Raw genomic sequence first — 69272 nt, 5'->3', positions numbered from 1 at the left:
ACGATCGATGATCAATCTCATTGATCTATCGGTTGATAGCTTGCATAACAACTTCACTGTGCTTTGCACCAGGACACTGCCTTGATCTGACGGTTGTTAGCTGGCACTGCTATCTGCCACGCTTTGAATCGCGGCACCGTAGCAAAGGCCCGTGTAATAAACTAGAAGTCCTGAGGCATTACATGGAGTTCTTCCCTGCGCTAGCATCAAGAAAAATAAGGTTTTGCACCTCTACATAAGATGAATAAAAAGTACACTTGTTGTGCTCTCATTGTGCCCTCATTGTGACAGTTAAAACCACAAATTTAATCTCCATGATCATCTCTAATGAGACCCTACATTTGGTTCTTATCATGGAGTTTTTAACATACAATTTTAGGTTCCATTTTGTTTAGCAGAATATAAATAATTTATAAAATATTTTCCAAAAATGATCGCTTGTATCACTTGGAATAATTAATTAACAAAAAATACTTTCATTATCAACAACATTTTATGTATAGAAATTTTCGTGAACGATAAAAATATTATTCTATCATTCATTCTCATAAGTAATATAAGCGATTATTTTCAAGAAAATATTTTTCTAATCATTTATTTGCCGTAAAATAAACAAAACCTTAATTTGTGTGGAACAAGTGTTTCGTTATGTTTTTTGGAGATAATAACAAGAGTTCTTAAATTTGTTACAATAACACCTTAATCCAAAAATTCTAATTTGTGCATTTAAGTACCCAAACTTGCGATATCGATGTACTTGAATCCTTCCATTAAATATGTAGGCTCTGTTTGTTCCCACGGAAAATATGACATTTCTATAAAATGTTTTCCAATGAGTCATTTTTCAAAATAACAATATTTTCAGTGTTTGATTGAGACCTGAAAATGAAGTGAAAATTATTTTTCGTTATTTGATCAGAAAAATCAAATGAGACTTTTCTATAAGCCAAAACCTGGCATGGGCATTGGGGTCTAAAGCCTAGATCCCCGAGTCCTGCGCATGAGCATAGGCATTGGTATTGGCCTCACCAAAACTGAGCTCGAGAACTCAATGCCCATGCCCAGCTCCCTATTGCCCCGGCGTGGGTCCACAAAGGTAAAGCCCTTGTGCTTGGTGCCTACCTAGGTCCATCAAGGCCGAGCCCTGGACCCTAGCCCTCAAGTTTGAGTCAACCAAGCCCAGGCCTGAACCCAAAGACTCTGGGGCCCGGTCCATCCCGCCTCTCTAATCTCATACGCCAAATTATGATGGCTTGGTTTTACCTTCATGTTCTTTGGCAGTGCCCTAGTGTCACTTTAACCGAGCTAACCGAGCTAACCAAGTGACAAGCAAAAGAGGCTTTTATCTTCCTTAAAATTGCATCAAAGTTGATCTTGATACAGTTGGGGTCGGATTTGTCCGGATGTCATGATCTATGCATGCCACAGTTTGGGCTCATCCAAATCTATAACTAGTCGTCCTGTGGCATAGTGCCATCTTGAGCATGTTAGTAAGGCCACCTTATGAGGAACTGCCATCAAGAATCATACAAATGTTGTTCAATATGAGTAGATTTTTATACCTGAATCTCTGCTTGCTTACAAACGAACCGATGAACAAACGGAGTTGGTTGAGTCGGCCGGGTACACCACCGAAAGCAAAGATAGTACACGCCACAGTCCTGAGCCGAGGGCTATCAGCCCCGACCGTGACACGAGTGCTCTCCAGACCGTGACATTATGCACCATTGATCCATAGATAACATTATAAACTTCATGAAATACTCCAAAACATTTAACAATGTCCAGCGTGACACAAAATTTCAATGTTTAACACCGGAAGTCCCACATCTTAATCATTATTAGATTCAACAAGTGCAGAAAATCTATTCAAGACATATGAGATTTACAATACTCATTTGAAAAAGAACTTGCATCACTATGTTGCACGTTTTAGAGTCAATACACTGCAAAGAAGACAAATTGCAACACTTCAAGCTGCAAAACAAGCGGTGGAGTATGGTATGCCCATCATAGCATAAGTAGATTAAAGTTCATAGCTTGAAGCTCAGCTCTCATTTAGGAATGATGGTGGTGCAGCTACTAAAAGCGAATGGACATGGAGGGACCGGCACTTCCACTGTTCCGTCCAGCATCTGAGTCACCTTCTTCATAGTTGGCCTCAATGACGGGTCCTCTTGTACGCACCAAAACGCAACCATCGCCAAATTCTTCAGCTTCTCCCTCTCACTCAAAGCTTCGATGTCGCCTTCCACGAGAGCATCCAATTTTCCATCCTTAAAGCAATCGTAAGCCCAATCAGTCAACAGCTCTCTCTCTCTTTCTCCACCCAATTCGCCCCCCAAACAACTCCTACAACATATTATCTCCAGCAGCAACACCCCATAGCTATAAACATCTACTTTCACGGTGATCGGCAAGCTCCTGAACCATTCAGGAGCGACATACCCTCTTGTTCCTCTGATGTTTGTGAGAGTATAGCTCTGGTCCATCTTCAGGAGCTTGGCCAATCCGAAATCGGAGATCCTCGCGTTGTAGTACTCGTCGAGGAGGATGTTCCGTGGCTTGATGTCGCAGTGGATGATCTGCATGGTGCACTCTTCATGCAAGTAGAGCAGTCCTCTGGCAATTGCTGAAGCGATTTGGCATCTTTGGTTCCAACTGGGTCTGGATTCACCAGTAAAGAGAAGGCTCCACAGCGTGCCGTTGCTCAAGAACTCGTAAACCAGCAACCTCTTGCCCTTCATCGCAGAAGCCGAGTAGCCTGACCAGATTCTTGTGATGGGTCTGACCGATCACATTCATTTCGGTTCTGAATTCCTTCTCCTTGTCCTGAAATACGTTAGTCAGCTTCTTCACAGCAACCGCTACATCACTAGGAATAAACCCTTTATAAACAATCCCGAAGGCTCCCCTCCCTAGCTCTTCCTTGAAGCCATCCGTGGCATTGAAGAGCTCCTGGTAAGTGAAACACCGCAAATTCGTCTCCACTAGATTTTCTCTAAGGTTTATTTTCTCAGGCTTCTTGCGGTAGATGACGCAAAAACCCAGAGTGCTCGCACCAATGAAGAGGATGTTAACTAAAACAGAAGTTCCCAAAAGCAATGATCCTGCCAAAATCCAAGTCCTGGGATTTTCTCTTTCACCTTCAGCTCTGGGATTGGGAATTTGGAATCGTTCGTGGGAGGTAGAGGGAGGTCGCTTTTCGGGACTTTGATCATGGCCTTCCCATTAAACTGGGGGTCGACTCTCCCATTGGAGAGAGGGAGCCTCTTCTTCCAGCAATTCACGCGATCTCTGTAAACAGCCGCCGCACACATGCAGTCGTGCAAGCACGAGTTTCTGCATTCATCCTCAGAGAAAGGAGCCAACATCTCATAACCGGCCGGTGGAAAAGCTGTATTCTTAAGCTCCACGAAAGCGTAGATGTCCTCGGCCGAACCATGGTTCCGCTTATCCTCATCTTCCAAACAAGAACTCAAAGTGAAGTTCGGTACGCAATTACCATGCTCATCACTGGGATCGACCAAGGTGTATCGGTCGGGGCATCTACAGTTCGGCCTGTTATTTTCTCCGAGAGTGCAAATGCTATTGTACCCACAAACTCCGATGCCATTTTTAGAAACAATGGCTGAGCATATGTTGTCGGGTTGGGTCCAGAGGATGCTCCAGTTTCCGTCAGTATTTGAGTTCCTGGGGTGCACATACTGTGTCAAAACCCCATCGAAGTCCAACGTCACTCGGAGATAAAAATCCGACGCCGAAGGCACCTTCGCCTGTGAGAGGTAAACTTCCTCGTCATTTTCCTTCAAAACAAACAGAGATCCCGAGTCACTAAACACAAGTTCTTTCCCCGACGAGGCCGATCTGTTCGAATCACCAGCAGTTTTGGTGATGTTGTACTCCTCGTTAGCACGATTGGAAGGCAGGTTTATCGTGTTGAGCACGAGGTCTCCCCTGTCGAGCATCCGAAGCTGGAATTTCCCTCTGGAGAAGATTTCCTCTGATCGACGAGAGGCAAGGAGTTCATTCTTCCCAGCGTCTGCGAAGGGAGCAACGTATCACGGGGTCTTCGAAGCTCTGCCATAGTTTCTCCGATTTCGAATCAAGAATCACAAAATTGCCTGTGTCATTGAAAATGGCGAGTGAGACATCACCGAGAATGCTCTCCGATTTCCACAATTCCTCGCCTTGAGGATTGGTGAGGACGAGCCCCAGGTTGGAAGTGAGCGCTAGTTTCGAATTTTCAGGTGCAGGACGATCTCCATTCGCAAACCAGACGACAGTTTTCGAAGGTATCTTGTTGTACCAAATGGAAAGCAAGAAGAGTCGCTCGTCCTTGGCGTTGTTACCGTTGGACAATGATCGAAAGCCGAAAGCGAAGTCTCCAGAAGGAGAAAGCCATGAAGAGTTGCCATTTGCGGCAGTTAAAGAAGATCCAACAGTTATGTTAGTTTGAGCTACACAAAGAACGGGGAATAGGAAGAGCCAAAGATGGAGCATATGATGAATTGAAACAGGAGACGATGATGGAGGATTCATTTGGTTATCGAACGTGAAAAAGTATCCAATTCGAGAATGGATTTGAACTTGGCCAGAAAAGAGGAAGAAGGTTGTGGCAAATGGAGTTTGAGGCCAACGAAGTCTTCGCGAATCAGCCGAGGAACGTGATGGGATATCGATAACTCATGCAGCCACCTACTGTCCTGCATTATCGGTCGGTCATTTAAGCAGATTTTATTGAAGACTTTTCATCTTCTTTCAGCCAAGAGAAGATAGACCGGCTGGTGGCCATCGGCTGGCATAGACCGGCTTGAGCCATCGGCTGGCATGGAAGTTTAAGGTGCCAAACGGAAATCCAATAGTTTAATGTGACGAAGAAATCGATCAGTTGCCGAAAAGTTGAAAACCACACGGCCTACACTATTTCCGTGCTTGGATGGAAGAGATTGGCAGTCAACACGGGAAAGCAGTCAACTGTACTATGTGGACTTTGACTTAGTCAAAAGTTCTGGGACCATTAAAAAAGAAAATAGAGAAAAGTGGACACCCAGCTCAACCCCGAAATGGAAAGTGAGGACGCAGGAACAGGGTGGGGAAAGAAAGAGAAGAAAAGAAAAGAGAGGAAAGCAATGCACGTAAATCGGAACCTCCACAGTCAGATTTTTTTTCTTTCGCAATGATTGCTGAGGATTTAAATCATTTATTCATTTAATTGACGTATTTTTCGGAATTATGATATAAATTCAAACTTATGTGAAATTTAAACTATGGTATCCAAATTTTTTTTTGGTAAGGAAAAAAAATCAAAATATAGCTGGAAATCATCCTTACCAAAAAAAAATATATATATGGAAATCATAAATTAAGGCATTGAGGAACTATAAGGTTTGATGAGAGTCAATTTGAAGTATAGCTTTAGTCGGAGGGAAAATTTAAAATTTCACACTTGAGCTCCGCATTGCAAATAATTTGGAATATCTACGTTGTGCTAGCAACTTATTGACGCATGGAAGTGATTTTGTTAGTGATTAAGTTTAATTTAACATATTCTTAATTGAAGTAGCTTTTACTCAATTCTTACATTGCATCTCGTTTATGAAATAATTTCTAAAATGATTTGAGAAATATTTTGCACAAAGTATTTCTGGCGGATATGCTTAGTTGTCAAAGGTTATATGTTCGGTTTATAGAATGTATTCTGGTTTATGAGATGGATTTTGGATTTGATCTTTGATATTAGAGGACAATAGTTTGATGCTCATTATTACTGTGAAACCGGTCGAGGATTTTTAGATATGCATACTAGTTATAGGATATTCTCACGAAACAAATTGCTCAATTAATAATAAGTAGAGATATTACCAAAGGAAATCTTAGTCAACTTGTCACTGAGCAATATATCGTATAGTTGATCAATGAAAAGAACCGTTGATGCCACGATTTGACAAAGATTGATTGATGGACTTGACCATTAGTATTTGAATTGTCATAGTAGATTAAATGAATACTTCTATTTTGCATAAAGATTTATTGAAGCAAAACAACTCATATTTGATTTTGTTGAGAAAACCTTATATGATATTTTGAAATTGACAAAATGATCCACAAATATTTTACGAGCTTAAATAATGCAAATGTTCTCTATATTTCTGGAAATACTCAAATCTGCATCAAGGACCTATGTAAAAGAAAAGATGAACAAGCCTAGAAGAATAGGAAGTTCATAAAGACTTGAAAGTATCAAGATGAACAGGACTACAAAATATATATAACCATCATACTTTAAATTGCCTAATGGAAAGTAGCATGATATTATTGGGAAAGCTTGATATAATTAGGAACTGCTTATACAAGCGGAGCGCTTAAATTACTGGTGCACAAAAGCTCATTACATAAGTACGTAATCTAGATAAAAATATCCCCTAACAATTTATATCATCTTAACATTTATAATAGCTAGTTATATGGCATGCATTCCTAAATGAACAAGTTGATTTATCATCGATTTTATAGAAAAATCTAAACTAATTAACCAGCAGATCTTAATGGCACGCGAGACCTTGATTGATTATCAATCATCTAGAAGGCGGAATTATTTTCAAAGTTCCGGCCACTCTGCTCATGGAAACCAGAAGATTTGATTGTATGGGTGACAAAGTCTGCAAAAACTTAGACTAATCGATTTCGACGGCTACTCCGTTCAAGCTACTCTGCATGTCGCATGTTACATTTTATGAGTTTCAACTTCTGAAGAATCTTAAGAACTGAGATTGGACCGTGGAACCAAGACTATATACATCGCTCTAGTCTCCGGCAGCATTGGGAGAGCATTAAGCGGAGTCATTTTTTTCTGATATAGAAAAGGGCATGGGCGTGTGTAGTGACAGAGAGAGGCTTTAGAGCATACAGCGCTCGGTGCGCCAATTCAAAAAGGCTAGGCAATCGTCTGGACTGCAGAACCAAAATTATGTGTCACTCAAGCATCTTACCGATAAGCCAGGCCATTGCATTGAAACAGTAAGTGGTCCTGATTATGAATGCAGTTATCAGGCCACGCATTGATTTCTTGGTCAATTTGATCCGTACTTTGAATTGTCTAACATTGATGAGTTCATTTTTTCTTGATTTTCTAGCGTTGATTAGTCGAATAGAAGGACCGGGGAAGTTTACCTAATTCCATGACTTAGAAGACAAAAATCTTTGACTTGGAAATTTCGTAGTGATCAGCAATTACTGGAAAGCTACTCTCCCCAACGTGATGAACCAGCTGTTGGTCAGACCATCTCTGTGGGTCACAATTGGAGATATCTCCTAACAGTGCACATCAGGAATTGGGACGGGCAACGAAAAACTTGGAACAAAAACAAAACTCGATAGTTACTTATGACACCATCGAAAAGAAAAGTAGTTTCTGTACATCTATACGTTCTCTGTGGAGTATTACCCTTTGATTGTTGGATGCACGGACTGTTTACACTCAGGAAAGAAAGCTCGGAGTATCATACCGTTTTCTATTAAAGAAAAGGCCTAAGCAGAGCAGAATGGAATAGAAAGGTATGATGTTCATTTTGCTGCTTTTCTTTTCTTCCACATGAGAGCCACGCCTTAAGATTGCATGTCAGTGACATCCTATATGACCAGGATATTAGAATCACTGCTATTTCCACAAATCACCATGGACTTTCTGTAAATAATCTGCATTAAGCACAGATGCACAGAAATTCAATTGGAGAAAGTTGCAACAAATGTCTAAAATGTCGTCCGATATGCCCTGCAGGCTCAACATGACTTCAGGAACGTACCTATATTATCTCATTAGTCGGCGAGTTATTACCTGAAGAAGAGGAACATGACAATGGCTATTTTGCACATACAGCAGATCGTGTTTTATGCATCTTAGAGTTTCAGGAACCACATGAACCAGTCACTCTGCTCATATGCATTGGCTATGCATTTGCACGTACTAATTCCGTCCTAGCCGTCATTCAACAACGCATTCAACAACGCATGCAAAATACAGTAGAACTTGGAAAAGCAAAAGAAACTAAAAATCGAAAAGCTTATGGTAGCTTCTATTCTAGCATATGAATGTCTCAGTACCTTTGGCTCTGGCAAAAAGGTTATGACTGATTGGTGACTGATGGGAGAGCTGGAGAATAGCGGTGCTCCATACGAGATATAGGTCACAAAATAGTTTAGAGTGTTTCAAGAATTAGAATTGCTTGAATTGTTTGTAATTTTTCACATCTAAAACCCATTGCATCGAGAAATTGATCTGCCTTCGCTGGTGCAGATCTGTCTACTCACCGCCAACGAAGGAAGAAAATCTCGTACAGATATATTCAGGCTGGTCAAGATTCTTATAATTGGCGTGCTAAACTTGAATCAACAAAATAGTAAATAACACGCTTATTATAGCACGATAAGAGTACTAACATGTAATGAACACAGAGTTCAGCCCCTATGTATGAAAACGGAAACCAACATGACTTTATGGAACGATCGTAGTGTTGCAGCTACTGAAAGGGAATGGACATGGAGGATCAGGCACTCCAACCGCGCCTTCTAGCATCTGCGTCACCTTCCTCATCGTCGGCCTCAAAGAGGGTTCCTCTTGAATACACCAGAATGCGACCATGACCAGATTCTTCAGCTTCTCTGTGTCTCGTAGAGCCTGTGCGTCGCCTTCCACTAGTGCATCCAACCTTCCCTCCATGAAGCGATCATAAGCCCAATCGGTCAAGGCGTCTATCTCTCTTTCTTCCCCACTTGATTCGCTTGCCAAGCAACTCCTACAAGAGATTATCTCGAGAAGCAGGACTCCGAAACTGTACACATCCACTTTCACGGTGATGGGCAAGTTCCTGAACCACTCGGGAGCAACATACCCTCTCGTCCCTCGGACGTTCGTCTTCGTGTAGCTCTGGTTCATCATCAGGAGCTTGGCCATCCCAAAATCGGAGATCTTAGCGACACAATTGTTGTCGAGGAGGATGTTCTGCGGCTTTATGTCGCAGTGGATGATCTGCGTCGGGCACTCATCGTGCAAGTACATTAGTCCCCTGGCAACTCCCAAAGCGATCTGGCATCTCAGATTCCAGGGGGTTTTCAACCTTGGATCTCCTGCAAAGAGAAGGTCTGACAGCGAGCCGTTGCTCAAGAACTCATAAACCAGCAGTCTTTCTTGCCCTTCATCACAGAAGCCGTGCAATCTGACCAGATTCTTGTGATGGGTCTGACCGATCACATTCACTTCGGTTCTGAACTCCTTCTCCTTGTCCTGCATCATGCTACTCAGCTTTTTCACAGCCACCGCTACATTGTTTGAAATCACCCCTTTGTAAACAATCCCGAAAGCTCCCCTCCCTAGCTCTTCCTTGAACCCATCCGTGGCTCGGAAGAGCTCCTGATAAGTGAAATGGCGCAAATTCGTCTCCACCACATTCCCTTTCGTGGATACTTTCTTGAGTTGCTTGCGGTAGATTAGGAAAAACACCATGCAAGCGCCGAATAGTACAAAATTCACAAAAACAGAAGATCCCAAAAGCACTGATCCTACCAAAACCAAAGATTTTGGCTCTTTATCCCTTGCCTTCGGCTCCGGGAGCGGGAAGTAAGTAGGACGAAAGTCTCGCTTCGGGACTTTGATCATGGCCTTCCCATTGAGGGTAGGGTTAATTTTCCCATTGGAGAGCGGAAGCTTCTTCTTCCAGCAACTCTGGCCGCCCCTCCAAACCGCCACCGCGCACATGCAGTCATGCAAGCATGAGTTCCGGCACTCTTCTTCACCGAAAGGCTGCAATAGTGCATAATCGGAGGTTGGCCAATCTGTGTTCATGAGTTCTTCGAACCCGTACAGGTCCTCCATCGGACCAAGCTTCGTCCTTTCCTGATCGTCCGCACAGCTCTGCGTGAAATTAGGCCTGCAACTGCCATACTTATCACTGGGATCGAGCAAGGTGAATTTTTCTGGGCAGTCGCATTTTGGCCTATTATTCTCACCCATAGTGCAAATGCTGTTGTACCCACAAACGCCGATTCCATCACGTACCTGAACTTTGGCACATATGTCATCAGGTTGCGACCATAGCGTTGCCCAGCTTCCGCTGGAACCAGAATTCTTGGGGTGCACATACTGAGTAAGGACCCCATCAAAGTTCAGGGTGACTCTGTGATAAGAATCAGACGCGGGAGATATGCCCCCCTGCGAGAGGAGTAACCTCTCGCCGTTTGCTCTCGAGACGAACAGGGAACCTGAGTTGCTGAACACGAGTTCTTTCCCCGCGGTGGACGCATTAGAGCTGCCGTCTGTCCCGGTGCTGTAATAAGCCTCGTTGGCATAGTCGGAAGGCAGGTTGATAGTGTTAAGCACGAGGTCTCCACTCTCGCGCATCCGAAGTTGGAATCTCCCCCTGGAAAAGCTCTCCTCCGATTGACGGGAGGAGAGACTTTTGCCCTTTCCGAGCACTTGCGACGGAAGCAACGTGTCGCAAGGATTGTCGAAGCTCTGCCATTTAACATCTGAACTGGAGTCCAGGATCATGAAATTGCCTGTATCATTGAGCACAGCGTGTGAGACGGTGCCGATGACGGTGTCAGGTTTCCACAGCTCTCCACCCTGTGGATTGGTGAGGACGAGACCCGAATCAGAATCAAGTGTTAGCTTCGAATTTTCGGGGGCAGGACGGTCTTCATTTGCGAACCAGACGATTGTTTTAGAAGGTATCTTGTTGTACCAGATGGCAAGCAAGAAGAGCTGGTTTTTCTTGGTGTCGCCGTCGGATAAGGAGTGAAAGCCGAATGCAAAGTCTCCAGAAGGAGAGAGCCATGAAGAAGAGTTGCCATTCGTGGCGGTTAGAGAAGATCCAACTGGTATGTTCTCTTGGGCTAGAGAAGGACGTGGAATTAGAAACAGCAAGAAAAAGAGGGTATGATGAATCGAAACAGGGGACATCGATGGAGGATTCATTTAGTTATCAAACATGAAATTCTTCGACTCAAGAATGAGTTTGATTGAACTTAGCCAGAAGAGAGGAAGAAGGTTGTGGCTATGGAGTTTTGAGGTCAACGAAGTCTTTGTGAATCAGCCAAGGGATGTGATGACTGATGAGATCGGCAATTGCTGCATACACCTAACTAACTGTGCTGCATTTTTGGGCGGGCATTTAAGGAGACTCCACTGAAGACTTTTCATCTTCTTTTTGGTCAATACGGCTCGAGCTATTGGCTGAAAATTCTGCTGGTAGTCTTATTGTGCGGAATATACGGGTGAAGATACCGATTCTTTTTTTTGGTCGGTGAAGGTACCGATTAAGGTTGCAATTCTGGTGCACACGTCCTTGATCAGTATGCGCACCGTACTTGATCAATGTACTAATTTCATACGGAATTTTGTGGTTCCTTCATCGGGTCGAATTATAGAATTTTTGTGTGATGTTGAATGAAGCACCCGACTAATTCCCTCCGGCCACGGCGACATCCCATTCCACCACGATTGGACGATTACGGGGCAAGTGACTCCCAGGTCGCCCCAAGAATCTTTCGGCGTCAATGAGTTGAATAATAAACGCCCCGGCTTGTGCTAATTTCCATGACGTGGACACAAAGCAAGGTTCTAACCTTGGAAAATGAGCATGATAAGACGGAAACGAAAAGGACCCACGTTTGAAGTCTCAGCAACGACTTTGATGGACGGGCTATTTGGTATGAATTGCAGATATATTCAGTAGGAGCGTGTCCTGAGATGCGAATTCGTCCAACTTGGAAAAATCTTCGAAGAAGACGCGTTGTACGGGCTATTTGGCGAAGTTAGGGCCACTCAAGAAGAGCAGAGAATTATCCGTACAGCTTCTCATTTTTTAGTAAAAGTCCATCATGGAAAACGGAATTTTTAAGAGTGAAATGTGATGGAAAGTTCGATCAATTGCTGAAAACTACCGGGCCCTCATTTGTTTCTGTGCTTTGGTGGAAGTTTCATAAATGGAGGGAGATGCCCCGTTCACATCCATTGCAAATGTTTCGATATGAACGCAGAAGTAAATGAAGGGAAATTAAAATGTACCACTGTAAGCCCGGACATGTTCACTTTAATGGGTAGGATGTACGCTATTCTCAGCGGCCAATTCAGTATTTAAATCGGGAGGAGCGAGATGGAAAGTAGTGCCTAAACTTTTTGTTATGTCTTATTATCTGGTGTCCATAAGTTTCGCAGGCTAAGTTCAGAGCACATCTAATGGCCAGGGAGGCTGCCGCCACCGCCCTGCTCCATCCATCTCTGGCTATATTTCGTCTGATTTTCTCTGTGCTTGATACTAACTACCGAAGCGTGATTAAAATTTGAGTTGGTTTCTTCTTCTTTTCCCTCTTTAAACAGTAGTTGATGCAAGAGGATTTCTACGGGGGGGTGAATGGAATGACCGTGAGAAAGCGGTCCCAGAACGACGAATCCTCTGACTGGTTCAAAGAATGGAATGACTATGAGAAAGCAGTCCCGGAACGACGAATCCTGTGACTGGTTCAAAACAGTCACCCCAGCTATCATGGGGATGTTGGGGCCACAAGAACTCACGAGGCGTGGCGAGAAATAGACTCACGGACCCAAGAATCAGTGCGTTGATCCGGGAACTGTGGAGCATCTTAATCCCAATTGTGTCCGGCAAAATGCATTCAATAGCTCCTTCCACTTACCAAACGATTGGAGACACTTTCTAAAGTGGTCTTGCCTATGCCTACGACAATTGCGATTTGCAATTTTATTCATTTTCGTCATATATTGACAACTGTACCTAGAACCCCATTCATTCAACCTCTCTGAAGCTTCAAGAGATTTGTCTTCAATCACAAAAAGGTTGGCTGAGAATGTACGCAAGCGTCGAAAGAGAATTATACTCACTGATCTGGGTTCTCTCAATCACATGAATGCACATGCAGATGGAGAGACTAGAAGGAAGCATATGCACTAATGACGCCCTTGAGGGCACTTGATTAGCTTGCATTTTGTATCAGAGAGAAAATGAAATTGGGAGAATAATTCCGAAGCAAATTTCTACTCTGGCTGCCTAGGATAAACTCTATGCAATCTGTGAGTAGACTTCTCCTTGTTACCTGCTAAATTCCGAGTTTTGACTACAGAAGAATCATAAGAATCACTTGACTTTGGACAAGAAAGAATGCGAGAAATGGCACCGTGGCCTATCATTACCATTTTCCCTACTACTACGAAAAAATGCTGAAAGTTTATTTGGGACTTCAATTATTCCTCTTTCCGTGCTGAGGTTTGTTGTTCTGGCTCGGGTTCGATTTGCTGGCTGGCGCTGTCCTCAGATTAGCCTTCACCAACTTCTGAGGATCTCTCTTCCCGTTAGCCGTCTTGCTTAAACTCATGTACAATATCGTGGACGACAGCAGCATCCTCCTGGGCACTTTTGTGTGTAACGTTGGGAAATCTTCAGCCTCTTGGTGAAGTATTACTACCAGAGAGCACATCACGCAAAGTGCAAGAATTGACAAAAACACAGCAACGAAAGATCTGCGGCTACTTCCCATGGCAATGTGGTCAGAGAGACAATAGGTGGTTCAGAAGATGAAAGCTAAATGTCGCAGAAGTTATTATGGTAGTATGTCTTCAAGCTTGAGAAGGAGTGTTATATAGATCCAATCCTTCCACTTTTTTTGAATTTATAAAAATGTGAAAGGATCTTTTCGATGGTCAAAGGCTGGAATGATTTTTTCCTTAATCAAAGCTTCCACGTATTATTGAAAAGATAAGTATTGAGGATGAAGAGGAACAGAATATAAGTAAATGGACTCAAGAAACCACATGAAATCAGGAATCAAGTGCATATCAATATCTGCGACTAAAGAAAATTGAGCATTCGGATTTACAAGCCTAATATCAAGGGTTATAATATTCAGGCAATCATGTGACTTCTTATTTGACCAGTATAATTCCCATCCTTTAATTACAATATTTCTCTGACATGTCTGACCAATTTAAATGGTTAAGCTACTTTTCTCATGTGACTGATCACATGATGAGGCCAAGCCAGTGGCTTTATTTTCTATCCTCTCTGTATTCAGTCCTCTTAAGTCAAGATGGCAGCTAAATCTAGCTGGTTGAGCCTGCTTCTCAACTTAAAAGCCAGAAATCTAGCCCCTCTACTTTGACCATTTTCACACTTCTGTCCAAGTCTGTCAATTTGCCTCACTTCTTTTTGCCTATTCTCTGTGGGTATCCCTCTTCTTGCGAGCTTCCCCTGAATGATCTTTATCCTTTCCACTTAGCTGGCTTGTCAGCCATTACCGTGTCTCTTTCTACTCATTTATGCGCTTTAAACCTGCTTGTTACCTTGCGTTCAGACATGGGCTTCAGCTGTCCAACATCCAAAAAGAAGATATTCCTGCAGCCCCACCACCACAGTTACTTTGTTGAGGGAATAATATTGGACAATCACCATATTTGTGCTGATGTTTCCAAATATTCACAACCCTAATGTGATCGCTTAAGTTTGATCAGCATTCAGAAGTTCTTCGTGTGCATTTGTTAAAAAGGTTGTAAAGAATGACACTATCAACCAGGCAACCTCCTGGAGTTGGATTTTAACAGCCATTGTGAATTATTCGGTGGCTGCTGGGAAATATTCAATCTACACGAAAGGAGCAGAAAAGTTTCTTACGGCCGGAAACTTTTGAAGGATAGTGGTGCAAATTAGGACCATTTGCATATTTTGGTTAACCGAAGATGTAAGAAAAACTTGTAACTGCAAGCATCATGCTACTCTGATCACATAATAGAAGACATCACCATCGGGACCGGTACTGCTACTAGATTACCCCTGTAAAGTAAACACTTTCAAACTAGCCAGCTGGAGGTGAGCCGGGTCAGGAAGGAGTTTGACTGCTGGGATTGGGATCGGATCGGATCCGACTGGGATCTAGGTTTATGGATGGATTCAGTCAGTGAAAGTCCCTCAAATTCAATCAATATCAAAAAGATGTCGTGACCGATTAGGCTTGGTTGATTTTGTCAGAAACGAAAGTAGGTTTAGGTGTAGCTTTGGCCAAGACGTCCCACAATGGAGAGACGGCCGATCTGAAGAATTCATGGGCCGGCAGGCCGGTGAGACAGAGCAAGGAGAAAGAATAGGATAATCTAGGGGTAGGGTACGATGTAGTTGGCGAAAAGAGCTTCTTAGCATGGAAACCATGGTTTGTCAGCCCTTTGTCCAGGATCATATGCTAGCCACTTCATGTATAGAAAAATGCAATTTGCTAATAGCTGAGTTATTCTCATGAAAACAACAATACAGAGAATGCAGGGTCGATACAGATAATTGCTGCTGAAATTCTTGTTGAAGAGCTAATCAGTTTCCATTCTAAATAGACAAACCAAAAGAACATCAGGCACGACAAATTAGTAGAAAAAAGGTACCTCAAATGTAACTATATCCACCAGCAACAGCACCTATTTCATGATGAATCAAAAGAATCATACTCTTTTTTCCTGGGAATAAATCAATGGAAATTCTGTCTCGTTGGTATAAGGTTGTTAGTTTACATGAATCGAAAGGGTTTTTATGACCCTTCATCTAGTATCCCCCTCATCACCACATAATAAAGATTCTTCGTCCTTCCATACAATGCTAGTATACCCAAATTGGGTCACAAAACAAGAAATTAGCTGATCCTCAATCGCTTCTTCTGTGGGAAGCACCATGTCAGTCTCCCTCTTTAATGACGTGACATCTTTATCCTCAATGCCACAAGGGACAATATGCTTAAAGTAGTTCAAATCAGGATTAATGTTGAATGCCAGCCCATGAGAGGTGATTCCGTTTGATATACGAACCCCAATGGCACCAATCTTTCTATCACTAACCCAAACCCCAGTCTCACCTGATTTTCCTGGGCAAGCCCTCACGCCATACAGAGATGCTAATTCAATCATAGTCAACTCAAGTTTTTCCACATATTTCCGAGCACCAAGACCAATATCACGGAGAGAAATGATGGGGTACAAGATGGCTTGATGCGGACCATGAAATGTAACGTCTCCGCCTCTTTGAGTGTAGTAAAGTTTAGCTCCCATCTTTCCAAGGTCTGACTCAGGGACTAGCAAATTATGATCCGTCCTTCTTTTCCCAAGGGTATAAGTGGGAGGATGTTGCAAAGATAATAATGTGTCTGGAATTTTATGACTCTTTCTAGCAGCAATTAGTCTTTCTTGGAGCTTGAGTGCATCCAAGTAGTTGACGATGCCCATTCTACAGACCTCAATGATTCTCGCTGATTTCATCCCTAGAAAAAGAAATAAGAGAACTTAGATCCTTGCGCACAACCAACAAATGGCATCAGTTCAATTACCATGCAGGACCAAATGGTCCAAATTGTCAATTGTCCATAAACTAGAACAAAGAATGGAAGCGCACTCATCCCGAAACCAAAATGAATGAATGATTGAAACTCACTTCTCTTTATCTAACAGTTGCAGGAAAGGTCCAACAAGTATGTCAATTGCCTTGACGGAATTAGTGCAAAACTACAGTTGTCATGTATATGCCATGCTTTATCATATTATTAGAAAGTTTAAATTGACTCCAGTATATTAAGCCCTCGAGACGCTGCTAACCATATGGCCCCATTAATTTGACCACATCATCTTTCATTTCTAAGCTGACATTGTGACAAAGCAAGAGCAAAATACTTCCAAGAATTTCCTAATTTGTACTCTATGAGGGGGAAAGTAAACATATAAACCCAACCGAGGCGTAAATTTGAATTTGAATTCAAAATATAGATATCGCCATAAGGAGATCACATTTCATCAAATCCACAGCGATCATTATCATTGTATTTCGAATTTCAAATACACCCTCAACACAAACTCAATGCACCACGTTAATCTATTACAGGCAACTATCAACTTAGGTCCAGTTAAGCTCTGACTATGCCAAGGTTTTTGAGAAGCTTTCAGCCAGAGTTAATCAACTAAGAAAGACCCAGCTTGATGTCAGAGATGGGCATGGAGCTTTCGAGTCAAACTGCAGTAAAAGAGCATACTTTGAGCTAATTCCACCGCCCATCATCCTGTGCCCACCGTCCTAAACATCCCAGCTCTGCTCATCATAATTCACGAGCCAAGCTTATTGGCCATTTTGACATGTCACTTCAGCTCCCGTAGTACATTCTCAACCCTTTTTATCTCTCTTTTCCATGTTTCCTCATTTTGGCTAAGAATCTCATTTCCTCACTCGAGCAGGGAAAGACAAGATAAACAGGCTCGTTGAGGCATTTCATCGAACAAGTTTTGTGACCCATCAACATATAGAGCTCAATCTCCCAAATCTACCGTCGTACATACCATTCGCACTTTGTGAAACCCTAAACGAGGCAGATAACAATTATTCGAAAGAGAGAAGAAAGGGGGCAGTGTTTTACTTGTTGGGTATCCAATCACCCAGGACGGCAAGTTCCCTTCAGACTGAGAGAGAGAGCCGAACGGTGAAGCGAAGATGAGAGCTCAAGAGCACAAGAATGGTTCTTCAAGTTGACCCATGAGGCGTGCCCATTTGCGCTTTAGATTTGCCTTACGAGGAGATCAGTTTAGTTTTTGTGGATGAGGAGAGTGAATTTTGTCTCAAGTATCAACACAGATTGACCTTCCAACCGGGCGTTTGCCGGAAATCCGAACCGTTTGGGTGCCCCATTATTTTTCGGTATCGTTTTTCTGATAAGTGATAAAACGGAGACTATGTAAATTATTATATCAAGAAAATGGATAATTTTCGGTTCAATTTTGACACTCCTATCCTCCAGCAAATCTAGCTCGAGAGTAACGGGATCCGCAATGGGATTGAAACTGAGATGAAAATTTTCTCTTGGGACCCAACAGTAACAAATCTTTCCAAGTCGAAAGTAACATGGAGAAATCAGTAACCGGACCTTCTAGCTTTTGGGTAATTGCCAAAACCGTCCTCCGCTTCACTCTATATATATACCAAATACCATTTCGGTGGTTTCAAACGTGGAAAAGTTTCGAAAACATTTTCACGAGAATTCTTTTCAACAAAACGAGTTGAATTGTACACGAGCTTCTATCCTGACAACGATCCATTCAATATTTCCCCCTCTTATCTTTGCCAGAACGCTTTCGCTATTCTCTCGCTACAATCCATCTACGGCTGAGGGATAGGTAGACCGTCGTAACCAAAAATTGGCAACTGTAAAATTTCTCATTTAAACAGAGTTAAGTCATTATGCACCACATGGTAAAATCTTTCACAACAGCTCCGTTTCAATTTTCAGGCCGCCAAAAATACAAGAGGCCAAGGTTGGGTACACTTTCTATTATCCAGCAATTCTGTAGACAGAATTTTCGTAGTCGTGGCAAAGACTGATACGACAGAAAAGAAATGAATAACAAGGAGATCTCTCCGACAATATAAACCAACCCCGATCCCCTACAAACGGAAAACCAGGGAATGGCTATGGCACATACTTCCTCCAGCTGTAAAAACAAATCTGACTCGACTGTACTATATACAACGGGAAATACTAGAGCATCTGGTACTCGAATATATCGTGACGAAACAGCACAGACTCATGAAGAACAAGAGAGCATGCAAACGCCAGGCCGATATGCCCAAGCTGGGGGAAGGCGAGCATATTTCTCCATGCCCGGCTGGTCATCATAGGGTCTCTGCATCAGCTTAAGCACCCTCCGGACCTCTCCAAAATCACCCTGTTCAGCTGCATCGATTGCACTCTGGCAAAGATAGTTCCGGAGGACATACTTGGGGTTCACTGAATTCATAGCAGCCTTTCTCTCTTCATCGGACACCTCACTATTGACCAGCTGGTGGCAAACACATGAATGTTAATTCACCAACAAAAAGTGCGTGGAACATATACTAGTGTAACAAGATAAGAAAAGCTAAATGAAGTGCAGATATTCATGAGGGAAAAAGCAGGTGCCTACAGAAGAAAATTATGATGCTGGAATGGCTAGTTCTCAGTATATAGTGCCCAGTAGTTCCCCATCAATTATATGCTTTATCAATGATGCTGACTTTAAATAAGAGATCCTCTCCATGTATCAGACTGGGAAAGATCCAATGCCGTAATTATACAGGCAGAACTTGCAGTTCAATAACAAATCAAGAGAATTGCAGATGCACTATATTGCAGATATAGGTCTTGATTCTTGAAGTTCACTCTGACTAGTACTCCTGTTCTTAGTAGTTTAGAAAGCTATGCCTCCTTGTAAGGAAGCAACTTCATTCTATTGTATGTCCATTAATCGCACATAAGGAGTCTGCCAATACACTTCAGTCAAAAGCAAGACCAATACTAGCTCAGATGAAATGGCACATTTATGCTACATCCAAAATGAGCAGATGACAGCACCCTGGACAAGTCATCTTTACTATATGGAAACTATGAGGGAAAAGTCAATATATCATTCTACCTCCTGTATGTAGATTTTCACCCAGCTGATCCATGCCTCCTTCCGCTCCTTCCCGATATCAAGTAGAACAGCCTTCAGTGGAACCAGTAACTCATCCTCTGGAATGCTAAGATCGGCTTTGATATTTGAAAGTGCCCGAAAGAAATTTGTGTAATCAACTTTATCAACAGCCATATTACTAAGAAGTTTGCTAATTAACTGTTTATTGTACTTGGGCAGGCCAAGTTTTCTAGTCATTATGCCTTGATATTCATCCATAAATTTCGTCCCATATCTGCAGTACAACAAATTGTCTAGAATGAACAGCAAGTAGACATATTATATTCTTCAAAGAAAGAAAAGCGAAGACTGAGGTATACCTTTCCATGGCGTAGTTTGCCTCCTTGTCATTAATCAGCTCAGCAGATGAAAGAGATGAGACAAACTGCGCAATATTCCATAAACCAATATCAGGCTGATTTGCAAAGCAGTATCTTCGCCCTGGAAGATCTGTGGTATTGGGTGTGTAACTTGGATCAAATGCATCCAGAAATCCAAAGGGACCATAATCAATGGTAAGCCCCAAAATGCTCATGTTGTCTGTGTTCAGTACACCATGAGTGAAACCAACACCCTGCCATCTCGCGACCAGGGAAGCAGTACGTTCAGCGATGTCCACTGCCCAAGCTGACATCATTGGCAATTCAGATGAAAAGAGATATTAGCCATAAATTCTGATAACCTTTGTCTATAGATCAGTAAGTCGTGTAAAGAAGCATTAAGGCTGCATGTTATGGCGATTTAAGCACCATCACCAGAAAAGGCAATTTTTAACATACTCTACAACTCTAAAATAAACAAAGGATTCAAATCCCAATCTCACGAGTCCTGTGACAAAAAAATTGATTGCATTCCCCTTGACATCAACTTAGTTTTTAAAAAGAGACTCCCATGCAAATTGAAAGCTGCTCTTCAAGGGCCAACCACTTATCACATTTCATCATTAACATGACACAAACCAAAACCCTTATCGCATCAGCAGCAAGAGACTCCAGATAATGAGATAATCAAGGATCCAGGTAGCAAATAGAAATTCAGAAACTCTATAAATCACGCCCCTCTTCTATTAGAGTAAGATGCAATATCAACAAGATTGATCCCATCAAGATAAGCTCTTCAATTCATTTTTTTTAAATTGATCCATATTGATTGGGAATTGCAGAGGATAGTTAGGCAGAAACTATAATATAAATCAATAAGGACAAAAGGACCTGCCAGCTTATACAGCATGAACATCATTCGTACTTCACAAATCAGTTAAAGTACTCATAGCACCTTTATCACTTAAAGAAAGAAAAGAAACATAAGTCACTCATCATGCATAGCAGAATACCATATGGTTATGATATAGCAACTGAACGGAGTTCTCCAAAATGAACTACCTGCATATTTGTTTGAGGTCAGATCCACAACTGTCTGATCATCATTGCCTGTGCTGAAAGACAAGCTTTCACTGCGACTCATGTTCTCTAAATGTGGGAAGTGATGTCTTATAGCATAGTCAGCCAAAGCACAAACAATGCCAAGGTCCTCTTTTCCTCTTGAAGCATGTATTTGATAAGAACCAAATCGCAAGAAGGATGGAGCAACTCTGCAAACAATTGCACCAGGTTCATCCTTGGGATTTCCACTGGTGTGAGAATCAAGAAAGTTAAAATCCGGTCTTACTGAATTCCAGGAAAACCAACAAATTCATCTAAACTATATTCCTGCATATGCATATGCTATTACAAAACACTTCACCAATTTTACACTTCCAACTCTATTTCAGAGGGAATAAAAATCAGGCATTAGATTGGATGATTACATTAGCCAAATTAACGATGAGCAAAATTTAATGACATTTCTCACATGCAATTCTCACATGCAATTCCAAGACAAGCATGAATAAGTGCACAGAGATACTCAATCAAATGAATGAGCTGTCACCTCATTTGTCAACCTCAGTGTCCCAACATGCAAACTCATTCAGATTAACTGATGCACGAAAGTTAAAATCCTGTCACACTTCAGAAAAACAAACAAATTCACCTCAATTTTTTTTCCTGCATGTGGATTCACTACCCTATATAAAACGCTTTACCAATTCTACACCCCAACTCTATTTCAGAGGGAAATTTGATCAGGCATTAGATTGGATGATTACAATAGCCGAATTAACAATGAGCAAAAATGTCCATGACATTTCTCACATGCAATTAAAAGATAAACATGAACAAGAGCACAGAGGTACTCGATCAAATAAATGAAATGTCAGCTTCATCCTCAGTCCCACAACATCCAAATTCATTCGATTTTACTGATGCATCACAATAGCAATGAACACTGCTTCCTATTTTCACTATCAAATGGCATAAATGGTAAAACATCTACATAATGGAAGTTCAAGATGAACGTACTCATAAAACATGTCCCGAGCAACTAATTTCCCAGTTGTTACGAGACACAGTGCACGAGTGGTTGGTATTCCCAGACTGTGCATTGCTTCACTGCAAAGGAACTCTCTGATGCTGCTACGCAAAACTGCAAGTCCATCAGCAAACCGACTGTAAGGGGTCTTGCCAGCACCTTTCAGCTGCAGCTCCCACCTTTCCGATCTTGAATTAACAATCTCGCCAAGAGTTATTGCTCTACCATCACCCAACTGACCTGCCCACGTGCCAAATTGATGGCCTCCATAACACTGAGCATAAGGTAAACTGCAGCAAAGAAAAGATAAGATAGGCTGAATGAGCAGAATATAACTAACAAATGACCTAACTGAAGTTGGGATAAGCGATCAAAAAATTTTAACGGCACTTACGCTCCCACCAAAGGGGCTGCACCAGAGAATAAAAGTGGAAAGTCTGGTCTTTGAAATCTGAAACCATAAATAACTCAATTAGCCCAATGACTAGAGAGACTCAGTCTGATGCAAGAAACACTTTCAACTTCCAAGAATGAAAAAATGAAGACAAAGCCAAAATCAAGCTCTCAACAGAATAACAGTGAATTTATCCCATTGAAAAATAAAAGTATGCTGCTTAAAACATGTTGGGTGATGAAGAAACAGCGCATACCAGAGACATTATCAGAATTTTAAACTTCTGTTCTTAATTCTAGGGAAAACTTTTCTTTACAGGCAGAGAGATTTCTTGATCTTGTTTAATCCATAACATAAGTTCAGATGTGACAACAAAAAAGTGCAAGAGGGGCAAAACTCACTCCTCAGGATCCAAATCAAGTGCTTCAGCAACTAAGTCTGACCACGCAACAAGTTGAGGATTTTCTACTTCAGCCGAAGGAGATACTTTTGTATAGCAAGCATGCAATACCTGCATTTACAATGAGAAAAAGATGATGCTAAAGGGCCAGCAATAGGGAATTAGCAAACACGAAAAATCCTCACGTGGGAGCATGTTTGGTAAAACTGAAAGTTAAGTGCTGAAAATCAAAGGATTGGATTTTAATTTGTGGCCACTTTAGTACTGAAAATGAAAACATTGTGTGATAATAGCTAAGTAAATATGGAATTGTAAACATCTAAGTAGCACCGATACCGACACGTGGCACGCGAAATGACACAACATGATACACCAATACGTCATCTCTCTCTCTCTCTCTCTCTCTCTCTCTCGTGCACCCCTCGGGCATGTTTGGTAAAACGGAAAGTTGAGTGCTGAAAATCTAAGGATTGGATTTTAATTTGTGGTCACTTTAAGTGCTGAGAATGAAAACAGTGTGTGATAATAGCTAAATAAATATGGAATTGTGAACATCTAAGTAACACTAACACCGACATGCTAAACGCGACACGACATGACACGCCAATACGTCATTTTTCAAAAATAGAGAATTCCAACACGTTATATAATAAGAATAAATTTTTATATAGACAAATTATCATTTTCATGATTATTTCAATCAAATTAATTCGATTCAAATCCACAAATAAATAAATAAGAAAAAAGAACCCATAATGAATTTAAGCTAAAAACATTAATCCACCATTTGTTAATATTATTCATTATTTCAATTTGACAAATTCAACTATATTCCATTCCAATAATCCATAAAACTAGGAGAAAAGAAAACAATCCACATTCCACTATTAAATTTAACATTTAACAATAAGTCAAAAAAATCCACATTTCTCCATCAAAAGATAGGGTTTCCTTTCTCCCTTTTTTTTTTTAGTTTTATATTTTTTATATTTACATTTTGACCCCTAAATTATTGAAAATTTTTAAAATTGACCCCGTGCATGTCGAAATCATGTATCAAAATTCCAAACTCCAGTGTCGTGACCGCATGTGAAATGTACGACGCCTGTTGACAGCGTGTCAGATAGATGTCAAGTTGTTTGACACCAACATGGAGGCTCCGAAAAGTGTCTGTGTTTCCTAGGTGAACATTCTTAATAGGTTTTAAACCGTTACAATGTAATAGGAGATTTCCTTTCCTATTCCATTGCCTTTTCTATTGAATAGGTAAGCCCTCCTTACTTAGTGAATTAAGTGAATTTTTTATTTAATTGCATCTTTAAAGTCAAAACTATTTATGGTTATCAAACACGTTTAAATTTATTAATTGCTGAAGATATTAATTTTGAATGTGTATTGAAATTATCAAACAGGCTGTTAGTACTAATACTTCAATGTTCATATTCACAAAAAATTGCCTGGGTGATGGAAAACAAAGATTTATAGCTTGTTTGGGGCAGCTTTTCAATACTTCTTGCTTGTTTTAGGTGGACATTGCAAAGCAAGGAATGGCTTAAAGCCAATCTTAGACGATTAGACTCCTAAGTTCTTTTCCAATGTCTATCAGAATCAGTGCTAGACTGATCAGCTGCCAGCTGAACAGAACTGCATTTACTCTAGAATGGTAATATTAGTACATGAAAACTTTTGTTTATTTAGCTGGACAATCAATGTAAAAGCTTCAGTGCATAGCTAAAGTTGAAGAGAAGTTATAGTACTTTCTTCGCAGAATACACGTCCAGCCATTTCTTAAACCCCACCGTCCTAATGCAAGGCTGTTGCCAAATTTCTCTGCTCTCTCCTGCTCCTAGTGCGATTATACACTCACAAGACTAAGCCAACACATTTATTCACTGCTAATCATGCAATGAGAAACTAAATTGATATTTTTAAACCCCATGCATCCAATAGCTGACTCCTGACTTGCAGCAACTTAATTCGCCGCACTTCAATCTACTACTCCATCGAAAACTCGAGTTTTGACTAACAAAAATATCCATCTCACATGGTGTATTCGACCTACCAGTAGATCGTACCCACGTGCTACTGAGTTCTAATGAATCCCCAAAATCAAACCATCTTGAGTAGCAGCATTTCAGCCTCAACATTCTCCTTTTTGCGCTGCTTTAAGAGATGTAGTGTGCATTTGGATCAGTCTACGCCCTCATATATTTCAGAGAACTCATCACTATGGTGGGAAGGGATATTGCTTACAAAAAGCAAACACTTCCCACGCCCTATCATCACCTTATATCCTCCTTAAATTTCCCTGCTTCTAGATCTATATCCGTCTGCAAGACACGAACTCCGAATTGAATGCTAGTCAACTATTCGAATAGACATTCCGACGCCGATCGTACGACTAACCGAAGAATACTACCTACCTCCCTACGCCTCACCGTATCCATGCCCAGTTCAAATTCCCTTTATCATCATCGGTCAATCCGCAATCACCAGACATCCCCAAGTGCGCAACCCAAAATCAAACACGCCGAAAGCAGGACGCAAAGACCCAAACCTCTCGCGGGAACGTGTCGGTCCTCGGGTCCCCGGGCAACGCCCGGACGAAGGAATGGTCCCAATTCAGATCCTCGAGCCTCAATCCCCTCTTCCCGTCCTTATCCCCCAAGCTCTGGTCCCGCAGATCGCGCGTCACCGACTCGACGGTGGCGCCGGCGGCGGAGGAGGCGGAGGCGGGGGGGTCCGGCGAGGGGGGCTCCATGGAGACGCCGCCCGGCCTAGCGTCGCATGCGACGGAGAGCCGCCGGGGGGGAGGACCGAGCGGCGGCGGCGGGGGGGGGCGGCGGGATTGGGAGGCGAGGGAGGAGAGGGAGGAGAGGGAGAGGGGGCGGAGATGGGAGGAGAAGGAGAGGGGCGACTTGAGAGGGAGGAGATGGAAATGGGACAGCATTTCTTCTCCTTCTTTTCTTTTTTTTTCTTTGTTGTTGACCGGCGATTGATTAATTGGTGGAAAGCGGTTGGGGTCCTTACGTTGGTCTTCTGCCGAGGCTTCCTTTCCTAGTGTCGAGAAACGTGGCTCCATCCCTTCGGCAAAAAATAAAAATGTGGATTGAGTTTGCTTGATTCCGCCAAAAAAAAAAAAATTATAATAATTAATAAGTTAATCGAAATAATTTAATTATCGATGGAAATTTTATGTTTTAAATATTTTTATGAAAAGTAAATATAATTTCCGTTCCCTCATTAGATAAGAATATTAGCAATCAATTTTAAAAAGTACATATTCCATTATGCGCCTGAATTTGAGGGAGAATTATCAAAAAGTCATAAATCTATTACAATTGTGCGAATTCGGTCTAAAATTTTTTTGCCAATTTAATCCTAAACATTTTACTGATTGTGCCAATTTAGTCTATCTAGCCAAATTGGGCAACTAATACTGACGTTGACATCGACCATCGAGTGAAACCCAACATGGAAATTTTTTAACTTTTTTTCAAATTTTTTTTTCCACCTCTCCTTCCTCTAGCGCCGGCCAGAGGCGAGGGAGGGTCAACGAGGCCGGCCTCGCCATCGCCGGGGCAAGGCCCCGCCGGGTGAGGCCCCGCCCGGCGATTGCTCAACCCTTGCCATGGCTAGGTGGGGCCAAGCCTCGCTAGATCTAAGGTGAGGGTCAACCTCGTTGGTGGCCAACGAGGCTCCTCGCCAAATCTAGCATGACAGCCTTGTCAACCAAAAGAAGAAGAATGTGGAAAAAAAATCAAAAAAATAAAAATAAAAAAAAAATAAAAAATAAAAAAATTGTCATGTCTTTCACTGGATGGTCGACGTCAATGTCAATGCTAGTCGGCCAATTTTAGCCGGATGAACTAAACCGACACAATTATAAAAAGTTTATAATTAAATTACAAAAAAAAAAATTAAATTGAATTGACACAATTACAATAGATTTATGACTTTTTTTGTAATTTTCCCAAATTTGAGTTGCCTTCCTAATTAGAAAATGAGCAAATATGCTGACTTCACTGGGAAGAGTCGGAAGATTGTCTTCTCTCAGTGAAGTTCGCTGATTCTTAAATTTAGGCTGTTTTCTTAAAAATAGTAAGAATGATGCCATAACTTTGAACTTCAAAGAAGTAGCGAAACAAATCATTCCTTGAATTAAATGGTAGATGTCGAATCTTTTTGTGAATAAGGGGAGGGGCGACTTATTATTGCAATTTTCGTTAGATGTTACTCGTTATAATGTCCTAGTTTAGACGTGACTGACGACTTTTTATGTGCTGGCCTCAAATAAGAATTCCACATATGGCAAGACATAATTTATCAAAACAAGGATAGAGACAAAATTTTAAGAAAGGACGAGCTCTCGTGCAAATATATCGGCAAATTGATGCGAAGAACTCTCTTTCCTAAAAAATTAACTCGCAAACTTCATAAGTTTTGAACTTGCTATCTTGCCATCGGGTGGACAAATTTTAATTACATCAAAGAAATTAAATTCGACTGCATAATCACCGTTGGCTAAATAAATGGACACGTGCTATTGATTGGTTGCATTCCGGCGGAATCGTGTCCAATATGTAACGTATTTGCATTCTTACATGTGTAAACCAATTTAACAAAAGAAAAGTAACGACGCATTAATGGAAAAATAATTAAGATGGATCCATAAACCAGTATAATAATAGTACGTTAAAGATGAGAAACCGAAGTGATCAAAATTAAATAAATAAACCTTAAATAGATGCATGAAATATTATTATTATTATAAGAGTGCATAGGAAATAATAATAAGCGTGGAAAATGGGAAGAGGGTAAAAGGAATCAAAACTCAATTGCACTAGTACCAGTCATCTCAGTACCAGTCATCTCACTACTCTTCCTACTATATACACCCCTCGAAACCCTCCTTTTATTAACTACTGAAAATTTTGCTAAAAAGGGTACATATCAAAAAAGAAAAGAAAATCCAAATAATTGAACTAAATTAACCAGGCAAGTTGATTATTTTAAGAGTGATTTTTTTAATCCCCGTGAAAAGAAACAATATCGCGAAAGGCACTACGTTAGATGGAGAATGATTAATTTTCAAAATATTGATTGCATGTATCACCCAAAAAAATTAATATATTGAAATTCTTGTTTAATTGTTTGACCAGTGTCCCAAATGGCGAATTTTAATAGAAATATATAAAAATGGCTGAATAAGCTTATGTGTATAACTATTTATGAATATATTATGTCTTACAGTCATGTGATTTATTTTATTACGAAATTGGTACTCTTTAAGCTGTTCTAGGTTGTGTGAAATTGTGAGTTCCTGAATTAGTGAGAAAAGGCAAAAAATAAAGATAAAAAAAATAGCTCATCATAACTTAATCTATGCTTATAGTCACTGGTACAAACTGAACTAGTCATATATACTTCGATTTCAATCATAGTATATCTTAATTCACAATTAGAAATTTAATTTTTGATAATTTAGTATATATTATATGATAATATGTACATATAACTAATTAGCAAAGCAGAAGAATCATAAATTTCCAAAATAACATATATGACTATTGCAAATAGAGCCATTGCAACTAATTGTGATAGTGGGAATTCATTATATGAATAGATAATTTCTACTTTTGTAAGTGTCTATTTGCGAGGTTGTTTGTAAGGATATCATTGCCGAGATAATGAAAAGCCATATGATTAGTAGGAGCCCGTATGATGTAATCTCTTAATTTGGAAGTTCTAACGAAATCATAAACTAAATAGGGATGCTGCTAATAACCATAGCAGTTCATACATATCTCTATCCCAATACCACAAATACCTTAGTAGTGTAAAGATTTAAGTGATTTAAAATATCCTGTACATATTAATTACCCGAACATCAACATATCGGAAGAAATCGATTAGTAGGAAAGAGACCTTATTAACTGTAAACGAATACACTGCAATTATATAATTACTGTTGCATATGGTTCTACATTAATGGATTATGCTTATGCAAAATGTAATTATATCGGTTTACATGGAGCAATTATTATATTCCACAAGAGAATGCAAATCGGAACATTGGAGCTCGATAATAAAATAAACAGCAACGAAGAAGAACAAAGCCTATTTCAAGCATTCTCTAATTTCTCCTAATTAAATTTCCTGGTACCAATTAAAACCAAATCCTTTTCCAAATCAAATCAGGGAGGGAAAAAGAAAAATATTTCACATATATATATATATATATTCTATTTACAAGTTCTCTCCCCGCTCTCACAGAAAGTCCGGAATCAAAACCAGCCATTAACTGGAAAAATTAGGGCGCCAGAAAAGTGATTTGAAGTCCGGTTTCCTTCTCGACTCGAGCTTCGAACTCGCTGCAACACGAACACACACACGCCCTCTCTCTCTCTCTCTCTCTCCTCCTTCGCTCGATCGGCTCTCGTCTCGCGCGAAATCCTCCACCTCCAATCGCCGGCGTCTTCCCCGTCGCTTCGCTCGCCGTCCGTTCCCTCGGAGTCGCGCAATTCCTTCGGTAGATTCCCGCGACGGTCCCGCAGGGCGCCGGATCGCTCCTCTTTCCCCCTCCCGTCGCCCCCGCCCCCGCCCCCTCCGGTTCCCGCCGTTTTCGCCGGCCGCGCGCCGTCGCCGTGGAGCTCGACGGAGCGATTGAGCGATTCGCCTCCGTGAAATCTCCCTATTCGCCTCCTTTCCTCGCGCGTCGTCGCGAAAGCCCGGCGGCTCGGGGTCGGTGTGGTTTTTTGGCCTTTCGATTGGGTAGGAGAGGCGAATTCGGCGGCCCTTTCGTGTTTGGAGCGAGCGCTTGATTCGAAGAGACGGCGATGGATTATGAATTGTCCGATAGCAGCGGTACGTGTGATAAAGATCGATGCTTTGATCGTTTTTGTGCTTCTTAGGGTTCTTTTCGATCTTATAATCGCTCTACATGGTGGTTGCTCTATTGATTTTGCTTGTGTATTTTGAATTGAGATGTTCCTCTGTACTCAATAGGAACAGAGGCCGTAGTTAGGAACTCGGAGCTTCTTTTTTAACGGATTCGTATAAAAATAGCCAATCGAAAGAAGCATATTCTTCAATTTGAGGTTTTTAATGGTTTACTTGGTTGAGTTTGAGCTAACTCTGTATTTTTTTTTTCCTGACTGATCTTGCGGTATTATGATAAAATTAAGAAGCTCCTGGTCTGGGAACTACTTTTAGGTTTTAGTTACTTGGCTGCGAACTTGTTGCTGTGATTAATGGGTCTGGTTTTTAGATGGATGCAGTTGCCTAGTAGAACGATTCGGGCTTATTTACGTGCTTCTTAGTAATCTGATTTAGATTTCACGTGTAGTGTATTTAGGTCAGTTACCTTCTTTCAGCATTATACATCGTCATACACTTTCTTTGGCTGAAATTTTTAATTGAAGAAACTGCTGGGTATGTATAATTCTGCAGTTCATCTTTTCTTGGAATCTCTCCTTTGCCTTTTGTTTGTGAGCTGATGGCTTGAAGCCCCTCCCCCAGCTTCCACTTCTTGGAATGTTTGCTTTTTTTCTTATATTTTTTTAAGGGTCTTGTTAACGAGTGCCCTGGGACATTTGTTAACCATACTTGAAAATGAAATTTTTATCTTTACAATGCATTGATTGTGCATAAGACTAGGAAGATATGACTTTGGATATGATAAAGTTTCTTCATTTATATGTTTACCTAGTGCTGTTGGAGCACTCCTCAAGAAAATCGTTGTATTTAAATCTTACCTTGAAGAAGTGGTTGACATTGTAAAGTTATCTGATTGGGACGTATGTTTGAATGCTACAAATGATCCTCTTTGGTGTTATGTCATTACTTTGGTCTCTTTATCTTGTACTGTGGGTAACCTTGAGTTCGAAGTGTCATTTGTGCTTGTGCTCTCCCCAACATCGTGACACAACTTCTCTCTTTATTTGACCATATTGATAAAAAAATTGATGAAACCTCAGTTTTTTTTTTTTTGTTTCCAATATGTGCCAACAAATGGCCATATTGGTCATTTTCTTGAAAATTTATATATATATATATATTTTTATTTATTTATTTATTTATTTATTTTTTTTTTTTTTTTTGGGTAATGATTTTTTTGAAAATTTGTCAGGGTATATTCTTTGGGGTTTTCCACAGATGAGGTGATTAGTCTTCAATCTGTGGATTTGAGATTATTTCAGTTTTGTTTTCTCTTCCTTTGCCTTTTGATTCCTGTAGCAAGGGTTTAGATATTGCCAACACACTTCTGAACCTTGTGCTTCTGATCCCACTAGACCTAAAAAATAAACCCAAGAAAAAGCATCTAGCTAGTGCTTTGATGCTGGTATATTCTATTACATCTTCATTCTCTTTCCTTCATTATCATTGGTTGTCATTTTAACCAAACGGCCAACTTTGGTATCCATCAACAGATGGCTGCAGCTTCCTGTAAAAACCTCCATTGGTCCATTTTGTTCAATTCCATCTAAAATCCTGCTTTTTTGGTTTCTTTACTTTGGAAAAGTGTAGGTTGCTTTTTCGTTAAGCTACTGAGATAACAGATGAATTATCAGATGAAGAGATGCCTTTTCCAATCTCAATGTCCTAATCAGTAGCTTATGTCAGATGGAGAGCTGCTTTGCCCCATCTTATTGTTGCAATCAGCAGTTTATTGGTTTAACTCTAATATAGATACTGCAGATGCAATACATCTAGTTTTCCCATTCCTGTAGAAAGTTCTTCCTGACCCTATATTGTGTTGTAATTTGTAATCCTTATTTGTATATGCAGGGACGGATGATGATCTCCCTCCTACTCATAATAGGTTTCAGAGGGGGGCTAGAGCTGCAGGCAACCCTCGGTCTAGTTTTGTTGGTCCTCCTATGTTGCCTAGCGTTCATGGCGACATGGAAACCCAGATCCATGAAATTGAGCAAGAAGCCTACTGTTCTGTCCTTCGGGCATTCAAAGCTCAGTCTGATGCCATTACCTGGGTATCTCTCGTTGTTCATATGTTAATTTTTCTGTCTTGCTTGAGTTTTTAACCAGGCTCAGTGTCTTTTTTCCCTTGTCTTTGATAGGAAAAGGAAAGTTTAATTACTGAACTGAGGAAAGAGCTGAGGGTATCAGATGAGGAACATAGGGAACTTCTGTCAAGGGTCAATGCCGACGACATGATTCGTAGGATAAGGTCTCATCTTTCCTAGTTGCTAAGAATAATGGTTGAGCTATTTTCATGTAGATGGTTTTTTTTCTTTCCCCAATTTTTTATCCTTCATTTCTAACTACTTCTTTAGCCATTAGGGAGTGGAGAAAAGCAAGAGGGCTTCAACCTGGCATGCTCAGTACATCTCAGCCTGTTCATGATCTCTTACCTAGTCCCACTGTCTCAGCATCTCGCAAGAAACAGAAAACATCACAATCTGTAGCTTCTTTATCTATGGGGGCACCATCTCCTGCACTGCATCCATCAATGCAACAACCTTCTGGATCGATAAAACGAGGACCTCCCCCTGGAGCCAGGAGTAAGAAGCAGAAATCAGTAAGTTGGAAACTTTATGGCTCTCTTTTCAAGTATTGGAAAAGATAAGTATATGTTTTCTCTTCTTTTTATTAACGAGGCACCATATCTGCTGGATTGTTGATGAAGTCCATGCAGTACCCTTCTGCAGGTGTTAGCGCAAGGCCCGGTGCAAACCGGGGCTCTGGGGCCTTTCCAGCGAATGAACATCCTGAGGCGACATCTTATGATACACTCATAGGAAAGAGAGTCTGGACTAGGTGGCCCGATGACAACAATTTCTACGAGGCTGTTATAACTGACTTCAATGCAGCTGAGGTGTTGTTTCCTAACTGTTGGATAGGTGTTGTTTCTTAGTCGTTGGATGTTTTTGGTGTTATGAGGTTTCACTGATCATTAACTTAAATATTTTTCACTAGGGCCGCCATGCTCTCGTTTACGATATAAATACAGCAGATGAAACATGGGAGTGGGTCAATCTCAAAGAGGTAAATATGCTTTGGTAGAATTTGCAGGAGGATGAACATGCCATTTGAAGAAAAATGTTTAATTCACTGGACATTATGTGAAATTTGATTGTTCAGATATCATGCACAGTTTTCCTAGTAGTTGGTTTGTTGTGCACTTTTAAATACCTGCTCCTTTTCTGATGTCAAGTGTTGACTAGATTTTCTTCTTGCCGCGTTTCTTTGATAGTAATACAATTGTTTGCTGTTAAGGATATCGCTGTTGGTGATTTACCTTTAATTAATTACTGGGCTAACGTTTATAAGCTTGCCGTGTTTCTTTGATAGTAATACAATTGTGATTTACCTTTAATTGGTTATTGAGCTAACATTTATAAGCTCTGTCTGTCTCTCTCTCTCGTGCGCGCCTGTCAAGCACACACCGACACCCAACCATATGTTTGTTAATGTTTCTTTAACTGATCCTGCTGTTTTACTTGTTATCTCTTCATATCACTCGTGGAATTGGCGTTCTGAGTAATTATTTTATTTTCTCTTCTCTCATGTAGATATCTCCTGAAGATATCCGATGGGAAGGAGAGGATCCTGGTGTATCTCGTAGAGGAGGCCGTCCTGGTCCAGGGCGTGGAACCAAAAAGCCCATGACCCGAGGTGGTGGTGTTGCGGGAGCTGGAAGAGGTAGAGGAAACACAAAGGGTCAAAACAAGAAAGATGTTCCTTTATCGCAAAATGGTGTCGGAAAAAAGGCATTGGGGGATATTGAATTACTTCATACAGATACACTAATTAAGGAGGTATATGAAAGACTCCGATGGATTTGAACTTTGAGGTAGCTAACTTCTATTCTTGATATTTTAAGATATTAATTTAACAGGTTGAGAAAGTTTTTGGCGCAAGCCATCCTGATCCCACGGAGATTGAGAAAGCGAAGAAAGTGTTGAAGGTGATCGCTTGCTTACCTTTTGTTAAATGCAGTTTTATGTTGTCATTCTTTCTCATCAACCCATGTCTCCGTGAAATGCAGGAGCATGAGCAAGCCTTAGTTGATGCAATCTCAAGGCTTGAAGATGCCTCTGATGGTGAAAGTGGTAATACCTAATTACTTAACCGCCATCTTTCATAACATAAGCAACTTAGGTTTAGTCCCCCTCTGACAACCGTTGTAACTCACCCTTGTTGTACTCTATGTTTATACAATTTGTAGTGGTGTGCGGGCTCTCTGGCTTTGTAAAGATCATGCGGAACATTAGTCAGTCGAATAATTTTTGTCAATGCGCCCTAAGTGGCTCTTCAAAGTAATTGTAGAATTTCTTCCTCGTACGAAAAACAATCTTCCCTCTCGTCTTCTCTGTCTACCACGTGACAATCACAGTAGCATCATTTAAGATAGGATCGATGTGATAAGGGTGGGCATTTAATACAATGCTGCCTTCTCTTTTTGAATTGCATATGGCAAAGTCCCAATTGATTACATAACTCCATTTTCCTTTCGGGAGTCGTTATGCATTTTCAGCCGGGTTGATTTGCTTTTTCTTCTAGTCTTTGCCTTTTGGCTACTTTTACATTTATCCTTGCTTTGCCTTCAAAAGCAGATGGTGGAGAACACCATAACCAGGGGAAAACAGGAACAAGGGTGGGGGATGAGCCAGAATAATGGGGATTTGTGTTGAAGGCTTGGGCGGTGATGAGATAGCCAGAGATGGTAGGATTTCGACTGATCCCCAGGACGAGACATGACATTTGATTGCCGTAGGCGCTTGCTGTATAATGTCCTCTTAATTCATTTAACCAGTATGTATATTATCATTAGCCAGATATTCGATTATTTCCCTAGCTTTTAACTTGTGAGTCTTGCAGATCGTAGTCTATTTTGCTGACCTATTCAGTGTACTCCGAATTTAACTGATATCTAGACTAGTTTGTATTTTGTATGAACTCTCTCTCCCTCCCTCCCTCCCTCTCTCCCTCCAAAGTAAAATGTCACTATTGCTCCATCCGGAACTACAAATGAACGAAGTACAAGCCATGAGATACAAAGCGAAGTAAATAGATCAATTCGATAAGTAAAAGTTAGCTATCCGTTCACTTCAAACTCCAAGGACAAGCCCCATAAGAAAGGTCCAACAAACTAACAGCCAAGATCCCACTGTCTGAGCACCGTAATATCTTCCGCTCGAGGCATTTCCTTCTGCAATTAAAAATTCCTGAATGCAATTGTAACCATGAGAAGAAAAGAGATTAACAAAACCTCTACTTTGTTAACCTGATTTAAACGGAATCATATGCAACAGGTCACCTGCAAAGAAAGCTCAACTATGTAAACAAGCCACCTGCAAAGAAAGCTCAACCATAAAATCGATGTCATACGACCATTTAGGGTCCTACTGCCCACAAAGACGGTGTATACAAGTACTGGAAGATGGGTTACAGTACAAAGCAAAGCACAAATGGATCAGGAGAGCTGTTAGATTCTGTCCTGTATGAGGCATCTGAAATTAAGAACAAGCATCGCTTTAATAAAGCAATGCAGCGTTGTGGCCTGACCTTGGTCCATAAGGTTGAACTATATCAACTCCTCCAAATGACTCCAGAAGCAAGAGCTCATGCATGGAACCAAGAACACCTTAAAAATAATTGACTACGGATCTGCATCTGAGATTATTGATAAAGCATAAGCAAATTTAACAGACCCATTGACGTTCCCGGTCCACCCAATCAGAAAGAGTCAAGGGTCCTTTCAAGATGTCCAGCAAAATCAGAGCCAAGTAGTCCACCGGATCCAACACACAAAACTGAGCATATCCATGGTGCTCACCAAACCATTTCCACCTAAATCAGGAAGGAGTAATGTTCATGCAAATGGGTAGTCATGATCTCAACATTAGTGAGCAGACAATGAGATTTCTGCACTGAACATCCTGTAGTTTAAAACTTACATCCAATTTACTGAAATTTTAAATGCTCAATACCTACATTGCAGATGTAGTATGTTGCACTAATATCTTATCATTTGCCAGATTAACCATAAAAATTGGACCAGCCACCATGTAACCATGGCCAGAACAATAATCACTCAAAAAGCCACAAAAAAGGGGTCCAATCATTAAATTAAAAGCATAAAATCTTCTGCACCTTCCCCAGTTTCAGCGTATAAGTTGTAAACTACGCAGTTCATAACCCTATGTTCCTAAATGATAACATCAGAAGCAGCAAGACAAAGCCAATTCCTTGAAACAGAGACAATGCTGAATGAGCATCAAAACAATCAGGCAATAAATAGGTGATGAGAGATAACAGGTATATGGCACAATAAGAAAAGAAAAAGAAGATATCACTGAAAATGTCCAATGTGAAAAGTCTTGTCTTATCCTTTTTGAATAAAAAATAGTTAGAGAAACCATTCTCTTCCCTCCCCTCCACCCCCTCCCCTCCAAAAACCCAAAATTCTACTGGTTCCATACGATATAAAACGGAAAGATAGCTAAAAGACTGTAATTCAACCCAACAAAACCATGCTAGAACTTAATTGGGCCATGTTCAAGATAGCTAAATGGAGCCATGGGTAGGGAGTACTTTAAGACTGATTACCTCCAATCCTCACCTAAATTCCTACTTATAGCCCCTCATAGCATAAAGTAACGTGTGTCAGAGGGTGCAGAGATCCCGTTAAGATATGACTTATTTACTATAAAGTTTGAAGAATTGAGGTCTTGAGGCCAATGTTTGCTCAAGTTGTCACTTTTTGTCCAAGAACTTCCACTGTGGTAGAGTTTTCATACACTTAACTACGTTTCATTTACTTTCATTAAGCAAAATTACAGAGGCTGCACCAAATAAATTTAGATGCAGCAAACTACTGCTGTGCGCTGTGCTTCCACGCATTAGTTACGTAGGCTAATCAACATTCAGCACGGCGACATAAAACAAATAGGTCCACCCTTCTGAGTTGTAGAGAAAAACAGGAAGCAACATAAGCACACAGCAAATCTCCAAGATGGAAATCCATACCACTGTATCATATCCCCCCAAATAGAACTCACTAAACGTGGCCATCTAGAAGTATATGCAAAGCCCGTTTACTAACTGAATCATGCAAATTCTCTCTTTTCGCTCGACAAAAACTAATTCCACATAGCCAACCAGAATTTTTAGTAACATCAGCCACATCAACAGATTACTACCCATCTTCCCTTTGGCCACAACCCTTGCGCATTTCTAAACGATTATCGAGAACTTCCTACTCTCGACCATCACAAACTTAGCCGACCACATATTAAACAGCGCAAAACGGACCACGAGTTAAAACGTACCAACTATCCAGAGCCCCCACAATGAATTCCTAAAGGAGAGCAAAGGCTTAATATTTATCCCCTCCTCGCATCCCCTCTCCGCATGAAGAACTATCTATCACATCCAAAGCAAGGTCCAGCGGCAAAACACCCACGAAACAGTAATTAAATCACATAGCGAAGCAGCTAAACCGCGCAACGTCCTAATCATCCGCAGATCTACAGCGCTAAACGCACGAGCAGCTCCCCAAATCTAAACCGCCACCTAGAAACCGCCGCGCTCAGCCAAAACATCCGAACGCTCGATCAAATTCGAAGCCTCGGGGAGCATGCGAATCGGACCTGCAGAAGATTCCCATCGGTGGCCCGGCCGGAAGACGGCGATGGCTTCCGATCAGTTCCGGCGGACGGCGGAATCCACCCAAAGTCCGGCCGGACGCAGTGCACAAGCGGCTGCGGCGCGCGAGCTTCTTCCTCTCTCTCTCTCTCTCTCTCCGTGAAATTCGAGGAGGAAGCCGTCTCCATCTTCGAGAGCTCGGGAAGGTGCCGCAGCGCGACTGGACGGCGGCCCCGACGGCGCCCATCGCCCCGCTTCCATGGATGAATGCTCGTCGATTTGCAGCTAATTTAGAGAGAGAGAGGAGGAGAGAGAGAGGGAGAAGGGGGGCTGAACATGAACTGGTGGAGGATGGGGCGGCGATGATGCGTGATGTGTCGTCGACTGTCCGAGTGACTTTAATTAAATCGAGTTTAATCTAATCTAATCAGACCAATCTATGGATCGTGTGTATTATGTAAAATGCACACAGATATTGTAAAGAATGAGCCTTACGCGGCCAGGGACATCTATCGAGCTTTTGGTAGGTTTCTCATATGGTAAAGTAGCGTGATTGAACCAAATTGAGTACCAAACATAAAAAAATTTCTAAAAATAAACATGAAATTAAATTTAGCTCGTAAAATGACATTTTGATGACACGATGATCCAACTTATCCAGCATGTGCTTAAATAAGAATATGGGTGATTTCTTGAAATAGTATCCACATTTGTATTTGTAAGTTGACGAGTGAAATTTCTTCATAATCTCTTATCTTATTGACTTCTTAAAAGATGAATTTTGGATCTATTTAACCCAATCTATGTACAGCAATCTCTTTTTGTGATTAGTGCTTTCATTAGTGAAATGAATAGTGATGATTGAATATTTCAACCATAGATCAACCACCTTACAAGCAAATGATTAAGTATGAATTGACCTTCATAATAATTAATAGTACAGAAAGATAATTAGTAGCTAAAAAATGAAATCGTCATTATGCGGTTTGGAAAACTTCATCTTCACGTCTGATACTTTAATTGAACGATCAAATCACACGAAAGCCCCACCTCGATGTTCCTTAAGATTGCCTCCAACGCATCACTCGACTGTATACAAGTAAGGAAGATGAAGTCACGTAAATCAACAGAAATGGCCAAATTCAAGCTTCACTATTGACTAAATACACATACTATCTAAAAATTTAAGAGCTTCTGATCTGATAAAACTGATGTCGTTCGATAACTCCCCATCTCAAATCTGCCAACGAATACCTAAACTTCAGTTCGATAACTCCCCATCTCAAATCTGCCAACGAATACCTAAACTTCAGTCTACCGCCACGCGATATCCCATACCATCCCGAATGGCTCAGGCTTCACCATTATATGCATCAGTCGTTTCTTTCATTCCATCCAGCTGGGATAGGACGTATTTCAGCTTCTCCAGACAAATCTCATTCCCTATTCGAGAGTTGTAGTCGCACTTCTCAAACGGACGGTATTCACACGCGCTTTTGATTTCGTCTCTCAGAGTCACCTGGATATCCTTGATCGACTGCATGAACTCGCGGCAATGCTGGTTTATGGATTCCTTACGGGGACCAGCAGGATTGGCTAATTCATCCATCACTCCCCCAGCTAGCTCCAAAACCTTGATGATTCTCTTTTCAACATTTTGAAGCCGCTGCAATGACGTATTTTGCGTCGGAGAATCCATGGACTCTGCACTAATAGTCGCTTTCTGTCCTTCTGTATTGAATCAGCTGCAGTTAATGATGCACAAAATAAAATTCTCCCTCACCGAATAAAGCATTGATCTTTTCCAGAATATAAACAAGAAATGAACCATCAAGTCAGTAAACAAGTTGCGTATTGTATCAAAAGTTTGTAACTAAGTATTGGAGCCTGAAAGTGTGAGAAATTCATAGGAAAAAATCACCAACTCAAAATTATGCCAGAACATAAGTCCCAGAACAAAATGCCCAAACAATATATAAGTTTAGTATACATCAAAGATCCCTAAATTGTGTTCTTCATTATCTCAGCAAAATTCCAAACTGTGAGAAAGAACCGGAGATTAATCATCCCAGAAAAAATAATTTTGAAGAGGAAAACAAACACAAAAGAACCTAACGGTTCCTTCTCAAAATTTCATTCCAAAATAATTTAAGAAGGAACATAACTATCAAACTATTAATCAGTCCCTTCTCATAGGTTCATACTTGAGAGTCCCAACTATCTCACCTTCAACACCAACCTAAAAAGTAACCCTAGAGGACAGCTTACCATCTTATTTTCATCAAAGGTGCTTACAAAGAAAGAATTTGACTGTACATTGAGTATGCAAAATAACTGGGTTCATCTTATCTTTTGCTCACTTGAATAGCCCTGCTCAGTACCTTGCTCAAGCTGAACTTAGCCTAATTCAAGCAAGCAAAGCCGAGCCCAAGTGTTATACAAGTGATGATCAAACTAGAGCTGTTACACGGGTGGGTCGGGTCATTAGTGGTCCAACCCAAATTGACCCATTAACACATTTATGACCCATTTATGCCTAATATAAATTTTTGACCCATACCCAACCCGACCCATATTAATAAAATATTTTCATATTTAATCAAATTTAGGGAAACTTATTCTTATATATACATATATATATATTTAAAAATTATATTACTAAAATACCAGTAGGAGAGCCAACAAAATATAATTGTCAAATGGTGGCTATAATCCTGAATTTGTCTGAGACCCATTCATTGTTTAACCAATTGAGAAAGGTTTCTGCCAAGGTAATCAAAATGAACAATAATCACACCTTGCAAGTGGATCATACAAGATAAACTAACTGTTCTTGCTCATAATTCAGGCAAAACAATCCCAACCAAAGTATCTGTACTTTACGGAAAGGAAAAGGCAGATTTCAAATCATGAATCATGAACTGTTAAAGAAGGATTATTCATTGAAATATCTTGTACCTTTCACCCACCCCTATTTAAACAACCAACAGACTAATAAACATTCTCTCTTTAATAGGTAAAAACAATATGAATCATATAGACATAATTGCTATTTTCTGTGTTATTCTACAAGGTATATTCCTATGAATCCCCATACCTTTAGACTTTGTGCCCTCTAGTGCAGTAATCGTCATCATAAACTCCAGAATAGTAGATTCTATTGATCGACTCAAATCAGCTGCTCTATCTAAAGCAACACTGGATTACAGTCATCTAGCCCCGACTAAACCCAAGAACTCGTTTTTGTGACCTTGTCATCCATTGCAGGGAATTTTCCATGCAAAACCTACCAATAATCACCACAAGAACAAATTCCATCTCTAAAGTGATGAAACCTGTTTGAATCTCGAACTGTAATTTCCCTTTGAACAATCCTTGATATCACCTTGATTGCAGCATGACAGTCTGTACAGGCTCTCAAATTCTTCATTATAAGGATAGGTGATCCTTAGGTGTGCTAATAAGTGCAAATGCAATTGCTAATCTTTCACTATGATATTTAAGAGATTCAATCTTAACTTCCTCATCAACATTGTGAAGGGCACAACTTGTGTCAGGTTTGTATCCTTCTTTCTCCATCTCTTCTGCCAATGTGTCAATTTTTCTCTTGATCTCCTTTATTTGTGGATGCAAATTATCATTCACCATAAAGACATGAGTTCTATGTTTAATCTCAACCTTTTTTATTCCTCTTTCCCTCATTGCCTTCTTCACTTGCACGACACAATCCATAACTAATAACTACTGCAGCTCAAATGAAGAGAACCCACGAAAAGCCCCCATGAAACAGAGAGACTCACATCATAAGAGTTAACGATACACCCAACCGAAACCCATCTACAATTGATCGGGTCAAATCCAACCGTCCACATTCTAACCCTCGAGCCACAGCAATTCGGCGGCGACCCACCAAAAAAAATTCAGTAACAAGACCACCCGAGAGATCAGCACCTAGACAAAGACCAGGAAAACGACCGCTCCAAGGACAAAGACCAGGAAAACGACCGCTCCAAGGACACCGACCGCTCGATTTTCGCGACGACACGAGACCAGAACGAGAACCCAAAAGAAAGGAGGGGGAAGGGGAAAGGATAGAGAGAAGGATAGCAACTCACAGCCGAGTTTAGGTTTGCGGCTGAACCGCGCCGGACGACAGCGACGGAGATCTAAAAGACCGGGGAACGGCGACAGAGCACGTTGGGGCGACCCGCAGATCCGCCCAATCAAAGCGCAATCGCTCGCCGAGCGAATTCGATCGACCCCCTTTCCGGAAAATTCTCTCTCTAGCCCGCCGCTCCCTCTACTTTCCGCGGACGGCGAAGACGGCGGCGACGGCGGCGGAGGCGGCTGACGGCGGAAGGAGAAGGAGGAGAAGAAGATGGAGGTGAAGCGAGAAGAAGACGAAGAGAAACCGGGAGGGGTCTCTCGATCAATGCGATGGAACCAGCTGATGAAGCGCTCTCTCTCTCTCTCTAGTTTCTCTCTTTAGAGGTCGAAGGTGTGGAAACGAAGAGGGAGAGTAACCGTGGCGTCTGTGTCCCTGTAATAGGCTGGGTTCAGTTTTATATATATTGATAAATGGACCATTTATATATTTCACTCTCTTTATTTTTAGAACTCATTAAGGTGTTTTGAAAAATAATGTTTCACGTCCATTTAAATAAATATGAGTTTATAAATGGGTTGTGTACCCATTTTCACGCCTTTATGATCGAACAAAGTCAAACCATAAAACACTTGACCTGCAAGCTAGAAGGAGAGAACTGTAGCTCTTATGTCCATTAATTCAACTGAAGCTACCATCCAGGTTCTACTGATCACTTGTCCGAATCCTACACCATTCTTGTATGAGTGCTTCGGCAATAGATTCCCACCGGATAAAAAGAAGAAGCCGTAATTTGCGCTTCCATTAGATGAAATACCTAGAGACAGTTCAATTTCTTGAAGAACGTGGGAGGAACCGTATAGGAAAAGCTTCGGACAAATCAAGTGATCTCGCACATCTTCGGTCTTCGCTAACAAAAAGACGGGCTGTTATGCGTAACTCACCATCGGAAGCGAGCAAGTTCTAGTTAAATCATCCAACGCAACAAATGTGGCATTTTTCTTAAATCCTAAAATGCACCATACCTAGGTTAGCTGAATTTCACGAACGCCATTAATTTCCAGCACAATTATCAAAAATTGAACTCCGGTGATGCAACAAAACCCGTCAATCGAACCGAACAAGACGGAGAAAAAGAATAATTGGGAAGCGGATCCAACGCAGAAATCACAACAGATGCAAATCCTAGAGAAAGAGGAGTTCGCGACCGAGACGACATCGAAGCTTCCCAGATTCACAGTTGGAAAACCATCGGTCAGCGGAAATCGTCAAGCAGACGGGAAACAGGAGGAGCGAGGAATCGTTACTTGGAGCGATTAGGACGGTCAACCGTCGACGAATTTCGTCAGGCGCGACTTGACGAGATCGCTGCGAGTTGCGTCACCGAGCTTGCTGAGGAGCGAGGAGGGTTGGCGAAGGAGAGGCGATGGCCGACCGCTGATGAAAGAAACGCCGGCGGCGGAGACGGCTGTGGTCGCTGCTAGCTTATCGCACGCCGGTAAGTACGCCGACGGCGGTGGATCCGACGGCAGTGGATTCGCATTCTTCCTTTGGGCTCATCTCATCTCTTATTGAAACGGACCAGAAGCACTAGTCCGAAAAAAGACCGAGGCCGACTTTTTTTTTGGGCTCAATCGGAAAAGGTACGCAATGCATAAAAGAAAGTACTCCTAGGATTAATCTTCTTGAAAAATTCCAAATAAAGATATAAAAGAAATCTTATTTCAAAGTGCTGGACTTTCTAGATGATCAATGGTATTTTAGTGGTTCACTTTTTTTATTAAAATTTTCTTTTTTCTGATTTTTCTTTCTTCTTTGCTGGTGGGCGGCCGCCCATGAGTGATGCCTTGAGAGGGCTAGTCTAGGGCTGCCATCATGGCCATCAATGAGGCGACCCTTGTCTTGTGTGAGGCCACCCTTGCTGGCCCTTGCCAGAAATCGCTAGCCTTTCTTGGAAAGAAAATAAAAGAAAAGAATAAAAAATAAATTAAAATTAGAATAATATTTGGACGAAAATGTCCTTTGAATGATTGGAATATTTAGTCAACTGGCAATCGGCAAAGTCATGTCTCTATTTGAAACAACAATGGTTACTTTAGGTCTTTATTTGAAATAATAATAGTTACTTTAAGTCGTTATTAGACACAAAACTCACTTTGAACCTTTATTTGAAAAAATAATGGCCTCTCCCTCCAATTTCATCTGTTTTTGAGAATTGAAAAGGCTTGTGCTATTTTCACCCAATCTGAGACCTCAACATTATCTTTTGCGGATCCTGTTTTTGATAAGATTATTTGGTACCTTTATTTTCTTCTTTATTTTCCTTTGTTTCAATTTTGCTATTGAGAAAATTACCCGTCTCAAACAACATTTTTTAGGTTGAACATGGGGCCCAATTTTGATTTAAGACTAATGCTTGCCTTGTTTTCCTCTTTTTTGGTTTTTTCCTTTTGTTTCTTGATGTACCTCTTTTAAAAAAAAAAAAAAATTATTTGGTAAATTGTTAACTAATCATTGTATTTCGACAAATATAATAATTATTTTCTTAATGAGTTGTGTGTATCTTTTTTTGTACTAAAACTTACTATACAAAAAATAACTTAAGCACAAGTAAAAGGATGATCTTTTAGTGAATCGTGTATGATGTATAAATCAACCACAGTATTCATTATTGAGTAAATTCTCATAAATTTGTGCCAAAAATCAAAGTTAAAAAATTCACCATCATGATAATCTAGGGATTTAGGTAAAACTAATATTTCTTTACTCCCATATATTATTGTGCTTGCTTTGATCATAATAATGGAGGACAAGTCCAAAATAAGACAAACATGAAGGAAACATTGAAATGCAATGAGCGTGAAAGAAGCGGTTAGGTTGGGAGAAATTGTTTGGAAATGATATGTGTAAGTTTTTCTTTTAGTAAAATTTATATATAAAAATAATAATAAAAATCTAAGAAATAATCTTAAATCAAGAGTAGGATTTGCTATAGAAAATATGGTCGATTCAGTTATCACATTTTGTTCGGCTTTTGGGAAATGTCCTTGGAAAAATATAAATACCTTTGGGTTAAAGGGTCTTTTAGAAGTACAAATAACATTTACTAAATTGTAAATTTAAAGTGTATTGGAAAATAATTTTGGCTCAAATGTCATTTAGTAAGAACTATATTTCATAAAGGATTTTTGCTAAATTTTCTATTTAAAAAAATAAATAGCTATTTTTTGATAGAACTCAACCGTTCGGCTTTTGGGAAATGTCGACCATATCTAGCCATCACCGACTAGAGGTTGCACAACCCCAAGTGTTGCTCGAGTGGCACGACTTCAGGTGACATGCAACCCAAGCCAATGGTCACCTAGGTCGCACGACCTAGGCGGCGGTTGGCGGCGTGTGTGACCCCTTGGCTAGCAATCGTCAGTCTCGGTTCGGCTTGTTAACCATGGAGAAGATGAATAGGGAATGACGAGGCCAAGACTTGCATCTCAATAATGTTACTTCCCAAAAGACTTTTGAACCTATTCTAAGTTAAAGGCCTTAGAGTCTTTTGGAGATGCAGTTGTGTTTCCCCAAAGTTGAGCAAAAAACAAACCAAATATTATTCGCTTTGTTCAAGGGAGTTTAGAATCGGAAAGCCTATTAGAATGTTGAATCAAACACAACCAATGTGATATTAGGTGTTGCCTGAGTCACATGATTTCAGGTGATGCGCAGCCCAAGCCAATGGTCACTTGAGTCGCACAACCCAAGCGACGGCCACTAGGTGGTTGCAACACCTAGGTGGCGGTCACTAGCACGTGTGACCCCTTGGCTAACAATCGCTGGCCTCCGTTTGGCTCATTCGTGCAAACCATAGAGAAGATGAATAGGGAATGATGAGGCCAAGACTTGCACTCCGATAATGCTATTTTCCAAAGGACCTTTGAACCTATTTGAGCTAAAGGCCCTTAGAGTCTTTTGGAAATGCATTTGCATTTCCTCAAGTTGCTGAGCAAAAAATGAACCAATATTATTTGCATTTGTTGAAGAGACTTTAGAGTTCCAAAGCTTGTTTGGAATGCTAAACTAAACGGGGCTAATGTGATATTGGATGTCATGAGCCAATAAGGAGTAGAAATAGTACGAGCCACCAAAAAGGTGCGGATTTTTAAGAACAAGGTGTTATGATATGTTGGGAATTTATTATGATACTCATTTACGAATTAAACATCTCAATGCTTGAAAGTTGGATAAAATGTCTCTTATGCGAAGATTATGTGGTCTCTAATTTATGTTATACAAGATGCGCATTGAATAATAAGAAATTAATCCTCATTTCTTTAATTTTATATATTCATGGAGTCTAAATCAAAAGGAAAAAATTGAAGCATCGTTTGTAATATGAATGTGCCGAATAAAAATACAATACAATGGAGGTCCACTGAAATTCACAAATTTGGATTATGCTTATTGCTTTTATTCAGATGAGTCGAGCCAATAGAATGAACTAGAAAAGTTCCATTATGAACTTTGCATTGTGCAGGTAATTTGGTTGCACCCTAGAATGTCACATGGGGGAGAATTGATAAATAGAAGGGAAAATGACAAACAATTTGTGAATTTTGGCATAATGTGTAATATGTTAATTTATTCAATATGGTTCATGAACCTTTAATTTGTTCAATATGATCCATAAATTTTTAATATATATTCAATTTAATTCCTGAATTATATGGAAAATGTTCAATGTTGTCCTCCGATCTTGGATTAATGAAAGGACAACGTTTAACATTTTCATAATGTTTAATAACTACATTGAACATATACCGAAAGCTTATAGACCACGTTCACATTGCACATTGAATTTAAGTTCATGGATCATATTGCATATTAAATCAAAGTTTAATGATCATTTGTTTCATTATTCCTAAATAAAATAAAAAAAAAGATATAACAAAAAATTGAAAGGGATCGAATTTTATTTATACAACGTCTCATACGCTTCTCGTCCATTCTCATCCATTGACCCCTTAGGACTAGACCTTTGTTCGGTTTTTCAATCATCCAATCGAACCTTCCATACATATGTGAAGTGTCAATATTTTGACGTTGAACAAGAGGAGACATGCTATAAAGTGAACATAAGAAACCCCAGAGAGAGAGAGAGAGAGGAATAATTTAGTAAGGATATAACAAATGCATACACTTTTTCCTCTCTTTCTACACTTCATTTGTTTCATATAAAATGAAAGGTTAAAACCCTAAAATACTACAAACCAATATACTTGTGATAAATTTATTCAAAACTAATTTTTTGATTATGAAAAAATCCAAATAGGTACACATGTGACAAATTTACCTAAATTGACCATGAAAAACCCTAAACTAATACATTTGCGATAAATTTACAAAAAACTAATTTATTCCATCGTAAAAAACTATAAACTGATACATTTGTGACAAATATATCATCCATTAAATTGGATTAATATTTCAAAAAACATAAAAATTGTATAACTGTGACAAACGAAGAATAAAATCCTAAATTGGTGCACTAGTTAACTGTCACATGTTATTAAACTTAGTAATTTGATGGTAAACTTTAACGGAAACTAATATAGGGTAAATTTGTTACAAGTGTACTGGTTTAGGGTTTGTCAAAAGTGTACCAATTTGGGGTTTTTGATGGTCAAAAAAATAAATTTGGGGTAAATTTGTCATAAATATACTAATTTGAGATCTTTTAAAGTATTAATCTTGAAATGAATAATTTGAAAAATATTTTCTTAAAAATAATTGTTTGTATTGTTTGAAGTAATTAAGCAATGAAAAAGTTTTTCAATCAATAACAAGTTATGTCTAAACATCTCAATGGACGATGAAAATATTTTTCATTTATTCGTTTTAAGTAAATGATATAAGCAATTTTTTTAAGAAAATATCTTTTGCAATAGGACATATCCTAACCAAGTCGAACAATCTTTTATTGAGAGACACAAAAATGTTCTTTATTGGAACTTTAACTTTAGCTAGTTGCAGCAAAGAAACCACTGATTTCACTCGGTGGGCTTGGATTGCATGGCTTCTTTATTTATCATATAAATTGTTGAGATCTCAAGGGTATGCATGGCAACTAGTCTATTATGGATAACTATTTATTCTCCAAGAAACAATTTTCGAGTAAAATAAGGTTTTTAGTAATTATACAAAATTTATATTATTGGAATAGAAAAATAATATAAATACATTCGGTACAATTTATAAATTTTTGTATTTATTCGATTTTTTCTTCTTGCTCATGGATGCTTGACCAGTTGCTCGTTGTCGCAGATTCCGCCGCCACGGGATCGCCAATCGTTGCCGCAGACCCCGCCCATAGCCCAGGGCCACCGGGCGTCGACAAGCCGCGGAGGCAAACGGCAACGGGGGGGGTGTCGGTTGGTGGGCTATGGGCGGTGGTCTGTGGTGGCGATCGATGGTGACAATCAGCGGTTGTGTGGCGACAGGCGGCAATCATGTGGCAGTGAGTGGTGATCGGCGGCAGCGGTGGCAGGCTGCTAGTGTTGGGCGACGATGATGGCGGTTGGTGGCAGTCGTTGGCTAGTGGGTTTGGAAGGTGGTGGCGGTAGGTCAATAGTGGTCGCCCACCGCCATGAGCGGCCGGAGGTGGCCGACAATGGCCGCTTGCGGCGCCTAGCGGTTGGCAAGGGGCGGGCGATGGCCGGAGAAGATAAAAAAAAAATAGAAAAGAAAAAAATACTTATTTTTATAAATTGTTTATGGGAACAAGAAACTTTTTTTTTCTTGTTTATGTTATAAATCTATTTTCCAGTCATTTTTCTATTTCTAGAAATATAAAAATAGTTAGCGTTACCAAATGGAAATCTATTTTTCTTTTTAAATTTGGGGAATAAAAGAATAGAAATTGGGAGAAATAAAAATGTTACTATGCAGGCCCAAAGTGATCTATAACGGATTAATCTTACCATGACCCGGAGCAATAAACTTTTTTCTTAATTAATAATAACCCTTTTGTTTTTGGGGTCATACAATAAAACTAATTGAAGAGGGTAACTGTGTTAGATAGGAAACGGCGCGGGCAATGAAAAAGGCAAGCGCGGTTTCGGGATTGATTTTTGTTACCTATTTCGGCAAAGGAATTATACCGTCGAGCGATGGCCAGATTTAACCAAATCTCGTGCTTTAAGCCAAAAAATAATATTACTGCCGCATTTTCCCCGCTTTCACTGCACCTGCACGTGCGATTCTGGCCCCCGTTACAATTTCATCGGGTGAGTACATTGGCCATTGTCTCTCGCTCCTCCTGCTCCTCCTCCTCCTCCTCCTCCTCCGCGATCACCGACCTCAATTTCCGGCGCTCCGTCGCTCCTCGCCGCCTCCACGCGGCGATTCCCGGCGCGATCACCAGGTACTTCCGGCAATCTCGCTCCCGTGCTCTCGCATCCGCGCCTTTTTCTCTCTCGATCCTTCGCGCTTCGCCCGATCGGAGAGCTCATCGACGGAGGACGGAAGCGGGACGCGCGCTTCCGGAATCGATAGTTTTATTCGTCGCCTGATGTATGTCGCCTCAAAAAAACCCTATTTTTCCTCGAAGTGCATGTCTTAAACCCTAGTGGGGATCCTCCTCGGGGTAATTCGATCCCAGTGGAGCGTCCCAGATCTGGAGTTATTCGATCCGTGATGGATTTTCTTTCTCCCGATCCGGAGCCTTGCGCTGGCCGTGTTTTCAATTGAGTGCTTGCTTGTGAATATCTCGATTCCGTCTTTTTAGCCCGCGAGTGTAATGTGTGTGATCTTAAGTTGTATGTGGGTGATGTTGGGATGTTGGATCGGGTCGTGTTTGAAGAATTGAGTTTCTGGGTGCTCTTTTTTCTTTGGCAGAAAGATTTTGTATTTTTGGGTGAGTAGGGGATTTCGTTAGAACAAGGGAAATGTCGGCGTTCGTGCCCCCAGGGGTGCCTAGACCCGGCAGTAACGCCAATCAAGCACGGCCGCATCCGCAGCAACAGCCTCCCAATTATAACCCAAATGCGATGGCGGAGAGCATGCAGAATATGAGCCTGAATAGACCGCCATCGACCCTACCTGGTTCTGCCCCTAGGCCGTCGCCTTTTGGCCAGCCACCGCCCTTTACATCTCCCTCACCTTCACCTGCATACCCTGGTGGGTCGCAACCAATGTCACGTCCTGGCCCTCCTCCCCCTGGTGTTCTCGCAAGACCCGCAATGCCTCCATCAACTGCTGCACAAGCCACATTTCCCCCTAATGTCGCCCCAGGAAGACCCACTGCTCCACCTGCGAGTCATGCGCCCCCCTTTGGATATAGACCGCCTGCTGGTTCTTTGCCATCCTCGGTTGGCGGGCAAACAGGTGTTTCTCCAAGGGCTCCCGTTTCTGGAGCATTCCCTGGTGCTCCGGTCACAACACCAGCTGCACCAGCAGCAGCTCGTCCACCATTTGCGTCTGCTCCTTTTGCGACTGGTCCAGTGGTTCCACCAACAGGTCCACCCTTTGCTCCAGTGAATAATGGGCCACCAACTTTTGCGCATGGAGGTACAGCTGGAGGTCCTCGATTTGCTCCTCCAGGTGGCCCTGCACCTCAGCAGCTGCCTGGTGCTCCTCCGCTGCCAAGGGTATCGACAGATCAAGTTGCTCGAGGACCAAGCATGCGCTCCCTCATGGCTAGTCCCTCAGTAAGTTCTCCGCTGGCTCCTCCAATGCAATCAGGTTCAACCTTCTTGGGAGCACCTCAGGCCATGCCTCCTCCATCGCCTTCTCCTTTTGCACCACAGCCTTGGTCAATGCGTTCTGAGCAAGTAAGAACTTTGAATTCACATTTCAAAAAGCAGTAGCGTAGCCCTCATGTTTTGAGTTGGACATCCCCCCACCTGCCTTTGCTCTTCCCTTTTAGATTTGGATAGAAGGGAAGGAGGAAGCTTTGGGGACGATTGCCAATCTTGACATTCTAAGAAAGCCACCTTATGTATGCTTATGTAGATCATCTTTATATATGTCTAGATTGCGCTAGTTATTTCAATTTCATGAAGTATCTTTCCCTTTTGTACTTAATGAGTTACTGTTATTTTATCATCAAATAGCCATGGTTGGTAAAGTGATGTGGCCTTTTGCATTCTTCCTATTTTTCTTCTTCTACATGGATGATGGTGGTTTCCTTCCTCATTTTGCAAAGTCACTCTGAAAGTTCTATATGTTCGATACGAGTTAGAAGATGTTTCTTTAGACATCTAAAATTTTGAAGTTTTGAGAATTTTTCCTCCGATTAAAATAAGAATACTTGCTGTGCACATTTGTGGTACTTATTATTGCACAAGGTGCAAGTGGATTCTAACATCACTTTTGCTCAATATTTATGTAATTTGTATATGGGTATGTGTAAAATTTAGATTTCACTTTAGCTTGACATTTGGCTATTGGGAGCTGAGTTGTTTCAAAGTTAATTATTAATTATTGTGAATGATTTTAGCGTTAAACACCAAGTATATAAATAAAATTATCCACCTTTGAAGTCTTTTAGATTTGTGAAATGAGATGATGAGGAAAGATATGGAGCATCTAGGGCTTACAAAGGATTTAATAAATATTGAGTGCAAAGGGCATAGGATGCATATAGCTGAAAAACCTAGTTGGATGGGGCTTGGTTTTGTTTTTATTGTTGTTAAAGTTCATTTAATTTGTGAAAGTGAAATTTATATACTTTTTTTTTTTTGGTGAAAGTAAGAAATTTATATACTTTTAATGCTAGAAACCATATAATGGGGGACAAACCACCCCTTCATTCACCCCCTCAAAAAAAAAAAAAAAAAAAAAACCAAAAAAATAAAATAAAAGAAGAAAAGATAAGAGAACACTCACACACACACACGATTAACGACTAAGGCAAGGCCTCGTTAATTAATTGGGTAAGCTATCTTCTGTTCCGCTGAAGCAAATGGATGGGGTGTTCCACTCGTCCATGAACCCTAGAAGCATAGATTTAGTTCTTCTGGTGATAAGGCATTTTCAAGAGTTGAGTTTATGTCCTTGCATGCGAATTTCAGATTTAAGACCATTGGGGCTTGGGTATCCTTTTTTCAGTGAAGCAGAGAGACTTTTCATTTTAATTTTGGTGATACATTCAACCTTGAAATTTGAACAGGACTTGGCTGAAATTAGTAGATTTTGGGCATCATCTAATAAACTTTTGAAGTGAAAGAAAATCAGTCAAGACATTAGCAGGCGCCTGATCCTTATCAAGTTCGCTTAATAAAAACAATATTTTGTAGATGATTGTCAAAGAACATGATGTCTCAGTCATCATTAGGCTAAATGTTGCATGAGAAAAAGTCCAAGAGAGGGAATTATTGAAAGAGATAGGTTACATTATCTTTGAGCCTCCCTATTTTTGGTTTTGAGCTCTTTTTGGGTACAAGCTCTTTTTGTCCATGGGTTGGCAGCCCTGGGTGCCTCAAGTGAATTTCTCTTTACTTTTTTATAAAAAGTGAGAGCGATAGGTTAGACCGCCCGTTTTCTGTGAACTATGACTCCTAGAAAAGGAATTTCTGTTCATGACGCTGGTGACCAATTATGCCAGTCAATCCCCTCTTCCTTGTGACAATCTTACTATTAAATTTATCCGTTGATCAAGAAATGTTTCCTTTGTTTATATACATTTTGAGTTAAGTGATAATTTAGTCCTTTCCGATTTTTATTAGATGCCTCCACCTCCACTGGTACCAGGTGCTCCACAACCACCACGAGCGTTTGGGATGCCACCTCCGCTCCCAAATCAATCTATGACTGCAATATCCCCTGCCATGGCCCCCACTGGATCTTCTCTTGGAGGCCCATCAAAGATTGATCCTAATCAAATTCCAAGGCCTATCCCAAGTTCAACAGTGATACTTCATGAAACTCGGCAGGGCAATCAGGCAAACCAGCCTCCAGTATGTCTTGCTTTTAGCTCTTGAGGGTACAGCTTTATTGTTGTCTTAGCTTGCAGTCTTCTGATTCTGTTTTTGTTTATGAAGCCTGCCACAAGTGACTATATCGTGAGGGACACTGGAAATTGCAGTCCACGTTTCATGAGGTGCACCATTAATCAGGTAGAGATATGATGTGGTGTTCGACTGTCAGTGCGTCTATGGAGTTCTTGGGTGCATAAAAGAGTTTCTTTTTTTCTGGGGATTCTGCCTTGGCTGAGTGAGAAAACAGGTTGTCTCTATGTATATTGTTAAATGTAAATAAAATACTTCCTGTGTGATTGGACAGATTCCGTGCACTGCTGATCTTTTGACAACATCAGGCATGCAGCTGGCTTTGTTGGTTCAACCTTTGGCACTTTCTCATCCATCTGAAGAACCCATTCAGGTAAATAGTGTTTTACTTGAATTTTTGAGCTTTTCTTTGTTAGTTTGGAATTTGTGGATGCACTGATATTGGTGTATTTGAACGTTGTTTTAGTCATTCTAAATGGTTATGTTAGGTCTTTCCTTGTGAGCCTTGTTCAATCCTTTCCAGATTTGTCAGCAAATCAGAAACTTCCCTCGCCTTGTCAAATTTACGTCGAAATAATTTTTGTGACCCGGGGCAGAACCTTTTGAATAATTTCCTTGAGATAAGGATAAAGAATTGTTGCCATACCTCCACCTCAACAGGGATTTTCTTCGGATTCTTAGTTCAGTGTTTATGATTTTATGTTAGCGATTTTGTCGTATGGTATTGATATTGATGTTGGACGATGTCGTTTGTTGCTAGTTTCTGTAGCTTTGCTGATAGAGCATCTTATACTTTCAGGATTTTGTCTACTTTGGCGAAGGTAAATGACATATTGGTTTTTCTGTATGCTTTCACCTGATTGGGTCTACTTTTGACATTTCAAATTAACAAAATGAACAGTATAGTAACCTAAGATGGCATGTCCCTTTGGTTCTCTAAGTTCTAGCATATTATATTTGTTGCCCTTCTTTTTTACCATCCATTTGTCATCCTTGCAAATTTCCCTGGAAAATTTCTCTAATTTTCCCCTGGATGAGGTTTCATTTTTGCATTTGATTGCTTGATGTTCACATCCTCTCACAATGTCGATTTCTTACCACAAAAGCAGAAGCAATTTATCTCCCTTTTCTTTTCTTGCGATTGTCCCTTCTTCTTTGTTCCTGTATAAATGCTTGGCTACTTCCCTCTTTTTAGTGCGATTCTGACTTGTCTATCGCTTCTATTCCCATGTTTTATTTGGAGTCATGTCTCCTTTATGGTAATGAAGAAGTTGGAAATGAGTTTATGTTCTGATTGATGTTTTAGGTTGTTGATTTTGGAGAAAGTGGCCCCGTCCGATGTTCCCGCTGCAAGGGCTACATAAATCCTTTTATGAAGTTCATAGATCAGGGGAGGCGTTTCATTTGTAACTTATGTGGTTGGTAAACCTCACTATTCTTGTTTTCATTTTCCAGCTTTTTAATGATTTAGTGCTTGAATGTGACAAAATATTGGATGATGACTTTCGAGAGGATCATTCTGGGAATAGTGGCTCTGCCTTTTTCAAAGATCTTTGGTTGTCTTCTACACGGTTGATCTTTACTTGTGGTCTTTGTTGTCTTGGTTCTGCTCGTGATATTTGCTCAGGTTCATTTCTCTGTGTTTTGGTCTTTTGATATCTGTGGTGGACTCGCTTTATTAGTTAATGTTAAAGTAGTGTATAAGAATTTGGATGTACTGTTAGGCCGTATGATTGAAAATGATGTGCTTGTGTCAGTTTGTTGTAATTAATGGTCCAGATGTCTCATAAATCAAGAAGAGAAAAAAAATGGAGGGGTTATGAAATATAGATTTTTGATTGAGAATACTGATGTTGGAATCTGTGGAGGCCTAGTTGCCCCTGCATCCTCAGTGGGGCATAATTTCTCATTAACAAATCATTAGCTTATTTTTTACTTTTCTCGATGTGGGTGACCTGACCGCATTCTTCATACTTGTTTGCAGGCTTTACTGATGAGACTCCACGCGATTACATCTGCAATTTGGGTCCTGATGGCAGGCGCAGAGATGCAGATGACAGACCTGAACTGTGTAGAGGAACAGTCGAATTTGCTGCGTCGAAGGAATATATGGTGAGTGAAACTATGAGATTCACTTGTCTATAGTGTACTGCAGTCCCCTACATTTCAACTGAATACTTTATGTTTCTATTTTTTTTTTTTTTTTTTGTGAGTAACTACTTGACAGTTTTTCAGTTGGCTCTCTGATTTCTTAATCTAAACAGTTATAATAGAGTCTGCATATTTCTATGATTTGACTGTGCACCAGTTTCATGGATTTATATGTCCTTTTTAATATCGTTATCACCTTACAAATGTGATTTCAGAGAAGTAAATTACAAATTGCAGTCAATATTTAGTTGCTGAGGACGTGCTTTAAGAATAAGCACAGAATATTGGGAAGGGGCTTAAGAATATTCTTCTGGAGCCTGTGCTTGAATATTCATAAAGTACATAATATGCCCTATTTGTGAAAATATGCTTGCAGATAAGACATTTGTTGTCCATCTCTCTAGGCAGAAGCAAAACCCTGTGCTTTGATATTAGTGTCCTGAAGGATAATAAGCCTGATTTACTCATTATCCTTGGGAAAAAGGGATCAATATAAGTCTCACGGTCTTTGTTGGTTTATCGTCTTCAAATAGATAGCTGAAATTGTATATGTCAAAATTTGTATAAAGGAATGCATGCTTTCATTGTCAAGTGTTCTTTCTTAATATGTGATGTAACCCTTTCAGCAGCGAGCTGTGTTAGCAGTCAAAATATTATGTTTTGTGGTGTTTCTCTTCTCTTTAATCTTTTTTATGTTTTCAGTTGTCTTCTCTTTTACATTAAGTTTTCTTTGATCTATGTAATTCCAGGTCCGTGAACCTATGCCAGCGGTATATTTCTTCCTTATTGATGTATCCATGAATGCTTTGCAAACTGGTGGAACTGCTGCAGCTTGCAGTGCAATCAGTCAAGTTATTTCTGATATTCCCGTAAGTGCTTTTTGATCGTGCAATAACAAAAGCTTTTTATCTACTATGGAATCTGATCTAGCTACTTTGCTTGGATAGTTGGTGCTCAAATCAGTGGTGTTTCGTTTTTTACTTCTTGTTGTTGTGGAACAATGTGCATATTTCACATCTCATGGGAAAGTTGACACTTGTCTCGCTTTTCCTGCAGAAGATACACAATACTGATTTGCAAAATCTTGTTTTTCTAGATTTTTAGTTGACTTTGGCCTTGAGAAAGAGTTGTGGCCTTATGAGATTGCTTCTGTTTAGCTTGTGGATTTCTTTCACCTGATCAATGACAATTTCCTGTTTATACCTAGAATTACATTACTCGATTTGAAACACAAATTCGAGCTTATGTGCATTATTCTATTAAAATTTGGCTCCTAGAAGCAGTCTCAAATCCATAGGCAGAATTTTGGGCCTCTCTTGAGAATTTATGCCAATGACTATAAAAGGAAATGCTTTTGACTCAGTCCTCACCTATGGTTGCTTTTGGAAGGAAAGGAACTTTAGGCTTTTTGAGGATACATAAAAAGCCATTGGAACTGTATTCACAGATCGTTACATATGTTGGCTCTTACGCTACCAAACTTTTATAATAGTATCCTTATTGTGTATGATGATTTTGTTAGATGTTCTATCCCCTTGCTACCTTATTGGAATACCTTTGGTTTGTTTTTTAGGCCAAAACCACCAAAAACTCTAAACTATGCCCACTGTCATTTATCTTAACTTTTTTCCGTGACACCAAAAATCCATAACTTGGTACTTATGTGACACATTTACCCTCCATCAAATTTTTGCCGATGAGAACCGTTGATAATCTGCTTACATGGATGCCTGAAAGCAAATGGTGTTGATATGGTGCCTATGTGAATTAATTAAAATAAGCTGAAAAATCATCTAACGGAAATTTGATGGAGGGTAAATGCGTAACATTTTTACAAGTTTGGAGTTTCTTATGTCACAAGAAAATGTTTATGGTAAATGTGTCATAGTGGGTATAATTTGTGGTTTTTGATGTCACAAAAAAAAAGTTAAAGGTAAATGCGTCACAGTGAGCATAGTTCAGGATTTTTTTGTGGCTTTTTCCCTTTTTTAAAGGGTAAAAACAAGTGCAATAGAAGAAACGAAGTCTCATTCCCAATTAGCTCAAAAGCCAACTGAACTGGAACATATCGAAGTTCTGTTCGGCTGTTTCACCTTTTGTTTTCTTTGGCTAAAACAACCAAACTGGCTGTAAGTTCCATATAGGATGCTTTCTTCCCTGCCCGGAAAAAAGAGGGGAGGGGAGGGGGAGGGAACAGCATGTAGAAGGTCCAGTTTTAGCTGTGCATTCAGATGTTTTTGATGAATGCAAGTTTAGTTTGAATTTGGTTGATCGAATGCTTTTGACAGAGACCTGCTTCCAGACAAGGGAAATCAGTTTGAGTTTCAAAATCAAAGATATCATTCAGATTAATTTCATTATTCGTCTTCTTTGGTTGATAGTCTTTTAGCTAGGCTTAGCTTGCTTGCATCATCCTGTATAATGTCATCGCTAGTTTCGTGTAATGACTTGCCACCGAAAATTGGAGTAGCATTTGACGTTTCATCTGAATTTGGTGTAGTTGCCAACGGAATTGAGAAGCATGATTTGTTATGTTGATATCTCAGTAGCATCTGACCTTATTTTATGTCACTTTTCCGTCTACTCCATTGCAGATGCATTAGAACAGTGGTAGCTATTGTGGACTTCCTGTTTTTTCTGTCCTTATGGCTAGAAAAAATTAGTCAAAAACTGATGGAATACTGCAAGAGAAAAAGAAAATAAGTCAAAATGCTATATGCTATCAAAGGGTTGTTGTTAAGTAATGTGTTTTCTGATCGATATCTTCATGCTGTCATTTGGCAGGAAGGTCCTCGGACAATGGTTGGAATTGCAACATTTGACTCCACTATTCATTTTTACAATTTAAAACGTGCACTGCAACAGGTCTGTGCTGTCAATTTTTTTTTCTTGTACTGTGTAAGATTGGTGAAGCACTATTTTCATATCATTATCAAAGGGTGTTTAGATTGTGAAAATTCATGTATTTTGGCATGTCTGCAACTTTGTGTGGTTTCTAGAAGTGTATAGTATTATATTTTTGGTTAGGGTTGAGAGTTTGAGTCTTTACAGTTAATCCAGAAACAAGCTATTATGACATATATGGCTTGACTGGTATTTTAATGAGCCATTCATCACTCAGTACATGTTAATGAGTATTTAGAAGAACTGGAAGGTCTATCAAAACTTCAGAGGCAATCAATTGTGGCATTGCTTTTCCATTACAGGTTACCTTCCATGGACACCAGATAGAGGCATCCCATTGTTAAACCTGTTAAATATCCCATTTTTGGGCTGTTTTCTTGTCATTAACAGAGTATAGTCAAGTGATGAGTATTTCATTTAGTGGTATGTCATTAGAATTTCCATCACTTGGTTGTTTTCTCATGTGGCTTACCAAAGTAAAATAATACAAATTTGGACATAATGGAGCTTAAGAATGAGTTCTTTCAAATAAAATTCTGAAGAGTCCAGTGGAAACTGTGCTATAGATTGTTTCATAATTTTCTCTAGCAAAAGGAAAAGGCACTGGATAATGGTTTTTTGATGTCATGTAGCCAATTTAGTTAGGGTTGTTTTACCCGAGTAAAATCACTTTCTTTAGCAATATATATATATATATATATATATATATATATATATTTTTTTTTTTGGGGGTGGGTTGTTGGGGTTGGTGGTTGTCAGAGGAAAGATGGCTTCCCAGAAATATGGTTGGTGTATAGTCTACTTGCATGGTTGGATTTCAACGAAAAAGGCAGTTCATTTATGCAATTTCAAGCAATGTTTATCTTTGGCAGATGCCCATTTCAGTCTGAAGAGTTTATCTTACTTGGTTATTGGGCATTGACTAGCCCAAAAGGCTATGTTAATTTTATGAACTTTTAGTTGCTTCTCTATTAAGAGTTGTAGAGTTGTCAGGTCTGTCATTTATTTGATGCATGGGTGGTAGTGGTGCTGGCAAGAATATTAGCCAAAAGGGAGTATAGCAACAAGGATGCCTGAGATGTTAAATTTTTATAGAAAGTTGGTTAAGATTTCAGCTTGCTGCCAAACTCTATGAAAGGGCTAGACTGGGCTTAGCATTTGAAAGCGAAGATAACTTCTTTGAGGAATCTCAAAAGTCATGGTAGCGTGCTTTGAGATTCAATTGTGATTGGAAACTAGGGTTTAAGAAAATGTGGGACCTGATTATGAGGAATTGGGTGTCTTATCCTTTTTTATTTGGGATTTTTTTTCCTTCCCAAAGTAGGATTGTGGAAAATTGTTGCGAGACTCAAGTGACTGAAATTAATGGAATATTTGAAATTGTTTAGTGAATTACGAAATTGCAATGGCTGTAATCCCACATGGTTTTTTTGCTTGTTAGGCAGTGCCTTTTCTTGATTGACTGTGAGACAGCTTTTATATCTTCTATTGGTCATTTTTCTAAAATTATATTTTGTTTAATGTGGAGAGCATTGACCTATTGTCTGCTGAAAACTCAATTAAGAGGATTGTGAATGATGGTTCTGACAAGCAATGAATGTTCTCAGCCATTGATGCTGATTGTTCCCGATATACAAGATGTTTACACTCCACTGCAAAGTGATGTCATTGTCCAGCTTTCTGAGGTGAGCTTCATAATGCCATTTAAGAAGAATAAAATGAAAAATTTACTATTTAATATTTTTCTGTTCCTCTGGAACAGATGATCTTTATTTTAACTTTCTTAATGCTCGCCAAGTTTATCTTATATTCCTTATTTTATTCTTTTACTCTGTGATTGCAGTGCCGCCAACACTTGGAGCTATTGCTGGAAAGCATTCCATCTATGTTCCAAAATAATAAAACTGCTGAATCAGCCTTTGGTGCTGCAGTTAAGGTATGTCATTTTCTTTCTAGGGCTCTTCCTAATGCTTGCAAATGGAATATAATGAGAACTGATGGGCTTTTCCTTGAGAAACATGACTGTGATTTTCTCTTTTTTTTTTTTTTTTTTTTTTAAATATGATTAGTTCTTTAATTTGTTCCAAGGTCAAGTTGTGTTGGTAAATACTTCTAGAATCTTGTGGATTTCATGTCTTCAACACATTTGAATTGCTTTTTAGGCACATTTTCAGATTTTTTTTTTTTTGGTGTTAATAGACCGAAAGACAATAAAATGAGCTATTTTCATCAGTAGTTGTTGACTGATGCCCTCAAAAGTAAAACCTACTAGATGTAAATCATAGAATAAAATTTGGAAAGGTCGACTGTATAGAGAGGAATTAGGCTGAATTAGAAGAGAGATTGAGGAATGTAAGTCAAGAAGGTGTTTAGAGATGCACTAAAATTGTAAAAAACCTACTCTTGGGGTTTTAAGCAAGTCACAGACTCACAGGAAAATAAATTCTGCCAAAGTTATTACTGTGCAGAGAAGAAAGGGACAACATATCAAAACAAGTATTGGGTTTTAACCAAGATAAAAAGTTTGAGAGAGGTGTACTTAACTAATTGAAATCATTGCATTTGGTTCTACTGATTGCTTGGTTTTGGGAAGTGAGTTACCTTAATATCTTTGAATATGAGATCTTATGCCTGTGACACAAACTTACTTTATGCTGCCAAAAGTTAGCGGGTCTATGTCACTCATCAGGAAATGCTCAATGGAAGTTCTTCCTTTCCCTGTCCGTGTTGCTTTCTGGATGAGCTTTCTTTTAAGTTAAGACAAAGAAAGTTCCTTTAATTAAAGGCAGTATACTAGCATTTTGGTGGACAGGAAGTATACAAAGCACAAAGCACTGAAAGAAAGAAGTGGAGGACTAAGAAAGCAGGGATAATGAAACAGCTTGAACTCTGCACCATTGCATTATAGTAATATTGTTATTTACTTATTATGTTTGGAAAATACTTCTATTAGTTTATCTTTTATATCATTAATTTCCAGGTGTTGATTGTCATATTGGAGAAAATACTGCTATGCTCTTAATGCATTAAGCACAACACATTAACAATATGAATTTTTTGTTTAACGATTTCCCCTTTTTTCCTTATTTTTAAACCTTCAGGCTGCTTTCCTGGCACTGAAAAGTACTGGTGGGAAACTTCTGGTATTTCAATCAGGCATGTTCTGAGTTTCATTGAATTTATCTTAATCTGTGATCCATTAATTTATCTTGGTTATCTTAATTTGTATTGTGTTAATTTGCGATGCATCAATTTGTCTTGGTTATCTTAATTTGTATTGTGTTAATTTGTGATCGATTATTCATACCATGCACGGTCAATAGGGAATATCAAGAATATTTGAGTAAGTATGGAAATATGAAGAAATGCCTCTTTCTTTAAGTTTTCTACTTTGTACCATCCAATGCTGGAGTTTCTTGACCAAATATGGATGTAAATTATTGGGAAGGCTTAAATGGAGGATATTCCAATTTTTGTTAAGATACACGATACATGTAGCGACATGAATAATGTCAACAGGGAATTCAAAACAGAAGGCTTGAGAGACTTAATGAGCTCAGATAAAATGTAAAAATAAATGCACTATGACATCTCATATATCTTGCATTGGAAAATATGATTGGAGATCCTATGTTAGCTTTAGATAAATAGTTTTAGTCGATTTGAGGAAAAGTTGGTTGAACTTGAAAGCAAAGACTATTAATTGTCTTGAGTGAGCCAACACTATGTAGGTCAGTGCTTGAGCAACATAAATATAACTTAACCAAGTCATGTGGAAGTTGATTCGTGTTGTGATGTTGTGTCGTGTTATGGTTTGTCAGCTGAACACCCCTAGAAAAGTTTATTTTAGGTGCATTGCGTCAGAATCGTTCCCATTCTTGTCTGTTTCATGTTGTGATCCTTGAATGCATGGTAACATATTTTTAGATAATCAATTGAAAGTGAAAAGAAAAGGAAAAAGTGAAGGTAAAGGAGAGCAGGAAAAGGATTCCAGGTCTGACGAGTATGAAGAGAAATTCTCATGTTCTTGGCACAGTTGCTCATTTCAACGAGGCAATGTAAATCTGGATGGTTTTCATAGATATTGCTAGAACTTGCAGTCAGATCTGGATTCCTAGGATCCAAACTTTCTATACCCATGCCTGTGGTTTGCCTTCTTGTAATTTTTTGAGTGCCCTGTTTTGTATGAACTGGTTACTGGAACTTCTTTGCTGTATTGGTTGTTGCAGCAGACTTTTTGTTTTGCTTAAATAGATGTATGAACACTGATAATTTCTTGATTTTGTCCAAAATGATACAGTCTTGCCATCAGTAGGAATTGGCGCTCTCTCTGCCAGAGAGGCTGAAGGAAGAACTAATATCACATCCGGAGAAAAGGTAGGAGCTAGCTGATGCAATCCGACTCCTTTATTATACCTTTCTCTCCTCCCCCCCCCCCCCCCAAAAAAACCAAAAAAACCAAAAACGAAAACCCCTCCCCTTTCCTCTTTTCTTCCCATATTCACTAATGTAAACAGTTGTAAGTTTCTACCCTGCTCTGCTTGTAGCTGCCGGCATGCATAGCTAGTCTATTTAAATAAATATTGTTCTTTAGATAATGGCCTGACAGCCAACCTGGCTGCAGGATTATGTCCGTTCATTGTATATGGTCTTTTTTGCATCCATACTACTGCCCTTTAAGTAATTTAAGGTGATGATTTTGGATAAAAAATCAATATTGTTTCCAATCAGGTTCTACTTATTCCTTCTATCATCTTGTCACCTGTATAATGATGTGGGTTGTGGTCAAGGAGCTGGAGTTGTGAACTGCTTGTCATACATAACATATTCATGCATGTACTCCTTTGGCAGATCTTGTTATGCCTCTTATTGTTGAGATGTTTCAGAAAATTAACGCTTATGCAAAAGTGGAGATATTACAGGAATCTTGTTGCCATGCATTTAGTTAAATTGGCATTGTCAGTATTTCTCTATGGCTGTAGTTGTCCTCTCACATTTAGTTGTTTTCATGGAAAATGTAGGAGGCTCATAAGTTACTTCAACCAGCTGACAAAACTTTGAAGACAATGGCCATTGAGTTTGCAGAGTTCCAGGTGAACTTTTGCATTGATTCTTTAAAATTTGTGATACAATCAAAGAAAGAATATCGTGACATGCTTCTGTGGCTTGCTTTTTGTCATTATACGTATAAGATATCTGTTGGCATTTTTACGTGGACTAACTTTTTTATTTTGAAATGCTGTAGGTTTGCGTTGATGTGTTTCTCACTACCCAGAGTTACATAGATATTGCATCGATATCTGTGGTACCAAGAACTACCGGAGGGCAGGTATACCTCTCATTTTGTTTCTTGTTATGGATGACTTCAATGTTTCGGTAAAATGACAGTTTTCTGCTTTCTGGAAATTGTTTCTGCCCTTCTATGCTAGTTAAAGGACTGTCTTTGTTTGGCTGAGTTTTCAGAGAAACTCCCATTGGCCCTTATATCTATAAATCAGTTTGTCTAACTAGAAAACCTAATGCCTGGGGCCATACGTCTCATGAGGTGGTGTATTCCTTTGCCAATCCATTGATGCATCCTTAACTTGGAAGGAAGTTTCTTGTTATGGGAGCTTATGCCATTTAGAGTAGGTAGGAGGGTGCATGAGACGCAGTGATATAAGCAAAGCGGGTAGATATGCAGCTATCAGTATCCTTGTAGCTTGCTTGGTTGGGTGGGCTTTGCCATACACTTGCTGGAACTTGATTTGGCACGCTTGTAATAAGTCACTGCGAATGTGATAGGCTTGGTATTGTAATCTCCCATTTTAGTTTTCTTCACGTATTGACCTTTTTTCTTGAATTTATTCCAGGTTTATTACTATCATCCCTTCTCAGCTCTATCAGATCCTGCAAAGCTTTACAATGATTTAAGATGGAATATTACAAGACCTCAAGGTTTTGAGGCCGTAATGCGAGTGAGATGCAGTCAGGTACTTCTAATGGTGATAAAGATATGTCTTTTTGTGATGCATTTACCATTGCTTCTGTTCTCCTTTATATTATTAGTTGATATCTTGTAGGGTATTCAAGTTCAAGAGTACCATGGGAATTTTTGCAAGCGCATTCCTACTGATATTGATCTACCCGGGGTATGTGTCCTCGTGTGAAGTATCTCTTGTAGTATATTAATACGTACTTTCCTTTTCATTTTCTTCCTGAACAATGGAAGCCCTAAACATCAGTTTTTTGGGTATTATTTCCTTTTGTAATCTCGAAATGCATTGTATGTTCTTTAAGTTGAGTCATTGAGGCATTACTATTCTGGCACTTGAAAAGATTTCACTGGACCCAACTGAGGGGGTGCCAATTTATGTAGATAGAAGGTTCAAAATGAAAGATAAAACCCGTGCAGATTACAGGAATTAGTTTTCAGACTGGAGTCGTTATACTACAAGGGTAAAGTCAAAAAAATGTTTCTTGTTATTCTTAAGAGAAAAGTTTGCTTGCTGATGCATCCTAGGCCTTTCCTTCTGGACTCACTTCATAATATGGCCAAGTTCCTACTTTACCTGAAACTCTTTAATGATACATCTTTGTTTTGGTGTTTTTTATCACTTTCTATAGCTTTTTCTTGATCTTCTTACATGGCTTTTTTATATGCTAATATGCCCATTCTTGTGCAGATTGACTGCGACAAAACAGTAATGGTAACTATGAAGCATGATGATAAGTTACAGGATGGCTCCGAATGTGCATTTCAGGTAGTTTTTCCCTCAATTATCTTATTCTTGTAATTCCTGGGGTTTATCTGGAATCTTAGTTTTAACTTTAATTTTCTTCTATCTGTAACTTAGTGTGCACTTCTTTACACCACTGTATACGGCCAAAGAAGAATTCGCGTTACAACTTTGTCTCTTCCATGCACTAGCATGCTAACTAATCTGTTCCGAGCTGCTGACTTGGATGCTCAATTCACATGTTTGTTGAAGCAAGGTATTCTGTAACTTTTCCTCCTATGTCATTCATCTGTTATATGTACTAATGCATGTTCTGCCATCTTATTAATTATTTGTTGATTCCTACAGATTCTTGTATTGAATTAGTGGCTTGTTTTTGGCCTTTTTTGCTCAGTCTTGGAATCGCCCTTGTCCAGGAAAATTTCACTGGATCTTCCATCTTAATATTTTTAGTCTTTTCTATGTTTGAAATATCGATTGTACTTGCGGGGGTCAACTTGCTAGTTATCATCAAAATAATTACCAGCCCGTTGCCTTTTTAATTGAAGAATAGTTGATAAACATAACTGCATATTATTAATGCTTGGCTCAAATTTGAAGGATTTTGATTTTGGCCTCTTTATCTGTTTATCTGATGTCTCTGCAGCGGCTAGTGAAATTCCTTCAAGTCCACTCTCACAAGTCCGTGAACAAGCAACAAATCTATGCATCAACATTCTGCTTTCATACCGTAAATTTTGTGCGACAGTTTCATCATCCGGACAGCTAATTCTTCCAGAGGCTCTCAAGCTTCTACCTCTCTATACTCTTGGTAATTTTTTTTCTCAATGTGTACATTTGGAAGTTGGTATGAAAGGGCTGTGCTGGGAGTGCTAATCTAAAGTCTCAATGGCTCATAGTTAATTTAAAAAGATGTTACCTCTTCTTCATCCCTTGTAGGTGGGCCAGATTAATTTGTTTTTGTCCAAGCGCCAGCATATGAAAGAAAGGGAAAACATGTTTGTTTTTATGCTTTCATGTACTATAGTTTACATGTTCTTTCAAAGGGGTGGAAATAGTCTCCAAATTTCAAATTTCCAGCTGTATAGAGCTGGGCAGACAGTTTCTTTATTAAGTTTTTAGATGTTCAACATAGGATATTTTCGTCATGTCACTAGAACTTTCAAGTTGTACGCTTTGTTGCCTCAGGTTTCCAAATTATAGTGCTGCATAGATATTTTATTGTATGGCTTTGTTGACAAGTGCCCTTTCTTCCTGATGACATTGGTTGATTGGGTCTCTTCGACTATCTGACTCCTAATCGATTGGGACAGTGCCTGTTCCACAGCAATCGGGTTATTATGGCAGTAATAGGCCCTTGGTAATGGCCCAAAGTTACCAATTCTGGGACTCATGCCCATGACCATGCTCTTCCTATGACTCAACTTAGCATTGGGTTTTGAAGGCGTTGGCAATTTTAGGTTGGCACTGATTAAGCATTAAAAAATGTGGAAATGTCAGATTTTGAAGACCTCAAATATGAGAAAAGGGCAAAAATTTGACATATTTCAAGACAAAGGAAGATGCAATTTTTTTTTAAATTTTCAACTCAATACCAAATGTAGCTTAACAAGTGTCTTGAGGGCATTCCTTAATATTCTGTGTGTGTGTGTGTGTGTGTGTTAACAGCCCTAGAAGGCACGTGACACATCCCTATTCTTGTGTTTATGATTAAACGTGTTATATGTAGGTATATTTTACGTAATTAACATACTTCTTTTTGTTGCAGCCCTGATGAAAGGCACAGGGTTGAAAAATGATGGGAAGATAGACGACCGGTCTTTCTGGGTGAACTATGTTTCATCTGTATCTACTCCTCTGGCAATTCCTCTTGTCTATCCCAGAATGATTCCCATCCATGACCTGAATTCAAAGGTAATGGCTAAAGGCTGCGTGTTCCGTTTTTCTCTAATTTTGTATTGAATTCACTGATGACTCTCTGCATGATAACAGGAGGAGGATGGATCCATTGTGCCAGCTGCAATTCCTCTTTCAAGTGAGCATGTCACAGACGAGGGAATTTATCTTCTTGAAAATGGTGATGATGCTCTAATATACGTAGGGAACTCAGTCGATGCAGATATTTTGAGTAAATTGTTTGGCACATCCTCGGTCGATGAAATACCTACTCAGGTAATTTGGTTTCATGCAAATTCTTGTTTGAAAATTGTTTTTCTCAGAATCTACATCTGATTTTGTTGGGGTGATGAAAAATGTTGTATGACTACGATCGGGATCTGGACATGATAATATGCAACAAGGTTAAGATATGGTTGATACCAGGAGTCCCGTTGAATATTGAGTAGACCCACCTGTTAGGTTGATACCAGGAGTCCCGTTGAATATTGAGTAGACCCACCTGTTAGGCCTGAGCATATTTCTTTTTATGGATTGGATAGACTATATTATTTCCTGCTACAAAGATTAGTTTCCTCATGGATGCTCCAATTTCAATTTAGATTATTCTGCTTACTTATGACTTATTGGTATGTGCTCTGCATGAGTTCTGGCTTTATATATGTAGTTTGGAATATTTCACTTCTAAGTAAGGATTTTGCATTTCAGTTTGTGCTCCAGCAGTATGAGAATCCGCTATCTAAGAAACTGAACGAGGTGGTGAATGAGATACGACGGCAAAGATGTTCCTATCTACGGTGAATATTATTGTCTCCTTGGCTTCCTACATCATTCAGAACTTATCTGTTTCTCTAATATAGTTGCATCAATTATATTACTAAGGATTCTGTTTTCTGATTTTTTTCGTTCTCTCATTTTATAAATACAGCTTGAGATTATGCAAGAAAGGAGATCCTTCAGGTCAGTTCATCAGTACCCGCGAAATTTCATTTGGGGTGTGCGAAGTTACTTTTGATTGTCTGATTTTAGAAATTCAGGTGGCTTCGCTAGTCAAACCAATAAGTTTTCATGACTGGGGCCATCTTTATTTGAATGGCTTTGTCAATTTGAATGTCTTCCTAAACCTTTTCTATGATGTCGGATTTCTTTTTCTTCTTCTTCTTCTTTTCTTTGGGGGGGAGGGAGGGGGAAGAGTTCTTTTTGAATGGCTTAATTGATTTCTTCTAAGCTGTCTAAATCCACTCTAAAATCTACACTAGCCATCACAGTAGCATATGGTTCTGCAAGTAATCTCAGACTAGGAATTTATTAGGTTTAGGGAATTGTTGGCTTTTGACCTCATATGCAGGATTGATCTGACTAGATTGTTCTTTTCCCCTTCCAGGAATGCTGTTCTTCTCATGTCTGGTTGAGGACAAGAACCCTGGCGGCTTGTCCTACGTTGAGTTTTTGGTACATGTACATCGGCAAATCCAAATGAAAATGTCTTAATTACTGCACACTAGTTGAGTTGGTTTTCGAGTTTTGCTTACATTATTCATGCAAGGGATCAAGTGGGCTCCACAGAGAAGATATTGATCGAAATTAGGCTATGTACACAGACTAGTCTTGGCCCCAAAAAAGTAATTTAATTGTGGAACCAAAACGAATTTTGTGATAAAGGATTTTTGTTTTCTTTTTAAGTGTAGGAACATTCAGAATTGTCTTCTTGTTGCCTGTTATAATGACACCAATAAATAGCAGACATTCTTCTTGTTTCATTATTGTACTTGTGCCGCTCTACCCGCGGTCTCGCACCCCGTGTACTCTTAGGAACCTCTAAGCGGATGAGCAAGAAATTGTATTATGAGTTACTGTATCAATTACATGATTTCCTTGTGAGATACTCTCTCCCTCTTTTGCTTTCTCGCTCTCTTTGCGGCTTATCGTTTTGATTGATGTGATTTTGCCTCCTCCATCTTGTGAACAGCTTCCGGACTTCATTCGTTCATCAGTGTCGCGACTCTTGATTCTCTTCAATGAATCCTCATGCCACCGGGTTAAGCATATATGATCCCTTGACTATTTTGTTTCGTGTCTTTATCTTGCAGCTCTATCTAAAGATGAAAGATATTTGAGGGACCGAATACCCAAATTTGCCTTGTTTTGCTAAAAAAACATGATTATGCTACAAATGATTCGAGGTACTAGCATTCTTTTCTTTTCATTTGCATTTTATATTTGACTTTTAACATCAAATCAAAGTTTTTGGAGTGAATTATATTCATGGCATGGTATGTATTAACACTTTGTCATGGGAGTACGGCACTACTATTGCCCCCTTCTAAATGTCTGAGGTGTCGGTTCTCTCTTTTGGCTTTGATAAATGTGATTTTGACTATTAGTTCTACTGTGATAAGGAGTGCAATGACCTTCCTACGGCACTCACTTTAGTTCAATAACCTTTTTTTATTCTTTTTTGCTCAATTGAGTGCTATAAATTTGAAAAACTGATAACTTAAATGTCTTAGACGATTTACCTAGTTGGAAAAGCTGATGTGATATTAATTTATAATACATCATCCAACATGGTGTGTCGAAAAGCTTAAGTTAGCATCTGAGAAAACAAACGACGTCACTTAAGTGTTTAATTGAAAGATGGTAGAAATTTTAATGACTTCAAGAATGGTTGTTTTAGTGCTATAAATGTTTAGAAGTGGACACTTAGGTTCATCGATTTTTCTAAAGTGACTATCTAAGAGATGGGAAGAGGAGTAAGAACCCACAACGTTTGTTATACTATTGCCATATTGGACAAAAATTTTCACGTTGGATCTCAGTTTATTTTTAAAACTTCAACGTCAAAATGGAAAATTAAGAAGCAAATTCATATAGGATGATTGGCTGGATATGGCACTTAAGTAATTGATTGTATATTGATGTAATATTCAAGTGAACGAAACAAAAGTTATGGCATTTAAGTAAGCGTCATATTAAATTTGGAGTACTCCTAATATACTTATCTCTTTCTAAATGCCTGGGGTGATGTTTTTCCTTTTTTACTTTGATAAATGTGATTTTTGACTTTTGGTACTGCTTGTTCTTCTTGAAAAAATATACTAGCAGTCTTTTTCTTGCTGTACAATATGGACAAAGAAAGGATGGGTTCGTACGGTGTTGTTGGGCAGAATTTCTTTT

At 39.7% G+C, this 69272-nt stretch overlaps 7 protein-coding genes and 1 pseudogene across 15 annotated transcripts; 2 read left to right on the top strand and 6 right to left on the bottom strand.

Annotated features, from left to right (window-relative positions):
• Positions 1-1841: 1841 nt before the first annotated feature.
• On the bottom strand, positions 1842-4542 carry LOC120290726 (annotated as a pseudogene).
• A 3776-nt stretch (positions 4543-8318) lies between these two features.
• On the bottom strand, positions 8319-11196 carry LOC104429318 (G-type lectin S-receptor-like serine/threonine-protein kinase LECRK3). Its single transcript, XM_039307912.1, has one exon. The coding sequence runs from the start codon at positions 10970-10972 to the stop codon at positions 8495-8497; it is 2478 nt and encodes an 825-aa protein (XP_039163846.1). The 5' UTR covers positions 10973-11196; the 3' UTR covers positions 8319-8494.
• A 4154-nt stretch (positions 11197-15350) lies between these two features.
• LOC104432963 (octanoyltransferase LIP2, mitochondrial) lies at positions 15351-18090 on the bottom strand. Its single transcript, XM_018868897.2, has 2 exons — positions 17440-18090; positions 15351-16299 (listed from the first exon to the last, which is right to left on the bottom strand). Exon 2 carries the CDS (start codon positions 16295-16297, stop codon positions 15587-15589), a length of 711 nt encoding a protein of 236 aa, XP_018724442.2. The 5' UTR covers positions 16298-16299; positions 17440-18090; the 3' UTR covers positions 15351-15586.
• A 165-nt stretch (positions 18091-18255) lies between these two features.
• On the bottom strand, positions 18256-25675 carry LOC104432962 (protein adenylyltransferase SelO). The gene is made up of 8 exons (XM_010045568.3): positions 25268-25675; positions 22712-22821; positions 22311-22367; positions 21907-22206; positions 20890-21137; positions 19828-20134; positions 19469-19742; positions 18256-18856 (listed from the first exon to the last, which is right to left on the bottom strand). Exons 1-8 carry the CDS (start codon positions 25658-25660, stop codon positions 18602-18604), a joined length of 1944 nt encoding a protein of 647 aa, XP_010043870.2. The 5' UTR covers positions 25661-25675; the 3' UTR covers positions 18256-18601.
• A 3343-nt stretch (positions 25676-29018) lies between these two features.
• On the top strand, positions 29019-34632 carry LOC104432961 (protein EMSY-LIKE 3). 3 transcript variants are annotated; one of them, XM_010045567.3, is made up of 10 exons: positions 29019-29577; positions 31501-31703; positions 31791-31900; positions 32014-32251; positions 32369-32548; positions 32650-32718; positions 33246-33491; positions 33572-33640; positions 33722-33785; positions 34287-34632. In XM_010045567.3, exons 1-10 carry the CDS (start codon positions 29550-29552, stop codon positions 34349-34351), a joined length of 1272 nt encoding a protein of 423 aa, XP_010043869.1. In that variant the 5' UTR covers positions 29019-29549; the 3' UTR covers positions 34352-34632. The 3 variants fall into 3 exon arrangements, with proteins under 3 accessions (XP_010043869.1, XP_010043867.1, XP_010043868.1); XM_010045565.3 differs by having other exon boundaries at positions 29023-29577; positions 32360-32548; XM_010045566.3 differs by having other exon boundaries at positions 29024-29577; positions 32360-32548; positions 34290-34632.
• A 38-nt stretch (positions 34633-34670) lies between these two features.
• LOC104432960 lies at positions 34671-37732 on the bottom strand. Of its 5 annotated transcripts, none has more exons than XR_001984734.2 (3): positions 37329-37732; positions 34961-35027; positions 34671-34885 (listed from the first exon to the last, which is right to left on the bottom strand). XR_001984734.2 is itself a non-coding variant. In XM_018868898.2 (3 exons), the coding sequence occupies exons 1-3, from the start codon at positions 37568-37570 to the stop codon at positions 34785-34787; spliced, it is 393 nt and encodes a 130-aa protein (XP_018724443.2). In that variant the 5' UTR covers positions 37571-37724; the 3' UTR covers positions 34671-34784. The 5 variants fall into 5 exon arrangements, 1 of the variants encoding a protein (XP_018724443.2); XM_018868898.2 differs by having other exon boundaries at positions 34671-34901; positions 34994-35027; positions 37329-37724; XR_001984732.2 differs by having other exon boundaries at positions 34671-34993; positions 37329-37730.
• A 546-nt stretch (positions 37733-38278) lies between these two features.
• LOC104432959 (mediator of RNA polymerase II transcription subunit 11) lies at positions 38279-42965 on the bottom strand. 3 transcript variants are annotated; one of them, XM_039307653.1, is made up of 3 exons: positions 42736-42965; positions 38626-39068; positions 38279-38577 (listed from the first exon to the last, which is right to left on the bottom strand). In XM_039307653.1, the coding sequence occupies exon 2, from the start codon at positions 39020-39022 to the stop codon at positions 38675-38677; it is 348 nt and encodes a 115-aa protein (XP_039163587.1). In that variant the 5' UTR covers positions 39023-39068; positions 42736-42965; the 3' UTR covers positions 38279-38577; positions 38626-38674. The 3 variants fall into 3 exon arrangements, with proteins under 3 accessions (XP_039163587.1, XP_039163586.1, XP_039163585.1); XM_039307652.1 differs by lacking the exon at positions 42736-42965 and adding an exon at positions 41439-41872 and having other exon boundaries at positions 38626-39054; XM_039307651.1 differs by lacking the exon at positions 42736-42965 and adding an exon at positions 41439-41871.
• Positions 42966-48676: 5711 nt separating this feature from the next.
• On the top strand, positions 48677-67978 carry LOC104432958 (protein transport protein Sec24-like At4g32640). The gene is made up of 25 exons (XM_010045560.3): positions 48677-48839; positions 49313-50247; positions 52144-52374; positions 52459-52533; positions 52700-52798; positions 53732-53843; positions 54410-54537; positions 55326-55445; positions 57361-57441; positions 59088-59165; positions 59324-59416; positions 60582-60636; positions 61781-61857; positions 62502-62573; positions 62726-62809; positions 63333-63452; positions 63543-63611; positions 64146-64223; positions 64317-64455; positions 64846-65010; positions 65968-66113; positions 66192-66371; positions 66804-66892; positions 67024-67055; positions 67480-67978. The coding sequence occupies exons 2-25, from the start codon at positions 49363-49365 to the stop codon at positions 67584-67586; spliced, it is 3315 nt and encodes a 1104-aa protein (XP_010043862.2). The 5' UTR covers positions 48677-48839; positions 49313-49362; the 3' UTR covers positions 67587-67978.
• Positions 67979-69272: the final 1294 nt, after the last annotated feature.

The sequence above is a fragment of the Eucalyptus grandis genome, chromosome 2 (genome assembly GCF_016545825.1).
Source record: "Eucalyptus grandis isolate ANBG69807.140 chromosome 2, ASM1654582v1, whole genome shotgun sequence".
NCBI classification, from domain to species: Eukaryota; Viridiplantae; Streptophyta; class Magnoliopsida; order Myrtales; family Myrtaceae; genus Eucalyptus; species Eucalyptus grandis.
Note: the sequence above shows the minus strand (reverse complement) of the source record. Positions and strands in the feature narration are given on the sequence as shown.

Excerpts from the sequence above, each read along its gene's own strand:
- LOC104429318 (XM_039307912.1), bottom strand. The coding sequence starts at position 10,972 with ATGAATCCTCCATCGATGTCCCCTGTTTCGATTCATCATACCCTCTTT.
- LOC104432963 (XM_018868897.2), bottom strand. The coding sequence starts at position 16,297 with ATGAAATCAGCGAGAATCATTGAGGTCTGTAGAATGGGCATCGTCAAC.
- LOC104432962 (XM_010045568.3), bottom strand. The coding sequence starts at position 25,660 with ATGCTGTCCCATTTCCATCTCCTCCCTCTCAAGTCGCCCCTCTCCTTC. Across the intron at positions 22,822-25,267 it reads CCGACACGTTCCCGCGAGAG|GTATTGCATGCTTGCTATAC; the intron begins GTTTGGGTCTTT and ends TTGTAAATGCAG. Across the intron at positions 19,743-19,827 it reads GCAAACTACGCCATGGAAAG|ATATGGGACGAAATTTATGG; the intron begins GTATACCTCAGT and ends GTTGTACTGCAG.
- LOC104432961 (XM_010045565.3), top strand. The coding sequence starts at position 29,550 with ATGGATTATGAATTGTCCGATAGCAGCG. Across the intron at positions 31,901-32,013 it reads GACATGATTCGTAGGATAAG|GGAGTGGAGAAAAGCAAGAG; the intron begins GTCTCATCTTTC and ends TTTAGCCATTAG. Across the intron at positions 33,492-33,571 it reads CAGATACACTAATTAAGGAG|GTTGAGAAAGTTTTTGGCGC; the intron begins GTATATGAAAGA and ends TTAATTTAACAG.
- LOC104432960 (XM_018868898.2), bottom strand. The coding sequence starts at position 37,570 with ATGGGCGCCGTCGGGGCCGCCGTCCAGTCGCGCTGCGGCACCTTCCCG. Across the intron at positions 35,028-37,328 it reads CCGATGGGAATCTTCTGCAG|GTGGCTTGTTTACATAGTTG; the intron begins GTCCGATTCGCA and ends CTTTCTTTGCAG. Across the intron at positions 34,902-34,993 it reads TAGTTGAGCTTTCTTTGCAG|GAATTTTTAATTGCAGAAGG; the intron begins GTGACCTGTTGC and ends AATTGCATTCAG.
- LOC104432959 (XM_039307653.1), bottom strand. The coding sequence starts at position 39,022 with ATGGATTCTCCGACGCAAAATACGTCATTGCAGCGGCTTCAAAATGTT.
- LOC104432958 (XM_010045560.3), top strand. The coding sequence starts at position 49,363 with ATGTCGGCGTTCGTGCCCCCAGGGGTGCCTAGACCCGGCAGTAACGCC. Across the intron at positions 64,224-64,316 it reads GCTCCGAATGTGCATTTCAG|TGTGCACTTCTTTACACCAC; the intron begins GTAGTTTTTCCC and ends TCTGTAACTTAG. Across the intron at positions 65,011-65,967 it reads TCTACCTCTCTATACTCTTG|CCCTGATGAAAGGCACAGGG; the intron begins GTAATTTTTTTT and ends TTTTTGTTGCAG.